The 70,653-nt window shown below is 52.5% G+C and overlaps 1 protein-coding gene across 2 annotated transcripts; it reads right to left on the reverse strand.

Moving 5' to 3' along the window:
- Positions 1–33,917: 33,917 nt before the first annotated feature.
- Positions 33,918–53,476, reverse strand: LOC101139612 (fatty-acid amide hydrolase 1). Of its 2 annotated transcripts, none has more exons than XM_004025739.5 (15): positions 53,208–53,476; positions 45,547–45,660; positions 42,632–42,766; positions 42,267–42,400; positions 41,978–42,184; positions 41,694–41,734; positions 41,404–41,528; positions 39,178–39,303; positions 38,564–38,661; positions 37,264–37,363; positions 36,907–36,947; positions 36,112–36,151; positions 35,512–35,620; positions 34,543–34,688; positions 33,918–34,316 (listed from the first exon to the last, which is right to left on the reverse strand). In XM_004025739.5, exons 1-15 carry the CDS (start codon positions 53,400–53,402, stop codon positions 34,188–34,190), a joined length of 1,740 nt encoding a protein of 579 aa, XP_004025788.5. In that variant the 5' UTR covers positions 53,403–53,476; the 3' UTR covers positions 33,918–34,187. The 2 variants fall into 2 exon arrangements, with proteins under 2 accessions (XP_004025788.5, XP_055203897.2); XM_055347922.2 differs by having other exon boundaries at positions 34,543–34,640; positions 53,208–53,468.
- Between the last annotated feature and the right edge of the window lie 17,177 nt (positions 53,477–70,653).

A 70,653-nucleotide genomic window follows, 5' to 3' on the forward strand; every position in this document is an offset into this window, starting at 1 on the left:
GCTCCTCCCCGTGAATTCTGGGCACAGACACCCAGACCTGAGCAGGCCCCTCACCCCACAGCGACTGGGGAGCGGGAGCCCGAGTCCCTCCCACCTGCTCCCTCGGTTTCTGAGGGTCTGTCTCATCCTGCAGCTGGACAGACGTGATCTTCAGCCCCAAGTTACAGACGCTTAGAGAAGCTGGAGACTTGCACAATGTCTCAGAGGAAAGAGAGCCAGAACCTGGACACGTGTGTACCCCGACCAAACCCTCCATGGTGGAAGGAATAGGAGTGGGAAGGGGAGGAGGAGACATATGGTCCAGGAGGTTCCATATGTACCCACACATGGACCTCAAAGAGGCCCCCACAGCAAGACAGCAAATGACATCCACAGTCACAGATCACGGAGTGATTTCAGATGAAGATGGTGCTGGCAGGTAGTTGTCACGAGTCAGAGGTTAGGGGTCAGCACTGGAGCTGGCGCTGGAGGTGGGGAGGTTGATGACTCCAAACATCAGCTCAGGAGATACTAGAGAAAGCCCAAGCCGAAAAGAAGTCTGCGCCTAGTATAGGGCTTCCTATTTATTCAGTCCTTCGAGCTGGTATCTGCCACCACTTTTCCCCAGGCTAATTCCAGCCAAAACAGAATTCTACCTCCATCTTAAAATCTGCAAATATTTAACCTAAAGCCAAAGTGCCTGCTAATTCCTGCATCCCTCTATCTCTGTCCTTCCACTCGCTAGTTTCCCCATCAGCGCAATGGAGTTTGAGCAAAGGATCTCGCTGGAGAAGTCGCAGCGACAGTGGGTCTAAGAGCAGAGGGCAAGGGCTGTCTGAGCCTTGTGAAGCTCAATTCTGCCCCCTGGTGCCCAGAATGCCGCGCCAGCAATGGGATGCAGGAAGAAGAGGCAGGAGACACCTGAGGTCTCTCACCTTTTCCAAGCTACTCAGACCTCCCTCGTACAGGGCAGGGAACACAGGGCACCAGCCCTACTAACCCAATCTGAGGGGAAACTCTGAGGCTCCCTCTCCTGCAGAGATCTCAGACTCTGTGGTAGAATTGGTGTGGGGGGACACGTGACGTCAGCAATAGCCCTGTCCATCCTGCACCTGGACACCCCGAGTGGTTCCTTCTATGGGAGGCAGAGGCAGGGCTGCCCCCTCTGCTGTGCAATTCCTGGGGTCTTCATCTGAGTTAAATTCTTTTAAATCAGGATTTTTCTGGCTGAAATTTCACATTTGTGTTCAGTGGGAGTACTCAAAAAATGTAGCGTGGATGGATGAATTCCATTCCTTTGCATTGTCTTCAGAAGATCTGTCCTATGAAGCATAGGGAAAAGTGAGTTCATTAATTTGCATAGTTGGCAGAAGTAGGGCTACAAAGAGGAATGGGATGGGGGAAGGGAGAGATTTGATGGGAGGAGGATCTCAAGAAAGTTCAGATGAAGGGAAAATAATGGGGGGGTATGTTGGAGGGATCAAGAAAGGCTTTCTGGAGGAAGTGGTATTTGACACAGGGTTTGAAGGACACAGAAGGCAGCAATGGTGTTCAGGTGGAGGGAACAATCTGAATAGCAACATGGAGCCAGAAGCATAAGGTGGGCTTGTGCTGGTGAGAAGGCTCCAGTTTGAGGGAACGGAAGGAGGCAGTGCTGAGGTGGAGCCATGGGAGAGGAGGCTATGGAGGATCCTGGAGACATGCTGATGTCAGACCAAGGAATTGGTGTTTTGTGGCAAAAGCACTGAACTGTGAGCCCGGGGTCTAGGTCCTAACCCAAGCTCCACTCTGACTGGGTTCCACTGTCTCAGCCTTGCTCTCTGGAGCCCTCTCCAGACGTCAGTGGGAATCATGGCAAGTTCTTAATCAGGACAGTGCCTAGAAATCACAGCTCACAGAATGGTCAAGCTGGTAGGTACCATAGACCTTATCAAATCTAACCCCCTCAATCTGAAACTCAGATGAGAAAACTCAGGTCCAGAGAGATGAAGGGACTTCCCAGCACCACACAGCAAGTCATGGACAGAGTCAGGACTTGGACCCAGATCTCCAGCCTCTCTGTTTGGGGCTCTTTCTCCACTGCAGTCTGGGGTAGCATCACGGGGACTGAATTGGAGGAAAGCAGCTAGAGGCAGAAGACCACCAGGAGATTACAGCCTCACCCAGACCAGAGATCATGAGGCCGGGGCCAGTCAGAAAATGTTTATTGAGCTCCTCACCCTGCTCCCCATCCTGGGCCCATCTGAGGAATATTGAGCACCCACACAGAGGGACCAACAAAGAAAAGGAACCTGGTGGGGTTCAGAAGGAGGAGACATAAGGTGGACATGGTATTCATGAGAAGGAAGGGGCATCAGGAGCACACTTGGGTGAGGATCTACAGGAGTAACACCAAGAAAATGCTTTAGAAACAGGGTCTCGCTATGTTGCCCAGGTTGGTCTCAAACTCGTGGCCTCAAGTGATCTGCCAGCCTCTGCCTCCTGAACTGCTGGGATTACAGGTATGAGCCACCACAACCAGCCCCACGTTTCATGAGCTGTTACTCCATTCCAGGAGCCTATCACTTGGGCCCCCTCTGATTCTTGACCAAGGTGTCCACCTCCTTCATGAACCGGAGACACAGCTCCTCTTCCCATGGCAAAGCAATGCACTGCACAGTCACCAGAAGTCCGACGGATCCTCTTACCGCCTGCCAGTAGAGACGGTCGGGAACTCAGAGCCTGCTTCCTGCTCACAGGCCCCTTGCCTGGCTCTGTTCATCACCCATGCTATTCTGGGCCTCTGTACCAAGGGTTGGTCTACGTATGCTTTAGTCCAAACATCCCTTTCCCAATCTATATTAAGGTAAAAATGACCTAGATCTCAGAATTCCAGGCTTCCTCAGCTCTCAGTGAAACCTGAAAAGACTGTTCTGATTTTATTGCCCATAGTTCTTCAGGGTTAACATGTAAAACTTGCTCCCTGTGCAGAATGCTGATTATAATGACGAAAGAGAAAGCCGAGCATCCACTCAATGTTCAAGCAAGAGAAAGAAGAGCATGCTAATCCCTGATCCAGAGCCTGGTTACCCTTCCACAGTGAAAGCATTGCCTTGGCCCAAAACAGGCCCAGGAACATGGGGGCTAAGCCTGAGTCCCTGCCACGAAATCCAAACATCCTTGTAGGAATTCAAACCTGTTTTCTTTGCTTTATGATGATATCATTTGAGGCTTTATTTGCCTTTGTCTCTGGAGTCAGATCACCTGTTTCAAGTCCTACCTCCTCCACTTCAATTGGCTGTGTGGCTTTGGCCCAGTCCCTTAATCTGTCTGTGCCTCCATTTTCCTCATTTAAAAAACCTCACAGGAGAGTTATTGAATTTAATGATTTAATATTTATACACGGCACTTTTAAACAGCTCCTGGAACAGAGTAAGTGCTCAAGACACATGAGATAGTGTCATTATTGTTATTTTCTCAGAATTCAGGTCAGCAGTTCCACTGGGTAACTCTAGCACTAAAATCAATTTCCAGAAAAAGTAAGTTACTTAACGTCTGACTCAGATACGTGCATATGTTTCAGAGTCGGCCTCTTTCTCTTCCTCTCTCTCCTTCTCTCTCTCACCAAAGTCAGGTGTGTTATTTTAGACCCTGCAGTTAAATATTTGGTAATATTTTCTTTTATGAAACCACTCTGACTTACTAATCATAGTATTTATTGAACACTTCCTACACACAAGACCTTATGCAAATTGCTTCATTCACTTTTTCAAATTAATTAACCTTTAGCACAACCCTACAAAGTAGATGTTTTTATTCCCATTTTCCTGGTGAAGAAACAGAGGTCCCAAGAGAGGTCATATCCAGAGCAGATACACAGTAAGCTCATAACCAGCGGCTTTTGCCCTGCTCTGCCCTCCCTGCCTCTGAGATCATTTTTACCTACAGCAATGCAAAGAAGGCCGGGCGCAATGGCTCACACCTGTAATCCCAGCACATTGGGAGGCCAAGGCAGGCGGATCACTTGAGGCCAGGAGTTTGAGACCAGCCTAACCAACATGGTGAAACCCTGTCTCTACTAAAATTACAAAAATTAGCCAAGCGTGGTGGTGCATGCCTGTAGTCCCAGCTACTTGGGAGGCTGAGAGGCAGGAGGATGGCTCAAACTCAGGATGTGGAGGTTGCAGTGAGCTGAGATCGCACCACTGCACATCAGCCTGGGCAAAAGAGTGAGATTCCATCTCAAAAAAAAAAAAAAAAATTAGCCGGGCGTGGTGGCGGGTGCCTGTAATCCCAGCTACTTGGGAGGCTGAGGCAGGAGAATCACTTGAACCCAGGAGGCAGAGGTTGCAGTGAGCCGAGATCGTGCCACTGCACTCCAGCCTGGGCGAAAGAGCAAGACTCTGTCTCAAAAAAGAAGGAGAAGGAGAAGGAAAAGGAGGAAGAAGGAGAAGGAGGGGGAGAAGGAGGAGGAGGAGGAGGAGGAGAAGGAGGAAGAGGGGGAGGGGGAGGAGGAGGAGGCAGAAGAAATACAAAGAAAACCACTGGTTTTGCAAAGTTTTCTCCCCTGACATGGATGGGGCTGACAAGAAGGTCAAATGATGTGTCCTCAGGGTTGGGGTGAAACTAGCATAAGTGCCAAAGGGTGAACACCAGGAATGACCAGCCCCGCCCTACTCTCTCCACCACCACCGTCAGGGGCCCCAACCCGGATAGAACCAGCCCTGGTTTGTCCCCGCTCCGGGAGAGGCTCGGAGAAGGAAACTGACCTCCGAGAAATTTTTGTCAGAACTGTCTCCGTAGCACCCCTTGTAGAAGGCCAGTTCCTCCTCGTCCTGTAGTGTCACGATAGTGACAGGCACCACGCCCGCGGGAAAGTCCAGGAGGTTGTACAGGGTCATGTAAGACTGGCTTTCTGCAGGAAGATCCAGATAAGCCCAGGAAATCGTCAGCGCAGACTCAGGTGGGGAAGAATGTGGGTGGGCGCCCCCTCCCGGTCCTTCTGGGAACTTCAGCGCTCTGGGCTCGGACTAGCCAGTTTGTGTCAGGGGTCATCTTGACAATAGCCTCATGCTCTCCCCAGGGTGGAGGGAAGGACGGAATCTGCATTGCAGAAGCCTCATTCAGTGCCAGGCACCGTGCTGGCCTCATCACATTGCTGATCCCTTGAATCCTCTCCACTCTGTGAGATGTGGATTACTATTGACTGTGTACAAGTGAGGAAATCGAGGTGGCAGGATTAGGGGCAGGATTAGCCTTTTCTAAGGCTACACAGCTAGTGGATGGCAGAGGATTCAGCCCACGCCCTCCTGTGCACCGGACTTCAAGATAGTAAGGGTGTATAGCGCCACCTGGAGTTGAAAGGACAGCTCTTCTGCAGCAGCCACATGTGTGCAGGGAGAGTCAGGCGTGGGATGAGCCTTTGGCTGGCCACAGTCGGGGGACCCAGGAGGACATGTTCTTAAGGTCAGGGGAGAGGAGTCCAGGCTCAGGTTTGGAACTGAGTTTTATCCTGCCTTGGGTAGCACCTTTGAGACCAGTACCTGTGCATGGGACCCAGGGATGGCCCAGATATTACCCTGTCCTGAGCCCATGTTTTGGGCAGGCTGGGCTGAAGACCCCTTTTGAAGTAGGGCAGCAGAGAGAATGTTAAGAGTAAATGGATGGGCCGGGCACAGTGGCTCACGCCTGTAATGCCAGGACTTTGGGAGGCTGAGGTGTGTGAATCACCTGAGGTTAGGAGTTCGAGACCAGCCTAGCCAACATGGCGCAACCCCGTCTCTACTAAAAATGCAAAGATTAGCTGGGCGTGGTGGCACACACCTGTAATTCCAGCTACTTGGGAGGCTGAGGCAGGAGAATTGCTTGAAATCAGGAGGCAGAGGAGGTTGCAGTGAGCTGAGATCATGCCACTGCGCTCCAGCCTGGGTGACAGAGCAAGACTCTGTCTCAAAAAAAAAAACAAAAAACAAAAAAAACAGTAAATGGATGTGCTAGGTGGAAGCCAAACACAAAAGCTTCATACCCTTTGATTCCATTTGTATGAAATTCTAGAAAAGGCAAAACTATGGTGACAGAAAGCAGATCAGTGGTTACTGGGGTTAGGGATACAGTGAACTGCAGAGACATGAGGGAAATTTGGGGGTAATGGAACATATATCTGTAAAATCTAAAAATATATTCTGTTCTGTATTTCTGATTATAGTGGTGGTTATACAACAGTATACATTTGTCAAAATTCATCAAATTATACTTAAAATAAGTGAATTTTATTGCATGTAAACTATACTTCCATAAAGTTCATTTTTAAAGTGAATGGAAATTGCTAACAGGTACAAGTTTTCCTTTCAGGGTGACAGAAATGTTCAGACATTAGATAATGGTGGTGGTGGTTGCACAACATTTTGAAATATTAAAAACCACTTAATTGTACATTTTAAAATAGTGAATTTGTGTTATCTGACTTTTATCTCAATTTAAGAAATATTTTTAAAAAGTTAATGGAGACAGAGGGCAAGATCACAGAAGCTGGGGCAGGACTCAGGAGTCCTGGACTCCCAATCTCAACCCCACCAAGATCCATTGTGCTCTCACCTGATGCTAGGGAGGAAGAGCCTATATAGAAGGCAGAGCCCAGAACTGGCACCAGAAGCACATCCAGGTCCAGGGAGCTCCACTTGGCTATGAACTCTTGCTCATATTCCTGCAGGGACAGTGAGGGATGGGAGGGGTAGGACGGCAGGGGTTACTGTCTGCCAGACAAGGTCAGATGCTGCCAGGCAGCACTGAGTTGCACACCAGGAGGAAGTCTCAGGCTATAAGCTTCAGCCTGAGATACCTGTGGAGGTTCAGGATCTTCCCAGGGACAGAGGTGAAAGGATGGGAAGCTGAATTTCAGGTCACAAGGATTTGGGGACAATGCTCTAGGGAGATGGACTAGAATAACTTCTGAGGTCACCAAGCCCCCCCACCCAGGTCCAGCTGGGCCTTCTCTGCAGGCCAGTTTATAACTCTGACCACTCAGGGCACTACCCAGGTGTCTGCAGCCCCAGCTCCAGCAGCCCCTCAAGGTCTTCCCAGGCATGCATTACCTCCACTGCTGTGTGCTGCTCCCACAGTTTCTTGGGTGTCCTGAAAGAATGAGGAAGACTCTGACAAGTTCAAAGGTCAGCATGGGAGGGAACCCTTTTATACAAATGGGGACATGACAACCAAGGCCTCAGTGCACACTGCAAATCAGCTGATGGGCTGGGAGTGACCCCGTGTCTTGTCCCCTGGCCAAGACATCTTGCCTGCTCAAGGTCCCCAAGAGCACACATCCTCTGGTCAATCTACCCCCAATTCCACCAGTCACAGGAACTCATGGGCTGCCTGAAAGGCCACAGGCTCCTTACCCTAATCTGTGAGGCACCCAGTTAGCCCTCAGTCCACTCCAGCCCAATTCTGCCCAGCATCTCAATGCCAACCCCACCAGGCCAAGCCCAACAGCAAACCCAAGCCCATACCAGCCTCTCCCAACCTCATCTCTAACCCTAACTCTAGCCCCACCCCAACTTCAGCCTCAGTCCCAACCCTCTTCCAAATCTATCTTCACCCCACCAACCCCAACTCAAACCAACTCCAACCCCAGCCTCAGTCTTAAGCCCATCCCCAAATAAAACCTAATCTCAACTTCAGTCCCAAATTTTACCTCAACCTAGCCTTAATTCAGATTTTTTTTTTTCCTTGAGACAGAGTCTGTCTCTATCACCCAGGCTAGAGTGCAGTGGCACCATCTTGGCCCACTGCAAGCTCCACCTGCTGGGTTCAAGTGATTCTCGTGCCTCAGCCTCCCAAGTAGCTGGGATAAAGACACATACCACCACACCCGCTGATTTTTGTATTTTTAGTAGGGACAGGGTTTCATCATGTTGTCCTGGCTGGTCTTGAACCCCTGGCCTCAAGTGATCCTCCCCGCTCAGCCTCCCAAAGTGCTGGGATTACAGGCATGAGCCACCACACCCGGCCTTAATTCAGATCTTAACTCCAAATAAAGTCCCAACACCGATCAAAAGTCTCAATCTAAGCTAATGTCAGGCATGATCCTAAAACCCTAATTAGAGTCCGAAATCTAAATAGTTCCCCCCTTAGTGGATACCAGCTCTAGCCTCATGCCCCTCCTGAATTCCCACCGTCCCATGGACAACAATTGTGAGCAAGAGCTGGCCCTAGGGAGACTCACCCCACTCCACGAATCTCTTCAAGATGCTGGCTAGTTCGGGGATCCTAGAGGGGGTCTGAGAGGGGGAGTCCAACTTCAGAACCCACAGGGAAACAGTCAGCCTGCCAAGGAGGGGGTCCAAGAAGGGTAGCATTGCTCAACGCACTGACGTGGAACCCTCCGATCCTCAACAAGCCTACACCACTTCACCAAGCCCTGAGCTCACACTGGCCCTGTAGCCCTCCAAATGCCCTTCCCCCTTTCTGAGCCTCCTCTCTGAAACCCCCTCCCCTCTCTGTGAGCACCCTACTCTTTTAGCCCCATCCCCTTCTTTCATTATTTGTTTTAATTTTTTTTTTTTTTTTGAGTCAGAGTCTTACTTGTCACCCAAGCTGGAGTGCAGTGCATAATCTCAGCTCACTGCAGCCTTGATCTTCTGGGCTCAAGCAATACTCCCACCTCAGCCTCCTGAGTAGCTGGGACCACAGGCATGCACCACCAGGCCCAGCTATTTTTTTTTTCCATTCTTTTTAGAGAATGGAGTCTCACTATGTTGCCCAGGCTGGTCTCAGACTCCTGGGCTTAAGTGACCTTCCTACCTTGGCCTCCCAAAGTGCTGGGATTACATACATGAGCCACTGTGCACCCAGCCCTTCATTCTTCTTCCCCATTTTGAACCCCTCTCTGAGCTACCACCATTCTCTGGGCCTCATCCTCCTCTCTGACCCCACTTCCACTCCTTCTGTGAGCTCCCTCTGCTTTCTGAGCCCCTCCTACTCCTTGTGCCCCCTGCCCTTCCAAAGCCCTCCCTGACCAGGGCCTGCACTTACTATGTACTTCGGGATCCAGGCCGAGAAACATTTGAAGGGGTCTGGCAGGCAGAGCTGGTTGACCATGCCCTTTATGCTGGGATCCACAATGTCCCCCTCTCTGAGGAACCAGTCGCAGATGGGTAAGTCACAGCCCTTAGCCAATGGCCTGCCCCCACAGCCACCCAACTTCCACTCCGTAGACAAGAAGGAGGCCAAACCCAAAGATGCACTTCTGCCCCACCCCCGGAACAGGTGCATCCTAAAGACAGGCCCAGTGTGTGGTTTGCGGCATAAGGTCACACTATTAGGCAGAGGCACCCCAGCCCAGGCCCCCAGTTTCCCCCCTGGGACTCAGGTTGGCTCCAGCCTACTCCCCTACCTTGTTTCCACCATGCCCCACCCCTGAGTCCCAGCAGATAACGTACAGCTTCTCTAGAAGAGTGGCCCCTCCATCAGTAAACATCCCCCCGCTGTGTACAAGTCTTTGATGGCGTATTCTGCCTGGGGGATGGAGAAGGGGATAACCTGGGGAGGCAGAGGCAGAGTCAGGGTCTGGAACTTCCCCGACCCTGCCTGGTCCTCTGTCTCTGCATCCCCCAAGATTTCAAGAGGGATGCCACATCATCTCGTGCATCTCCGTCCACCTCAGCGCCTCAGCATGGCATGGGAGGCCTGTGTCACTGGTTGCTCTCCTGCCACCCCACTCCCTCACCCTCACACACAGATGCGACAAAACAGAACGAGAGCAGCCCTCATTTCCTTCGTGCTTCACTGTGATCCAGCCAGCGTGCCAAGTGCTTTATCTATGGAACCATATTTAATCTTCACAGCCACCGCATTAGGTAGAAAACAAGCCCAGAGAGGTTAAAAGGCTAGCCCAAGATCACATGGTAGAACCTCAAAGGGGAAGTGAGGCCAGGACAAGCCACTGGGGGCAGGGGAGTTTGGGGTAGGGCTAAGGTGGGGATTTTGGAGACAGAAAGCTCCTCATGGCCACTTGATGGAGGCAACAGAGACCCAAGCTAAAGGAATTATAGGAGTGAGTCCCTGAATCTCCACCACCAAAGGAGGAAGCACAAAAGCTTGATGCCTTCCTTATAGGGTAGGGCTCACCCTATCCCCACCTCCACCCCATCAGTCTTCTCCAGGAAGCATAGGGGGAACACAGTTATCTCAGCACCTCAAACTCAGATGTAGCCACCTTTGTCTCCAAGGATGGCCCCGCCCAGCATCGCACTGGCCCAGCCTCTCTCTTACCCAGGACCAGGTGAGACTACCTGGTGTCAAGCATCCTGGAGCAGCCAGGAGGTGAGCTGCACAGCCCTGGCCATGCTAGGGGATGGCTGGATGTAACCATCTGATTCATAGTAGCCAATTCGAAGGGGCCGGTTACTGGTGTAAACCTAGGGGCACAAGGGGCTGGATGGAGCTCGGAGGAGAGATTGTGCTGGGGACAAGGTGGCCCCACTCTATCCAGGAGCCAGACTTTAAGGGCAGGCCCTTGGTCTACAGCTGTCCTCACAAAGGGGGGAATCCATGTGGACACCCCAAGACCCCCTGGGAGCCTCCCTATATACTCTCCAGGCTCTAGGTGCTCTGGGGAAACCCCTGGAGGAAGGAGAAATGGATGAGATGGGTGGTTGGGCAGATGGGGTGGATAGTAGATAGATGGTAGACAGACTCCTGGGTGGGGGGGTGGATGTCTGTATGAGATGGTGGGTAGTTGGGTGGGCAGAGGGTTGAATGCATATGTGGGTGAGTGGGTGAATGGATGGTTGGAGTTGAGTGGGTGGGCAGGTGAGTAAGTCATGCATAGACACAAATATCTTTAAGCTAAAGAAATGTTAGGAGAATATGAGGATGGAGATCTATAGGGACAAATACCCAGACCAGGGTCTGAGATGGAGGGCCCCTAGTCCTGGGAAGTAGGGTGCTGCCAGAAAGGCAGCCGCCCCTCACCTGTCACACAACACATGTTTGTAGGGGCAAATCATGGGTGATATACAATGATCTCAGGTTGATAATGCTAGGAGGGGTGTAGGGAATCCGAGGAACAGACATTGCCAGGACGTAGACAGAAACTGCCCTATGGAGAGGGTTCTGCAGTTAGATAGGGCTGGGTTCAAAGCCAGCTCTGCCAGTTACTAACTACATGATCTTAGGCAAGTCATTTCACTTCCTCTCAGTCTCCCCAGCTGTAAATGGGAGGAGCACTGCTCACTCTATAGAGTGTTAGGATGAGACACACAGAGCCTGGCACACAGCTGGTACAAGCAAATGTTGTTGAATGAATTAATGAATAAATGAAGGCTGCTGTAGACAGAAGGGTGTGGAGTGATCTCCCAGCCTAACCTCTTTATTGTACTGATGGGGAGGCTAAGGCTGAAAGAAGAGATGTGGCTTGGCCAGGGTTACCTAGAGGGTTAAAAACCCAGCTTAACTGGATGCCACACCCTCTCAACCACACTTGCTGAGTATTCTGCCTGCATGGGTTGGGTATATGGCACTGGAGGCCCTCTTTGGGGGCACTTACAAGCTATGGCTCCAGATAGCCAAGAAGCCAAAGCAGCTGGCATCCAGCAGGGGAAGGAAACAAACTGGACTGAGCATGTGGGCTTCTCACTCACTGCAGCCTGGGGTGGGAAAGGGGGTCTTCACCTGGGAAGGTAAGATGGCAGACAGGTCAGGGAGGAATGATGGTGGGGGGCAAGGAAACCCCCAGGTCTGCGCTCCCACCTGGCTTACCTCCTCCCTAAAGGGCATCTGGAGCACAGTGGGGTCCAGTCAGTACATGTCTTCACTCAGCAGGGCTTGCAGGCACAGCGCCAGGCTCTCCACGTCCTGGGCCATGGGGCCAGCCACTGTGGTCACTGCACAAAGAGGAAGGGAGAGAGGCAGGCACCTCTCATTTTGTTTGCTTGTTGTGTTTTGTTTTTTGTTTGTTTGTTTTTGAGACGAAGTTTTTCTCTGTCACCCAGGCTGGAGTGCAGTGGCACCATCTCTGCTCACTACAACCTCCACCTCCCAGGTTCAAGTGATTCTCCTGCCTCAGCCTCCCCAGTAGCTGGAATTATAGGTGCCCGCCACCACACCTGGCTAATTTTTGTATTTCTAGTAGAGACGGGGTTTCACCATGTTGGCCAGGCTGGTCTCGAATTCCTGACCTCAAGTGATCCGCCCACCTCAGCCTCCCAAAGTGCTGGGATTACAGGCATGAGCCACTGCGCCCAGCAAGCACCTCTCATTTGTTGTGCCCTGGGGATCCCAACTGCCTGGCCTCAGAGGGTGGGTTCCAGGGTCATGGTCAGGACGAAGGAAGAGATTAAAGCTAGATAGCAGGACAAAAGCCCTTCTCAGAGGGCCAAGAGTCACTGGACAAGGGGAGGCCAGGTGGGAACCATGCAGTCCGCCCTCTCAGTCATCATCTGTGGGGCTGATCTGTCTGGAGATATGAGCTGAGCAAAATGTCCTTGGGAGAAAGACTGGCAGTTTCATCTTTAAATGGGGTGGCCACAGGCACAGACCAGGACTTACCCAATTTTTTTCCCCTTGATGGCAGAGGCAATTCCAGTGTAGCTGCAAAACATTCCGACCCAGAGCCCAGCTCAGCATGTGAAGGGAGAGGCCTGGGTGCCAGGAGGCTTGAGCACCCAGGCGATGTGCTCCCCCAGGGCGCAGCCCACAAAAATAGGAGCTGCTTCAACATTCCCTGACCCTCTGCTGCCCACAGCATAAAGTCTGATCTCTTTGACTGCTTTTCAAGACTCTAACTCTCCATGGCTTCCCCTTCTAGCCCTTCCACATGTGCATATTTCTGCAGGCAAAGTCAGCCGCTTACAAACAATCTTACAGCCTTCTAGAGCCACATCATCTTGGCATGTCTGGCCCTCAAAACCACTCTCAAATGCTGCCTCCTCCAGGAATCCTTCCCTTCCCTTGCCCTGCCTCTGAAAGTCAAGAGTATAAGCTTTTAATAAATCTCTGTTAAAGAAAATGTCAGCTTCCTCTTGTGCATTCCCACAAGCTTTGACCCTCTCTTAGAGACCTGATCACTTTCTGACTAACTCATTTGTGTGTCTAAGAGCACAGCAGGGGCAGGGGCTGGGTCCAAGAGTGGTCTATGTCCCCAGAATAGGGGCCATGGTGTGGGTACACAGAGAGGGGTTGAGAGATGGGTGGATGCATGCATGCATATACGATGAACGGATGGATGGATGGATGGATGGATGGATGGATGGAGAGATACAAATGTGGATTGATGGATGGATACACAAATGGATGGATGGAAAGATGGATGGATAAATAAATGGTTGGAAGGAAGAGTATGTGTAAGTTTTTCAAGGGCTGAGATATTTGTCTCTTTTGTTCACCGAAGTAACCGAAGTAGCTAGTACCCAAGGAGCTGTTGTGTCTGACACAGTAGTCAATAGAAATCTTTTAAATAAATAGTGGATGAATGGTAAAATTGATTGATGGATAGAGATTGAGATGATGACCATGTGGGTGATTGAATGGATGAAGGACAGATAGATAGATAAATGGACAGATTGATGAGTGAGTAAGAGAAGGGGTATGTGGATGGATATCTGTATAGATTAACGAATTAATGAGCTGATGAGTTAATGAGTGGAAGGTCTATTCTACTGCCACCTGGAAAAATATGGTATGTTTAGCATGGCTACTGCAGGAGTTATTTGAAGCCCTCCTACCCACTTCCCCTAGTACTGAGCTGGGTAGATGAAAGTTGATGGGAGGAGCAGACCCCTCTACTTCCCCACCCCCTAGTTCCCTTAGGCAGGTCCGAGCCCACCCCACCACCACCATCAATGAGTACCTGAGGCAGGAACCTGTGGTCCAGAGGCCATAAACACCACAGAAGCTGGCTGGTATGCAGATGCTGTCACCTGTGTCAGTACCCATGCCTAGGATGGACCCCCTTTCTGCCAGCAGAGCCCCTCACCCCCTGAGGAGCCCCCACATGTCTTCTTTAAGTTCAGTGGGCTCAACATCTGGCCATAGATGGAGTTGCCGCATTCAAAGCTAAGGGAAGCAGAAGAAAATGAGCTGAGGGTGAAAGCCTCACTGGGCGGTGGGCCAACCACCCTCCAGAGTCAACCCAGGGCTTCCTGGGCTCCATGAGCTCCTCCCTAAGGCTGAGGCTTCCTGGGCTCCCTTCCAGCTGGGGTGAGGGGCTGCTGCTGCAAGAAAGACCAAGATCAGACACCAGCCATGACTCCTAATATCAGGACCAAAGAGCCCACAGCTCTGCCATCAGAACTGAGAACATGTTCCTCACGAAACACAGATGCACTACAGGCTGAGTAGGGAAGGGAGAGAATAAGCGATGGGGAGAGCAATCAAAGAGAGAAGCCTAGGTAGAAATAGAACAATTTGGGAGAGAAACTGGGATAGAAAAAGAGTGTAGCTTTACAGAACCTTGGAGCCCGAAGGGCCCTTACAGACTGTGGAGTCCATCCACATGTTCTATGATAAAGAAACTCAGCCCCGGGGACAGAAGGGGCGGGCCCAAGAACCCTGGTCTTTGAAGTCTGTATGACTAGCCCCCTCCTCACCCTCTGTCCTGAATCGGGACTTCAAAGAGCTGTTTCAGCCCTGGGCTCAGCCCAGCCCCAGACCCCAGCTAGCCCGCTTCAGAGACCTGAGCAGCGTCAGCGGGATGTTGGTCTTAACAAAGGGGATGGCTCCTTGGGCCTTGAGCACTTTCATAATGACCCCGTCCTTGGTCGCAGGCTTCTCCAGGAACTAGGCCAGGCGGCATGTACAGTCATGGCCCTGCAGGGAAGGAACATTACCTCCAGCCATGGGGGTCAGGGTGGAACCAGCCAGCTGGCTGATTTTCAGCCCCATTCCACCCCCACTCACACACACTCTCACACCCCTGGGGACACAAGCGCACCACTTCACGGATGGCAAAAGAGTGTGGTGGCTGAGAATTTGGGGTTTGGAACCCAAATTCTGGGTTTAAATCTCAGTTTGCCGCTTTGTAGCTATGCAGTTTTAAATGACTCACCCATTGTCACACACTGAGCCCCCCCGTGTCACACACCAAGCTCCAGGCTGGTGGCACAAGCGTGCATATGCACATTCGTGTGCATGTACACCCCAGGCTCACCATGCTGTCATAGGTGTCCTTGAGGCTCATGGGGACCCCATAGAGAAGGCCTCTCTCACTCTTCTTAAGCTTCTTTAATGCCTGCAGTTCCTCCTCACATTCCCCCAGGAAATCCATCAGGCAGTTCACCTCCTGGTGCACCTTCAGTGCCTGAACAACAGTGAAGACAGCAGACAACAGCCCCAGGTGAGGCCAGGACCAAAGCAGGGCACTCGGTTGCCCCAGCCCCTCCTGCCACCCTGAGGTAACTGTGGCATGTGCCACCTCCCAAGTCAGTGGCAGAGTTACACCTGCCCCTCAGCTCCTCTGAGTAAAACAATGACAAGTGACATCCCCCACTCCAGCCCAGAGCCCCCGGCTTGGATCCTGTGCCCTGGCCACCACCTGCTTTAAGTAGCTACAGAGGATGCTCTCCAGACTCAGCTCTTCAGTCTGAAGCTGCTGGGCCAGCTCTGCCAGGGGCAGCTCCAGGATTGGCTTGGGGTCCAGATCTGGCTCCTGCAGAGATGAGATGGAGTAGGCAGATATCAAAGATGGACCCGCTAAGGCCCACTCCCACACACTCCACATCACACCCCATACTCCCCTACGCACAGCTGCACACATGCCCATGTCTCTCGGTACATGTTCCGGCACTCATGCTTAGCACTAAAAACATCTGTTGTGTCTCCAGGTTGTCATGAAAACCCTCCAAGGGCTCGATGTTCTCCTCTGCCTCTGCCCCCAGTGGCCAGCCCAGGGCCTGGCGTGGAGAAGGGCCTGCCCCTTCATGCTGCTCTTCAGAAGGGTCACAACTGGAGTGGGGGTGACTCCACAAGTGACATCATGGGACTGGAGGTTATGGAAGTGAAGTTCAGCCCTGGGTGGCTGGCCTTCAGGGGCATCCCAGGCATCCCACCTCTCCTCCCTACCCAGTCCTCCCCCTGCTGAGCTGACTTTAGGGAAGCAGGAGTCCAGCATGGGTGGCAAGAGAGTTAGCACCATCTTGGCTGCGCCCTTGGTCAGCTGGGTAACTGGAGGTGGTTCTCTGCCCCTCCCATGGCCTAGGTCTCCTCAGAGAGGGAAGGACTAGGAGTCAATCCTGAGTCAGCCCCTCAACTTCTCTGAGCCCCATCCTTCAGGATATGAGGGGAGGTCTGATACCAGGCCCTCAGGACTGCCGTCCTGGGCAAGTGTGACATGACAAAGGTCTAGCACACAGCAGGCACTGAGGAAGGCAAAGTTCTCTTCCTCTTGCCCCCCTCAGCTCTAGTTAAGACCCCGATGCCTCCAAGCTGGAGTATGGGTTGGGCAAGAAGTGGGCTTTTCTTGGTCCTGGAGGTGGGGGAAGGTGGAGACAAATAAATTTCCCTGGGAGGTTAGGATCCCCTGGCTCCAGTCTGTCTTCTTTCATTCCTCAAAGCGACCAGTCTGACATCTGTCCTCCCCTCTGCACTGGGCCCCTTCTCACCAAGGGCATCAAGACTTCTCGGTTACTAAATCTTATGGATTCGGGTTAGTCTTCATCTCACTCTCCTCAGCAGCGTCTGACACTCTCCCTCCCGAAGCTCTCTATGCCCCCAACTCTGCTGGCCTCCTCCCACCCTCAGGTGGCTCCTTCTCAGTTGCCTGAAATGTTGGTGTTCCTCAGGGCATGACCTTTTCTCTCCCTGCCTGCCCACTCTCCATGGGTAACCTCGGCAGCCAGGTGCACCCCAAGGATACGTAGGCCACTTGTTTCTCTAACCTAGGCCTCTCTTCCGCCAGGACTCAGACCCCTTTACCTACCCATGTATACACAGACTCCCCAGGACTCACCTTCTTTCAGCCAAATCTGTTCTTCTTGAAATTCCCAATCCATGACATGCATGTCACCAAAGCAACAAACCTCAGAATCATCCTAGGTCCTCCCTCACACCCAAGTTCTGATAATAGTTACACTAGCTAACACAATCACACTAGGATGTGTTCTAACACTTAATAGTGCCAGGCCCTATTCCAGACCCTTTGCATATAATCAGTCATTGCCTATAATGAATTTTGGGAGGCCAAGGTGGGAGGATTTCTTGAAGCCAGGAGTTTGAGGCTGCAGTGAGCTATGATCGCACCGCTGCATTCCAGCCTGGATGACATGAGACCCTGTCTCCAAGAAAATTGTAAATTAAAAATTTTAAATATATAATAACTCATATTACCCCTTGCAACAACCCTAAGAGGTAGGTCACATCGTTTTCTCATTTCATGGCAGAAGACAACACTGAGGCACAGAGACCTCCTCCTCTTTGCCCGAGGATACACAGCCAGTAAGTGGCAGAGCTGGACCCAGGCAGTCCAACACCAGTGACCACATTCTTAACTGCACACACTGCCTGCAGGTGGTTCTACTCCTTCGTATCTCCCGCCTCGGACCCTCAGGCCTCCTGCCTGCCTAAGGACCTCTCTCTGTTGGCTCATTGGCCTCCTCACTGGCCTCCTTGGCTTGGCCTCCACTCCTCCAACTCAGCCTCTTCACTGCAGCCTGGGCAATCCTTTTAAGATCTTATAAGGCCCACTCTGAAAATAGGTCCCAGTAGCCCTCAGGATAACATCGCAACACCATTCTCACCAGCACCACTTGCAAAGCCTTCACTGTAAACGTGTAACATGGGTTCTTGCTTCGATGTACACAATTCCCATTGACCAAGTACTCAGAGTATCACTGTGGGGCTGGGAACCCTCTCAAGCCCTTTACTGCACCGTTTCATTAAATCCTCATGAAAACCCTTGGCTAAGTGCTGTTATTACTGTTTCCATTTCCCCAGTGAAGGCAACTGAGACCCGGAGAGACTAACTCTCTTGCCCAAGGTCAGAGGACAGGGGAGCCTGGGCTTAAACCCAGGCTGTCCATACCTTAACCACTACCCTCTCCTGGCTTTTGGGGCATCTTGTGGAAGGGAGGCTTTTTAAGGTGCCAGGCACTGGACCAGGCTCTTTCCCTGCTTGGGTCCAGTGGGCCTGTCTCTCTCAGCCTCTCCCATGCATGCTGCTCCAGCCACGCTGTCCAGTCCCTCTCCTTGCTGTGCCTCAGCTCAGAGCTCCCCAGCTGGTGTGCCACAGGGACTCTCAGGAGGGTCCAGACACAGATCCCTTGGACAGGGCCAGCATTCAGCCAGGATGCACCACCACAGCCATGCCAGTGGCTAAACTACTGAAACATTTCTGAGTCACTTGGCAAAAAGCTGCTCTGCTGGGCACCCCCCACCACCCTAGTTGTCCTAGCCCCTCCCCAGGACTCCACCCTCTCTACACAGTCCAGCAAGTAAAGTTAATGCTCAGCCCAGCAGGGACCCTCTAGGCATAGGGACTGTGGAGGGCCAGCCTGGGTTCATCCCTTGCCCTGCACCCTCCAACCCTAAGGAGCCCTAGCGGGCCCCGCCAGGGACCTCTCTGCACTCACAGGTCCCCAGACGCACCCCAGAGACATCAGCAGCTGCACACCAGCCCCCATTTCTATATTTCTACCTGGAGAGACAACACCCCTGGTGGCACCCCCATTGGCAAGTGCCCAATGTGTCCCTCTGGGCCCCTGAGGCTAGCCTTCCCCTGCAGCTGTCCTTGCATGGCCATTTGTGGGAATGGCAGCCTCTGGGGCACTTTGACTCTCAGGGAGCTTGGGGAGAGGTGGGAAGAGCAGGCAAGGGCAGGGGTTGGGGAGTGGCTAATGTGACCTCTGCAGGTGGCTGCTGAGACCACAGCAGGCGCTCCAGGGACCTGGGAGGACAGAATGTCACATCCATCTAATAGAACATATTCTGCTCACCCAAAATACCCACTCACCATGGACAACAACAGTAGCTTCATTCCTAAAGTGAGAACTATCACTTGTACAGACAGTCCCAACTTACCATGGTTCAACTTACAATCTTTGACTTTATGGTAGTGCAAAAGCGATTGATATACATTCATCAGAAAGCAGTAAAAGGCCGGGCACGGTTGCTCACGCCTGTAATTCCAGCACTTTGGGAGGCCAAGATGGGGGGATCACCTGAGGTCAGGAGTTCGAGACCAGCCTGGCCAACATGGCAAAACCCTGTCTCTACTAAAAATACAAAAGTTAGCCGGGCGTGGTGGCACACACCTGTAATCCCAGCTACCCGGGAGGATGAGGCAGGAGAATCTCTTGAACCTGGGAGGCAGAGGTTGCAGTGAGCTGAGATTGCGCCACTGCACTCCAGCCTGGGAGACAGAGCCAGACTCCATCTCAAAAAAAAGAAAAAAAAAAAAAGCAGTAAGATACTCTCTTGATTCTCGATACTGGACAGTGCCAGCAAGACTAGCTCCCAGTCAGCTGCAAAATCACAAGGGAAACAGTGAATCCTCTACAGGGTACTGTGTTGCCAGGTGATTTTGCCCAACCGTGGGCTAATGTAAGTGTTCTGAGCACGTTTCAAAAAGGCTAGGCTAAGCTATGATGTTAGGTGGGTTGTATGTATTAAGTGCATTTTCAACTTACAATATTTTCAATTTAGGATGAGTTTATCAGGATGAAGCCCCACGGTAAGTCGAGGAGCATCTGTATGGTGTTTGCTGTGTACCAGGCACCACTGTAAACATTTATTAACTTGTTTGAGTGCTATCATTACAATCATCATACCATTGTAGAGATGAAGAAGTTAAGATACAGAGTAGTCATTTAAGTGTAAGTGTTTGCTGGGTTTGGTGGCTCACGCCTGTAATGCTAGCACTTTGGGAGTCTGAGGTGGGAGGATTGCTTGAGGCCAGGAGTTCAAGACAATGTAAAATGATAAAATCAAACAAAATAAAAAGTGTCAAGAGTCAGGATTCAAACAGCCAGCCCAACAACAGAAGCCACACTCTTAGCTGCCATGCTAGACAACTTCTAATTAGTGTTAATGACATTCTAATAACAATGTTTATTACTTAGTTGACAACAGAGATGCTTAACTACCTGAAATCTAACACTGTATTAGAAAAGCTAGAAAATTGTGAGTGTAATTGCTACTGGTTCAGCAAAAGCTGGGAGAGGACTCCACCCAAGGAACAATATCACTAACGTTAAGAGAAAGACTCTCCTTAATAAGACTGCAAGTGACCTAATGACTCCAATATGTCAGGAGCGCTTTGAAAGACAGGGACAACTTTCAAAAGATGATAGCCATGTCACAGGACCCTCACAACAAATTCTAAAAATCAACAAATTAGCCAGGCACAGTGGCGAGCATCTGTAATCCCGGCACTTTGGGAGGCCAAAGCGGGCGGATCACCTGTGGTCAGGAGTTCGAGACTAACATGGTGAAACCCCATTTCTACTCAAAATCCAAAAAAAAAAAAAAAAATTTAGCCAGGCGTGGTGGTGAGCGCCTGTAATCCCAGCTACCTAGGAGGCTGAGGCAGGAGAATCGCTTGAACCCAGGAGGCGGAGATTGCAGTGAGCCAAGATTGCGCCATTGCACTCCAGCATGGGCAACAAGAGCAAAACTCTGTCTCAAAAAAAAAAAAAAGAAAAAAAAAAAGGCCAGGCGCGGTGGCTTACGCCTGTAATCCCAGCACTTTGGGAGGCCGAGGTGGGCGGATCACCTGAGGTCAGGAGTTCGAGACCAGCCTCAACATGGAGAAACCCCATCTCTACTAAAAATACAAAATTAGCTGGTCGTGGTGGTGCATGCCTGTAATCCCAGCTACTTGGGAGGCTGAGATAGGAGAATTGCTTGAACCTGGGAGGTGGAGGTTGCGGTGAGCCAAGATCATGCCATTGCACTCCAGCCTGGGCAACAAGAGCGAAACTCCGTCTCCAAAAAAAAAAAAAAAAAGCTAAAAATCAACAAATTATTTGAATAATTTGATGAAAAATTGAGCCTCAAGTTACATCACTTTTTAATATATAATTTAGTTTGGAGCTAACCCTTCCCTCCAGCTCCATCCCACAGCCCCATGGACATCCGGCCTTCTCTGTACTCAGGGTGCTGCCTCCAGCCTAGTTTGAAAAACAAAAAAAAATGTAATTTAAAGTTTTTAGTGAATCGATGTATTATTAATATTTATGGCCGGGCACGGTGGCTCACGCCTGTAATCCCAGCACTTTGGGTGGCCAAGGTGGGAGGATCACGAGGTCAAGAGATCAAGACCATCCTGGCCAACATGGTGAAACCCCATGTCTACGAAAAATACAAAAATTAGCTGGGCTTGGTGGGACTTGCCCGTAATCCCAGCTACTCTGGAGGCTGAGGCAGGAGAATTGCTTGAACTCGGGAGGTGGAGGTTGCAGGGAGCTGAGATCAGGCCACTGCACTCCAGCCTGGGCAACAAAGTGAGACTCCGTCTCAAAAAAAAAAAAATTTCCTATGTGGTGGTTAAATGTTTAGTATCATAAAAACCATCAACTCTCAAGGTGGCCAGGCTCTGCCTGAGGTGAGCAGAGCTTCCTGGCCATGAGTAGCTTGAGCAGTTCCAGCCATGAGCCTCTGGTCCATTTACCCAATGGGTCCTAGGAATATTATTTTCTATACGTTCTACAGAAACACTGCCTCATCTGGGGCTTCTCCCTCCCTGGTACTGCCTTTCTCGTTTCTCCTTTCAGAAAACTCCTACAGGTGCCATGAGGTTCAGCTCACTCACCACCCGTCTGGGGAGCCCTCCCAACATGATCCTCTCCAGACAGACCAGCCACCCTCCTGCCAAGTCACCAGTTCTGTGGGCATCTGGCCTCACCACACTCTGCCGTGCTGCCGCCCGGCATAGTCTGCACAGCTCTATCTCCACCACGCCCCACCCAGGTTGGGAACATTTTTAGCACAAGTGTGAGTCAGGGGTCAGATTCATCTTTATAATGAATGCGTCCCCAGAGCTCAGCACAGGGCAAGACCTGGAGAAATTCCCTGGGAAATTTTACTAAACTCAGCAGAATTGGATTTGTTTGCCTGAGCCTGTGAGGGTTTGACCTGTGTCCCAGCCTTGCACCTCCCCGGGACATAAAGGTGGACACCTGAGGTCTCGAGGTTGTCACTGGCAGAGAGAGGGTGACATGACTGAGAAGGTGCCCAGGACAGACCTGTATAGCTTGTTGGGGAGACAGCAAGGTGCTGAGAGCCAAGAAGCCTGAAGCCACAATGGGAGGCTGGAGACACCATGAGTGACCTCACCCCAAAACCTCTTCCACTCCTCCAGCCATCCAGACATATACCCCCTCCAGGTCCCCAGCCCAACAGCCCAGACATCCACATTTTCACCAACCAGATACCCAGACACACACCAAACCAGCTGCCCCCACACATCAGACACACAACCACACACAGACACTCTCTACCAGACATTCAGACCCACACCAGCCACACGTAGCTAGATGTACACACTCCAACCAACAATAACCCAACACATGCACACCCAGCCAGGCACATAACCACACAGCCAGACCAGACACACAACCAACCACAACACAATGAAATGCCAGCAGGAGGCACAAGAAAGCAGGCCCTCGTCCGCGGTAAAGGAAGCTATACCCACCACCGCACACAGATGGGGCCTCCACACGCACACAGGACGCCTCCATCATGCCCATTCGCCACTGCAACCCATTAGTGCAGAGGAACCCAGACTTCCTCCTCACCAACCAGGGAGGGGCAGCTGCTCTCTGGGGGCAGATTGATTTATCCAACTAATTAGCCCTAATTAATATTAATACACATACTCAGCAACTGCAGCAACTCAGACAGAGAAGCTGCCCATTGGGGCCATCAATCACCGTCCAGGGGACAGCAGAGGACACTCAGGAACTCCAAAGCATGGGAACAGCACCTCAGGTACTAGCCCCAGCCCCTACCTCTGGGCTCCCAGACTGAGTCCACCATCATCAACCAAAGCTGGAGACCCCGAGAGACCATGAGTCCATCCCCCCTTGGACAGCTGGGGAGTCCAAGGCCCAGAGACAGGTTGTCACATCCTCCAGGCCACACAGCAAATCCCAGGGTCAGTCTATGTTTGTCTCCATGTCCCTCCTTCCCACCCTTCTCTCTGCCACCTGGGGCAGGCTTTGCTGATACATCTATGGCTCAGCCACTTCGCCTGCTGGTCTCAGCCCAGCCAGCCACAGAGGCTATCCCAGTGAAATACCCCCACTCCGAGTTGCCAAAGCTGCCTCTTAAGACCTGCAGCTTCCTGGGAGACCCCATCCCCAGCCCCCCATGCTCTGCACTTCTCAGGGCTCAGCAAGTGTTTTCAGAGCTGAATGGGGTGGAGGTAGGAGGGGACAGGTAGACTAGGGTTCCTGTCTTGGGGGATTTTGGAGTGCTCAGGGGCTAAAAGAGATCGAGCCTCCCTCCTCCAATTGCCTCCATCGGTTTATCTTATTTCCGCAAATACCCTAAGTGGGCACCTCCCATGTTACTGAGCCATGTGCCAAGTGCTGGGAGAACAGAGAAAGAATACACTGCCCCCAATCTCCAGGGTCTCAAAGGCCGGGGATGGAGGAGAACTGACAACCACACACAGAGCTGGCATGGGGGGAGAACTGGGGGTGGGGAAGTGCCCACCTGCTCCCTGTGTCTGCGGGGGCTGGGGCCATGGATGGGAGGGGCATCCTGAGGTGTAGTCCTCCTGTTGGGATTGAGGGCCAAGGCCCCCTGTGGCTGGGGGCCTCCGGGACCCATGTCGACTCACCTGCTGCCGGGGTCACTGGGCCAGGGCCTCCATCTTCTGCAGTGCTACCTCCCTCCACCTCTGGGCCCTGGGGATCTTGTTCCGGGCTGGAACATGCCACCAGGTGAGCAGGGAAGCCCCCAGTAGGTCAGCCCCCAGCAGGGCCAGCAGAAGTAGCATCACCAGGGAGTCAAACAGCCAAGCCACCTTAGGTATTGCGCGACCTGTGTGAATCCAGCTGCTGTTTCCTCAAGAGTATTTGTCAGCGATGCTGCCAGGGCACCCACGCACATCTGGGGCCCTGGGTGTGGCAGTGATCAACCTCCTCCTAGTTCTTACCCCATCTGGACTTCCTGGGGACAAAACCCCTATCTCCCGGGCCACGCAGAGGAAGAGGCTTTGGCAGGCAAGCCTGAAGAAGGGCCCAAGCCTGCAGCTGGGCAGCTGACCTTACCTCTGTCACATCCTACTCCCACCCATCCTACCTCTCAGATCCCACCCCTCAGACTCCCTATTCCAACCCTCAGGAGTTATGGATGGGGTTGCTCCTGGGGTTCCCATTGCCTTCAGGATTCTCCCAAAGCTCCTTTGTTCTGCATAAGCAGACCCATGGAGGTGGAACTGAACAGGCCATGTTTGCCTAGAGTGGAGGTTCTGGGGGACAGGCAGAGAGGAAAGGAAAGAACACCTGGAGGAGCGGGCAGGGCTCATCAGGCATCCACCCCAGGGGAGATGATGCCAGGACATGAGACCAGCCCGCCCAGCTGGGCTTCCCCCTTGACTCCAAAGCAAGGCCATGACTCTGATCTGGGGTTCCAGCCTCCCCAGTCTATTGACTCTCCCTGCTGGTGGAGGGGAGTTGTGGGGGTAAGGCAGATGACTTCCCAGAGGAGGAACAGAGAAGACATGAGGAGACTGGAAAAGTGGTGCAGAGGGGCCCTGATGTGGGAACCATTCTGCTCTCCTCAGGGGCCTCCATCCAGTCTCCATCTCAATGGTCATCACTGAGGCTGCAAGTCACTGTACCCAGGAGAATGGCGCCTTTGCCCTCCAGACCAGGAAGCCAGGGCAGCAGCAGGTTAGGGTGGGAAGGAACTGAATTCGTGGTTGATAATGTTGAGTCTGAGTACCCGAGGGTCTAAAGGAACAGATGCGAGGTCAGCAGTTGACTAAGGGTGACCCTGAAGTTGCCCACTCTGTAACACTCTGTCATCTCCCTGGGGCCTCCAGACCAGCCCTCCTCTGTCCTTCTGCCTCTTTTCTGACCATTTTCTTCCATAGCCCCCACTCCACCTTCATGAACTCCAGCTCTCCCCCATATCCTCAGCTCCCCCAGGCCACTTGTCACCCGCACCACATCCCACGGCACAGCACTCTAGGCCTCGTGACCTCACCTTTTCCTGGGTTACACCCTTCCGTTACCACATACCTCATTTTATCTCATCATTACACTTATCATTAGCTGAAGTTTTCTTGTTGATCTGTTACTCACCTCCTGCCTCCCTCCCTAGAAAATAAGCTCCGTAAAAGCACAGACGAGGCCAGGCACAGTGGCTCACGCCTGTAATCCCAGCACTTTGGGCGGATCAATTGAGCTCAGGAGTTTGAGCTCAACCTGGACAACACGGCAAGACCCCATCTCTACAGAAAATGCAAAAAAATTAGCTGGGGGGTGGGGGCAGCATTGACCTTGTCAGCCTTTTTCAAAACACCTGGCACATGGTATGTGTTCAATGATATCTCTTCAGTGAAGAAATGATGGCAGGTTGAGCCCTCCATTCCTACCTTGACTTCCCCCCTCTGTGCGTTGCTGCTAGCTCTTTCCTAGCAGCATTTAACATGCTAAGTCTCTCCTATCTTGGGGGATGAGGGATGATTCCCTCAGATTTACACCCTCCCTAACTACTACCACGTCTTTTGTCCACTTCCTGAACTTTTCCAGTTTTCTACACGGGCTGCCTTTACTTCTTCACCTTTCACTCACTCCCCCACCCAACAAAGTCTGGCTTGTGCCTATATCAACCCAGTGATCTCCTCAAGAGTAAATCAGCAGCATTTAGAGTTGTCAGCTTCACCCTCCTTGAAACACACTCATTCCTTGGCTCGGGTGACAATGCAGTTTTCAGCTTCAATGTTATTTCCTCCAGGAAGCATTCCCTGACACACACATACACACATCTCAGGCTGGATCAGGTCCCACGTGGTTTATTCTCATAATACCCAGGGCTTCTGCTTGATTGCACTTCTAACGAGTGTTTCTGTGTAATTCTACATTTGATGTCTGTTTCCTGGTAGAATGGAAGCTCCATTCAGGCAGGGACTATTTCTGATTGGTTACCCTGAACATACTGTGGGAAGAATTCAATATTTTTATTGCATGGATGGGAGGATGAATGGAGGGAGCAACCCTCCATTGTTGTTCAGAGAGCAACCCTCTCTGAATTTCAGTTTCCTTATATATGAAATGGAAATAATAAGCCCATTTTACAAAGGAGATAATGGGTTCAACTCCACAGCCTAACGGATGTTGGATTCTATTAAGACACAGTTCCTGCTTTCTACCAAGTGCAGAAGCACAAAGAAGCTCTTTAAACAGCCTGAGAGAGATGAAGGAGTTAAGAGGATGAGAGAAGTGGATAGATGAGGATCTGCAGACCAGGAGAAAGCTATAGGTTGAATGTAGACTGGGAATTATTTGTCCTCATGGGCACTAATCAAGATCATGGTTCCTAGCATTTTGGGAGGCTGAGGCAGGTGGATTGCCTGAGGTCAAGAGTTCGAGACCAGCCTAGCCAACATAGTGAAACCCCGTCTCTACTATAAATACAAAAAATTAGCCTGGCGTGGTGGCAGGCGCCTATAATCCCAGCTACTCCGGAGGCTGAGACAGGAAAATCGCTTGAACCCAGGAGGCAGAGGTTGCAGTAAGCCGAGATCCTGCCATTGCACTCCAGCCTGGGCAACAGTACAAGACTCCATCTCAAAAAAAAAAAAAAAAAAAAAAGATCATGGAGGTAGATACAATAAATGTGAAAGGAGCAAAGGGTCAGGGACTGATTGGAAAATTCCCTATTGGAGGTGAGAGGAGGAAGTAATCAGAATGGACCAAAATGGGTTCCCTAATAACAAGTCACCCATTGCTCCATTCAACAAGCCTTCTCTGGGTACCCACTGAGTACCAGGCACCATGCTGGGTGCTGAGCATACACAGCCCTGATCCCAAGTGGCTTCACCTTCCTGAGGTGCCCAGGGTCGCCACCCCAAATCTATGTGTAGGAAACTTGGGAGGGCCCAGCTAAGCCCAGCCAGAGAAATGTGAACTAAAGATACATCTGGCTGGGAAGCTCAAAACTCGGTTATGTGTCTGTCTGCTAAGGGTGCAGGTCACGCCCTTTCCTTGGTCTGCTCTGATCCATAGGCTTATGGGTGACTTGGATGAAGTTGCAGAGGTCCAGTGCTCAGATTTGTGGATAAGCACAAGTTGGGAGGAAGAGCAGAAACAGCCAGAGCCCTTGGGATAATCCTAAAAATTGTGTCCAACAGGAACAAATGACAAGTGCTCTGGCTGTGTCCTAAAACTCCAATATCGCAATCGCCACGAGAGAAAAGGGAGGGTGGACAGGGACATGGCAGCTATCTCCTGTAAACAGATATTGGCAGAGGTGCACAGTACACAGGATTGCTTCTGTCTTCAAAGTGTTGTGGTCGCCTAGCACAGAGGCTGGTGTCCGAAGAATGTTGAATGCATGTTCTTGTGATGATTGTACACATGAGGAAAGTACAGTAAGTTTAGAGTTGAGCGTGTGGGTTTCAAGTCTTCTCTGTAACCCATAATGATCAGCCTTCAACAAGTCAGCAATCCCCTCTGAACTTCAGTTTCCTTATGTATAAAATGGAAATAATAGGGCCAGACACGGTAGCCCACACCTGTAATCTCAGCACTTTGGGAGGCCAAGGCGGGCGGATCACTTGAGGTCAGGAGTTGAGGACCAGCCTGGCCGACGTAGTGAAACCCCATCTCTACCACAAATACAAAACATAGCCGGGCGTGGTGGCGGGCACCTGGAGTCCCAGCTATACTCGGGAGTCTGAGGCAGGAAAATCGCTTGAACCCAGGAGGCGGAGGCTGCAGTGAGCTGAGATCGCACCACTGCACTCCAGCCTGGGTGGCAGAGGAAGACGCCGTCTCAAAAAAAAAAAAGAAAAGAAAAAAGGCCAGGCGCAGTGGCTCACGCCTGTTATCCCAGCACTTTGGCCGAGGCAGGTGGACCACCTGAGGTCGGGAGTTCGAAACCAGCTTGGCCAACATGGTGAAACCCCATCTCTACTACAAACACAAAACATAGCCAGGCACAGTGGCAGGCGCCTGTAATCCCAGCTACTCGGGAGGCTGAGGCAGGAGAATCACTTGAACCCAGAGGCAGAGGTTGCAGTGAGCCAAGATCGTGCCATTGAACTCCAGCCTGGGAGACAGAGAGACTCTGTCTCAAAAAATAAAAAAATAAATAAATTTTTTAATGGAAATAGTAATGCCCATTTTCCAAATGAGATAATGGGTATTCAACTCCACAGCCTAACAGATGTTGGGTTCTATTAATACACAGACCTTGCTTTCGACCACGTGCAGAAGCACAAAGAAGCTCTTTCAACACAGCCTGACAGAGTTGGAAGAGAAGAGCAATTGCCCTCACCTTGGACGAGTAGGTGGTCTTTAGGTGGAGACCCCAGGAACAACACTCCAGGCACAGCAAGCACCAAGAGCAAAGGGCACGGAGGCGGGAGATCACTCGGTGTTCTGAACATTACCTGCAGGCCAAGTGGCCGGGCTGTGAGCACTGAGGAAGGGCAGGAGATGAGGCCGCAGGGGCCAGCTGCAGGGTCAGGTTAAGCATGGCCTTTCAGGTCATAACAAGGCTTCTGGACTTGGCACGAGTCCAAAGATTTTAAGCATGAGGTTGCCTAACTGCCATGTGAAAGATTGTTGGAGATGTCCAGTCTGGAGCCCAGGGAAGCCAGGCAAAAAGCTGTGGCAGGCCGGGCACAGTGGCTCACGCCTGTAATCCCAGCACTTTGGGAGGCCAAGGCAGGCAGATCACCTGAGGTCAGGAGTTCGAGACCAGCCTGACTAACATGGAGAAATCCCATCTCTACTAAAAATACAAAATTAGCTGGGCATGGTGGCACACGCCTGTAATCCCAGATACTCGGGAGGCTGAGGCAGGAGAATCACTTGAATCTGGGAGGCAGAGGTTGCAGTGAGCTGAGATCTCGCCATTGCACTCCAGCCTGCGCAACAAGAGCGAAACTCCGTCTCGGAAAAAAAAAAAAAAAAGAAGCTGTGGCAGTGGACCTGGTGAGAAGGGGAAAGGCCATGAAAACAGGCAGTAGCCACCAGCACACTGGTGGTCAGGGAGGTATGAGGAGGAGGCTGATTTGTGCTCTCACTCTTCTGGCCATCGTACTCGCTGGGGCTTGGCATCAACAGAAAGACCTCATGCAGTTGCTGACAAAGACTGGCCTAGCTTTCGGTTCCAAGCCCCCCACTTCTAGCTGTGGGACCCTGGGCAAGATATGTAAACTTTCTGTAAAAGGGGGGCAAAAATGCCTATCATAGGGTTAACAGAGGATTAAATGGCATGACTGTAAAGTGCCCAGAAAGTAGATGGCTCATAGTAGGTACTCAGTAAATGTGGTCTAGAATTCCCTTTCCCCTTTTTTCCGGATCAAAAGTCATGTTATCACTCCAGACATTAAATATTTAGAGGTCTTCATTAGCACAACTCTCTGTCCCCCTTCTGTTCATTCAACAAATCCCTCCAGAATGTGAGCTCCACGAGGACAGGGGCCAGGGCTGCCTCATTTGTCACTGCCAGCACCCAGCACAGTGCCTGGCCCCTCACACAGCCACACTTTATCATCCCAGAATTTGTGGAGCACCATCCTCCAAGCCAAGAACAAATGATGAACAAGACAAAGCACAGCTCTCAGGAAGCTTATGGTTTAGTGGAGGAGACAAAAAAAACATAAAAGAGCTCAGAGAGTGATAATGCTACAAAGAACAAAGGGTGGCCAGGCGCGGTGGCTCACACCTGTAATCCCAGCACTGTGGGAGGCCCAGGAGGCTGGATCACCTGAGGTCGGGAGTTCGAGACCAGCCTGACCAACATGGAGAAACCCCGTCTCTACTAAAAATACAAAATTAGCTGGGCATGGTGGCGCATGCCTGTAATCCCAGCTACTTGGGAGGCTGAGGCAGGAGAATTGCTTGAACCCAGGAGGCGGAGTTTGCAGTGAGCCGAGATCCTGCCATTACACTCCAGCCTGGGCAACAAGAGCAAAACTCCGTCTTAATAAAAAAAAAAAAGAACAAAGGGTAACCTGTTAGAAAGTAACAAGGGGCAGGGCGTGGTGGCTCATGCCTGTAAGGCCCAGGCAGGCAGATCATGAGGTCAGGAGTTCGAGGCCAGCCTGACCAACATGGTGAAACCCCATCTCTACTAAAATACAAAAATTAGCGGGGCGTGGTGGCGCACGCCTGTAATACCAGCTACTCAGGAGGCTGAGGCAGGAGAATCGCTTGAACCCAGGAGGCGGAGGTTGCAGTGAGCTGAAATTGTGCCACTGCACTCCAGCCTGGGCGACAGAGTGAGACTCTGTCAAAAAAAACAAAAAAAAAAGAAAGAAAAGAAAGAAAGAAACAAGGGCTCGGGTGCAGTGGCTTACCCCTGTAATCCCAGCACTTTGGGAGGCCCAGGCAGGCAGATCACAAGCTCAAGACCAGCCAGGCCAACATGTTGAAACCCCGTCCCAACTAAAAATACAAAAATTTGCTGGGTATGGTGGCAGACACCTGTAATCCCAGCTACTTGGGAGGCTGGGGCAGGAGAATTGGTTGAATCCGGGAGGCAGAGGTTGCAGTGAGCCAAGATCACGCCACTGCACTCCAGCCTGGGTAACAGGGCAAGACTCCGTCTCGGAAAAAAAAAAAAAGAAAGAAAAAAGAAAAGAGAGTAACAAGGGAGGCCGTTTTATAAATGGGTGAGCAGGGAAGGTGACATTGGAGCTGCATGTTCCAAGCAGAGAGAAGAGCTAACATGAAAGCTCTGAAGCAGGGCCCAGCTTGAGATAATCAAGAAACCAAGGCCGGGCGTGGTGGCTCATACCTGTAATCCCAGCACTTTGAGAGGCCGAGGCGAGCGGATCACGAGGTAAGGAGATCAAGACCATCCTGGTCGACATGGTGAAACCCTGTCTCTACTAAAAATACAAAAATTAGCTTGGGCATGGTGGCGTGTGCCTGTAATTCAATCTACTCAGGAGGCTGAGGCAATAGAATCGCTTGAACCCGGGAGGCAGAGGGAGGTTGCAGCGAACCAAGATCGCGCCACTGCACTCCAGCCTGGGCAACAGAGCAAGACTCTATCTCAAAAAAAAAAAAAAAATTACCTGGGCGTGGTGTCGCTTGCCTATAATCCCAGCTATTCAGGAGGCTGAGGCAGGAGAATCGCTTGAACCCAGGAGGTGGAGGTTGCAGTGAGCTGAGATCGCGCCACTGCACTCCAGCCTGGCAACAGAACTAGACTCCGTCTCAAAAAAAAGAAAGAAACAAAGGAGGCCGTTTTATAAATGGGTGAGCAGAGAAGGTGACATTGGAGCCACGTTCCAAGCCTCCTCAGTAGCTGGGACTACAGATGCACACCACCATGCCTGTCAAGATTTTTTGTACTTTTAGTAGAGACAGGGTTTCGCCATGTTGGCCAGGCTAGTCTGGAGCTCCTGACCTCGGTGATCCACCCGCCTCAGCCTCCCAAAGTGCGAGGATTACATGCATGAGCCACTGCGCCTGACCTGATTTATACTTTTAAAAGATCATTCCAGCTCTGTGTGGAGAATGGATTAGAGGGCAGCCAGGGTTGAAAGCAGGGAGCCCAGAAGGGAAATCACTGCAGTGTCCAGATGAGGGAGGTGGCTTGGACTAGAGCGTGGTGGTGGAGATGAAACACAGTGGCCATGTACTAGCCTCAGTGATCACTTCCCCCTCCCCTTGGCAGCATCTGACCCCTTGTCTATCCTGTCCCCCAGCCCTAATCACAGGAGGAACAGATGTGTTTGTGTCAATGTCCACGTCCCCAGAAGCCCAGGCTTGACTCAGGTCAGCCGAGGTCTGGACATGGCCATGCTGAGGCTCCAAGGGCTGAATCAATGAACCAGTGAAGGCACCTCCACTCTGCAGCCTCGTGTCTGAAGGCACAAGGATATCGGTAGCTGAAAGAGAGAAATGGGGCAGGAGGAGGAAGCTGGGGCAGATGGTAGTGGTTTTATGAAAAAGGCAAAATTACAGCAGTGGTTACAAGAAATCAGGGCAAAGTGCGGCCTCTACCTAGTTGTCCCAATCTGGGTGTCCCCATGTAGGTTGGGACCTCACTTCTGCCCTGAAAATGGCCCCACAGAGGCAGGGATGGCACTGGGAGAGAGTGCAGGCGCCAATGGGTGTGGCAACCAGGAGGGCAAAGCACTTCTGGAGGAGTATGAAAACCAGGGTGGAGAAGGAAGTCTTGGGAAGGCAACTCTTCTAGAAAGAATCTGAGACAGACAGGTAGGAGCCGTGGACCTGCCCTACCTAGAGGGCTTAGGCTCTGAAACATCTCCAGCCAGCAGTAGAATTAGGGCTGGGGCCAGGGAAGAGCAAAGCAACTGGGCTAATGGGGTTAAGAAACTCCTAGGGTCAGCCGGGCATGGTGGCTTTCACCTGTAATCCCAGCACTTTGGGAGGCTGAGGTGGGCGGATCACCTGAGGTCGGGAGTTCAAGACCAGCCTGACCAACATGGAGAAACCCCGTCTCTACTAAAAATACAAAATTAGCCGGGCATGGTGGCGCATGCCTATAATCCCAGCTGCTCGGGAGGCTGAGGCAGGAGAATCACTTGAACCCAAGAGGTGGAAAATTGCTTGAACCCAGGAGGCGGAGTTGCAGTGAGCCAAGATCACACCATTGCACACCAGCCTGGGCAACAAGAGCAAAACTCTGTCTAAAAAAAAAAAAAGAAGGAAACTCCTAGGGTCGGCTACAGATGCCACCTTTCTACCAGCCAGGTGACATAGTCCAGTAAGAGGTGGATAGCAGACGAGCTGAGACAGCTCACCTCCATCCTGTCAATTCCCAAAGGGCCCCTCTTTACCCCTGGGCCAAGGTTCAGGCTTTAGGCCCCTCTCCCCAAATTAGGGATCATGGAGCAGCTTCTTTACCCTTCTACGGGTTTTGCTCCACGAGTCTAGTCCTCAGGCCGAGCTATGATCTTTCCAGAGTCCCACTGTCCTTGAGACAGAACTCAAGTTCCTGACCTGGCTGCCCAAGTCCACCTTGATCTGTCCTCACCTATATCTCTGCTTCCCCTGTGCCCATTCAACATGACTGCCATTTAGCAAACCCACCCTGATCTTTGGGCATACTGTCCCTTCTCTCTGAGATGTCCTCAACCCCTAGCTCAGTCTCTGGAAAACTTCTAGACTCAACACACGTCCACCTCCTTCAGGAAACCTTCCCAGGGCAATCCAGGCCTTGGCCAGCCCTGAGAGCACACTCTACCAGGTCACCTTGTCTCATGCCGGCCTCCCCAGGCCCATGGGCTCCTCTCCCAAACAGCAGCAGCTCAGGGCCAGCACTTCAGACTCTCTGCAACCCAACTCAGTGCTTCCCCTGCTGCCCTGTGCTGGCCACAGAAGACAGAGATGTAGCAATGGGTTCCCTGCCGTCAAGGAAAGCCAGTGTGCTAAGGCAGGCAGACACACCCACCAATGCCCACCACACAGGGCAGACTGGGAAGAAATAGCCCATATACTCCAGGGCCCAGAGGGAGGAGGAAAGGCCTCCTGGAGAAAGAAGGATCTGAGTCAGGTCTCAAAGGATAGAAAGCAGAGGAACAGAAAGAGCTTTCTAGGCAGGGAAAGAAGCAGAGGAAGGAAGGAGACCAAGGGCAGTGTCCAGCAGAGCAGGGCTTAGTGTAGGTGAGAGAGGGGCACGGCTGAAGTGCTGGGGGATACAAGCCTGCACCCCTCCTGTGGGTGATGGGCACCAGGGGAGGTTGTGGAGCAGGAGACTGGCATGGCTGGAGCCTGGGTATGCACGGTCAAGCCAGCCCTGCTCTCAGCAGGCTCCAACCCCCACCCTCACGATGACGCCCAGAAACCACACAGACAAGGAGCTGTTTCTTGACTGTTAGTTGGGCCTTGGCCTATGTCATACCCATGGGCTGCCACATGGGGGTGGAGGGATCAGGACGAAGAGAGGGGACCAGAGCAGGGATGGAGGTCCAGACTCAGGGAGTCGGCGCTTCTTGCAGGGGGTTGGGGGAGAGGACATGGAAGCCTCTGCCCCATGCAGGACATTTCCTTGCTGTGGCAGCAGGGCAGCTATGCCCTGACTAGGCTGGGCTGCAGAGAGTGTGAGTCTCAGGTCCTCTGGAGCCAGAGCCATCAGGATGACTGCTTTTCAGGGGTCATCAGTCGCTCCACCTCCCGCATGAACCGCAGACACAACTCTTCTTGCCAGGGCAGAGCCACACACTGCACGGCCACCGGCAGCCCCACACTCTTCTTCATGCCCTATAGGGGATACAGGCATCAGGATAGGGTTAGTGAGGCAGGACTCCCCACCCCCAGGCCCAGGAAGCACCCAGCTAGAGAGAGGCCACAAAGTAGGGCCAGGCCATAGTCCTTCAGGTCTTGCTTAAGAAAGGCTGGCAAACCCACAGTGCTGGTACTGTTTCCTCCACAGCGGCCAGAGTCAGGGTTGGGAGTGAGTTCAGTTGAGGGGCAGGCCAGTCCTCACCTTCTGCAGCATCTTGTCCCAGATATCCCCAAAGTAGCCCCTGTAATGTTCCATCTGGGCCTCGTCCTCAGCAGTCACCGTGGTGACAGGCACCACCCCTGCAGGGAAGTCCAGGCAGTTGTACAGCATAGTGTAGCTGATGGCCCCTGGAACACATTACAGGCAGCTGCAGCAGGCCCTGAGAATCTTCAGTGCCAACTCCGGGCCTGAGTCAAACCTCATATGAAATGCCACCCTGTGTCTACAGCCAGAGAAAGGCTCTCTCCCAGGACTGAGGTCTGAGTGACAAAGCCCAGGAATTCAGATTTCAGGGCCGGGCTGGACAACCCACTGATGTTTGCCCCATGCCTTTGCCCATGTACTTTCTCCACTGGGAATGCTGTTCCTGTTTTCTTTTCCTTTTCCTTTTTTTGAGACAGTCTCACTCTGTCACCCAGGCTGGAGTGCAGTGGTGTGATCATAACTCACTGCAGCCTTGACCTCCTGGGCTCAAGCAATCCTCCTGCCTCAGCCCCCCGAGTAGCCAGGACTACAGGAACATGCAACCACACCCGGCTAATTTTTCTATTTTTTGTAGCAACAGGAGCCTCACTATGTTGCCTGGACTGCTCTTGAGCTCCTGGGCTCAATTGATCCTCCAGCCTCAGCCTCCCAAAGTGCTCGGATTATAGGTGTGAGCCACCGCCCTGGCCCCTATTTTCTTGATTTATCTAAATCCCACCTGGACTTCAAACCATCACCTCCCCAAACTAGATTCTGTAACTCAAGATCCCCAACTTGAATAGTGCTGATGACAGGAAAATCAATCCCTGCCAGGGCAACCCACATGACTCCCATGTCTCCAGTCAGCCAGACTGTGGGCCCCGAGAGGGCAGGGTCCTCCCGGAGGGCTCTTCTTCCATTTCCTGGCAGCCCTGCAGGGCACATGGCCAGATTCACAGAAGGGACAGGCAGGGTGTCGGGCCTCACCTGTGGCCCTGCCTGGGGCATTCAAGTCCAGAGCAGGGCCCAGCATGGGGGTCAGCACCACATCCAGGTCCAGCGCCCTCCACTGGGCAATCACGGTTTTGCGGTACACCTGCGGAGGACACAGCACACCAGGTGAAAGCACTCAGACCTAGCCCACCCCAGGCTCTTTAACTCAGGGACTGTGGCTGGGGTGGCTCTGGCCCCAGCACCTGCCCCTGGATCTGAACAGAGCCACAGTGGGACACAGGTCCTCCGGGCAGGCAGTGCTGCCTCTCGGAGGGCATCAGTCGTTCTGCCTCCAGAATGAATTGTGGATACACCTCTTCCCGCTGAGGCGGAGCCACACAAAGGCAGCTCCAGAGGGGCAAAAAGGCGGCCAGGACAGGAGCCTGGGGCTGACACAGCCTCAAAGGATGGGCATCTAGGCAAGTAAGGGTCATAGAGCTGGGCCCAAGTGGTGGTCCAGGGAGTGGAAGGGGGATGACAGGCCAGTCTAGGAGCCCCATGGGGGCAGTGGCCATGAGACACTGCTAGCGGGTACCCTGTCCAACTCCACCCTCCCCCCGCCACCCTGCTCCAATCCAGAGGCTCTGGCCTCACCTCGATCTCGTGCTGCAGTTCCCAGAGTTTTCCAGCCGACCTGGGCAGAAGGAGTGTGGTCACCAGCCATGATGGTCACAGCCACGGAGATCAGCAACATCAGACCCCTACTGCCAACCCTCCAGATCTCACCCCTCCGTGGACCCTTCACAACCCCATGGGAGCTCTGAGAGGGAAGTTCAAACCCCTACTGTCTGGATGAGAAAATCAGGCCCCAGAGGGGCACAGGCTGTCACTTGGTGACTCCACAGCAGAGCCAGGACTAGCCCAGGCCCGATTCCTCGCTACCCTCAGGACACAGGAGAGGCCATAGCTGCTGCCAGTCCTGAAGCCTGGTGGTGAGGGAAGGAGTGAGTATGGGACATCAGGGCATGAAACGGGGAGGTTTATGCCCTGCTTTTCCAGCCCAAGCCACTAAGGGGCAAGTAGGGCCTGGCGCAGCTCAGGTCAGCTCAGATCTCTAACAGCAGCATCTCTCCCGGGTGCCCCACCCTCGGCCCAGGCCAACCCCTACTTCCTGGTCCTTTCCACTCATGCCCCAGCCAGGTCAACCTCTTCCCCTCCAACTCCCCCATCCTCTTGTCCCCCTCAGGCCTTTGCTCTCCAGCCAGAACTGGACCTTGCCAAGACAACTTCAAAGTCCCACCTGAAGGCCACAAAGGTTGCCCCCCTGCCTGGGCCACTTCCAGCCTCAGAGGCTACTTCCCTCAAGTCCTTTCCTGTCAGAAACTACCCAGACCCAGACTCAGATCAGGACAGGCAGGGGCCGGCAGCTAGACACAGAAGAACCCTCACCGAGACTTCACGTTGCTGAGGAAAGCTGACAGCCTTGGGAGCTGCACAAGACAGACGCAGGGTCAGTGACTCAGCTCTGGGCCACGGCAGACGTCAACCTTCTTCAGGCCAAGCCACTGGGGACCCCTCCCTCCATGCCTCCCCCCAGGGCCCAGGTCGGCACCCCTTTCAGCATGCGGGTTGGCTGAAGATCGCAGGGGACAGAGGAGGAGAGCAGTGTGGGTGGGGACTGGAGAGAAGAGGAAGCCATGCCTGCCCAAACCAAGAGAGGCTGAGGGAGGCCATGGGGGATCATGCGATAGGAGGCCCTAGGTTCCCCACCAGCCATCCTAGCCCCTCCACTCCTTGTGCCCTCACCAGAGGCTTCACCAGGAAGGCCAGCAGTCCTTTAAGCCATTGGGGAAGCTTCAGAATTGAGACCAGGTCCCCCACGCAGGGGTCCACGAAATCACCTTTGCTGGGAAACAAAATGCTCGGTCCAGGCACTCCCATCCCCACATCCTTCCCGGCTTGCTCGCCCGGCCCACAGCAATCCCATTCTCTATGCAGGGATCCTGTCCACCTCCTCCTCACCAGACTCAGCTCCCTCCTTCCAAACATGCCGTTTGTTTCTGCTGATCCTTTGGGATGCCTGGGCTGCAACCCACATCCACGGGAGCTCCCCAAGGCAGGACTCAGGGTATCCCTCTCCAGCAAACCCAGCTCAGAGCTTTAAGAACTGAGGGCAACATCTCCCTGATGAGGCCTCCCTGAGGGTACCTCCCCTTAGGGAGGTACAGCCTGGAGGCACAGGTGGGGAAATCGAGGGTGGGCTGCCCATGAAGCATGGCTCTGAGGCTATCTCTGGCTCAAGATCTCAGGGAAAGGTCTCAGGCAGCTGATCCTGGGGACTCATTCCCAGGGCCAGAGTGAGGAGTGACCCCTTCCACTGAAGCCTGGACCACACTTGGCTGCTAGGGGAAGGAAAGGAACATGACAGGCTGGGCCCTTGACTGAGTGAAGCTGCAGGGCCAAGCTCCAGGCTGCAGGGCCAAGTTCTCCATCAGTGAAGCGGAGGAAGGGGGACTGTGTTCTGAAGGGTTCCAGTCCATCCAGCAGAGGTATGTCACCAGGAGGCACCTTTGCAGGCCTGTCCTCTGCCCCTGACAACCTTTAAGGACTAAAAGCATCCCAGAGGAACGAACTTCTCTAAAAATGAGCTCTGCAAAGTCCCTTAAAGGGAGTCTGGTCCAACCCACCCACTTTACAGGAGAGAAAGCTGAGGTCCTGCTCAAAAAGAAGACTTGGCTCAAGTCAGACAGAGCCTGGAGTCACAGCATCAAGTCCAAACCCCCACCCTCCTGCCTGGATCCTGCCCTTGCCCCAAATCCTTCCCAAACAGAGAGGCAACCTCCTGCCCACCTCCTACCTCACAACAAGCTCAGATCAGGGGTAGGCCACAGATACTCAACCCAGCCTCCCCTCGGGCTGGCACCCTGGCAAGGGATCTCCAGGCTCAATGTGCCCAGCTGGAGGGACAGCGAGGTCCCTGCCCAGAGTGCTCAGGCCTTTGTTGGATTCAGCTAAGGCCCATCCAGGCATCACCACACCCTGCTGCTCCCCCAGGTCTGCCTACTTGTCTGATCCCACCAAGACCCCAAAGCCCACTATCACTCACAAGTTCTGTAGGAAGGTGTGGCCACCATCACTGAAGAGCCCACCTGTTGACAGGGTCTCCAGAGCATGGGGTATGTTGCTTGGCAAGAAGGGAACCAGCTGCAGGGATTGAGGGGTATAAGGCCTCCTGACCTAACAACTGGCTTCATGATCCCCATGCTGTCTGGGCGGCCCTGAGGATGGATTGGACCAACCCTGCCCACAAGATAGCTCTCACTAGAGCTACAAAGGCAGCCTTACTGACCCATGAAAACTCACTGTGGAATGCACAGCATGAGAGAAGTCTGGAGCCACACATAAAGTTGTGTAATGACCAGACCAAAACCCACTGGCCCTGGGAGCCTCTGGACAGCTGTGCACCACTGTTTAGAGCTGAAGAGCCTCCCCACATGCAGTGCTCACACATCACACAGCACAGGGCTAAAGTTCTCCATCAATCACTCACTCCAATACTCTTGATCAGCCCTCTATATACTTGTCCCACAGGGCCACAGTTCACCCCGACGACAACACCGTCAGAGTGCCAGGATGCCAGGGATGGAGTAGCCATGGGTACCAGGAAGGCTTCCCAGGAGGGGAGGAGATGCCAGTACTTCCAGGACCCTGCAGTCATACCGTGTGCCCCGCAGCCTCAAGGCTCTGTTTGGTCTCCAACACGGCCCGCCTCATGGCCGGGGAGGGCATGGTATAGTTGTCAGTCTCATAGTACCCCACACGCAGGGGCTGAGAGCTGGTGTAGACCTGGAGGGAAAACACAGGGGACAGGGGCAGGTCAGGAGAAGACAGCCCTAGGCAGGACCCCTAGAGATCAGAGAAACTACTCAGCCCCAGACACAGCTGCGAGGCTGCAGTCAGCGAGGCCAGCCCCTTCTGCATCTGACCCTTTCATAAAACACCTTCACAGTCACTCAGGTGGGCAGAGCAAGGATAAGGATTCCTACTGGTCATATGAGGAAACTGAGGCTTGAGGTCTCAATAGGGAGATTAGGTGGGACTGGGACTTGCCCAAAGCTACCCAATGCAGAGTGACAAGACAGGTCTGGAATGCAGGCATCCTGTCTTCTGAGCTGAGGCTCTCCACCACCTGTCCTGGCTCTCATGATAAACTGTTCCAGACTTCCAGACAGGGACCTCATCTCCTCCTCTCCTCCGAGGAAGGACTTCACGGCTGCCTATCCCCGTGGGTTCGGTTAGAATATCTCCCTCTGCCTGGGGAGGGGGAGTTCACCCTACCCAGCCCAGATCTGCCCTGCTGCCCCACTCCCAAGAAACACCAAGGCCCACTCTCCTTCCCGTCCACAAACCCTCAGCCTTTCCAAGGCGACCTCGGCTGGGGCGAGGACAAGAGGTCTGTACAAGATAGACAATCGCTGGACTGCTGAGAAACGGGGCTTACGTCACACAGCTTACTGTCTACATTAACGTGACTTCACTCTTCCTCTGTCTGCACCAATCTAACTTTACAGCTCCTGAACACTCTGTTGGAGTGGGCACAGAGGATGACCTAGGGCCCAGCACCTGCCTCACTGGGGACATCTGGCCCCAGCCTCAACCTGGCTGTTTCTGGCCTTCAACCCCAACGCACACAGAGAGAGAGAGAGAGAGAGAGAGAGAGAGAGAGTACCAGGACCAGAGCACAACCAGAACACTCAAGAGAGCAAAATACTGGTCTCAGATGCCCCGCAGTAGGGGATGAGCTGGGAGGAAGATGACCACTGGCCACTCCCCCACCTCCTCCAAATAACACATATAACACAAATAACCTTCCGATTCATTCCAACTCTTCAACAGGAAGCATCGGTTGACACCTCTCGCCTCAAAATCCACACCCTGCTGTGCGCACCAATCCTTAACATGGGGATTAAGGATCTTAACCAATCTTAACCAACTTAAACCAGTCTTAACCAACCCCCATGTTGAAAGATCCACCTTAAACCAGACTTCAAAATCTCAGCAGATCTCCCCACCCTTCCTGCCCTCTGAGATGATCCTAAGGCTTTGCAAGACAGTGCTGCCTCGCCACAGAAAGCAACAAGCCCAGCCTGTCTCAGCAACAGGCTGCTGCGGTGGTATTTTGGGGAGCAGCACACCACGCTGCTTGCAGACCCTGGCTCACGTAGCAGCAGCCTACGTCTGGCAGGAACAGGCTACATGAGCTGGGGTCTGCAGGCAGCGTGGCGTGCTGCTCCCAAAATGTGGACAGGAATACTGTTAGAAAGGCTGCTGTTTGCTGAAGGTCAGCAGGCTGGGAAATGATTCCTGCATCCCTGGTGCCAGCAGCAGAGGCTGGGCACCTTTGAAAGCCTGTGGATTTCCGGCCGGCGCGGTGACTCAAGCCTGTAATCCCAGCACTTTGGGAGGCTGAGGCGGGTGGATCACGAGGTCAGGAGATCGAGACCATCCTGGCTAACACGGTGAAACCCCGTCTCTACTAAAAAATACAAACAAAAAATTAGCCAGGCGTGGTGGCGGGCGCCTGTAGTCCCAGCTACTTGGGAGGCTGAGGCAGGAGAATGGCGTGAACGCGGGAGGCGGAGCTTGCAGTGAGCCGAGATCGCGCCACTTCACTCCAGCCTGAGGGACAGAGCGAGACTCAGTCTCAAAAAAAAAAAGAAAGAAAGAAAGAAAGAAAGAAAGGAAAGGAAAAAAAAAAAGCCTGAGGATTTCCAAATGCAGGCAAGGGCTCCATCTGGTGGCCGTCTGTGGAGGAGCAACCCGCCCTGGCCTCAGAGGCCTGGGGGACGGTTCTCAGGAGACAGGGGCTCCAAGGCCTGCCCACAAGGCCTGGGGTGGCTGTCTGGGTTCAGCGGTCCACACCCATGCCCACCCAGCCCTGCTCACCTCTTCTCTGAAGGGCAAGGGAGGCACAGTGGGGTCCAAGCGGAACATGTCCTCGCACAGCAGGGCTCGCAGGCACAGTGCCAGGCTCTCCACGTCCCGGGCCATGGGGCCCACGGAGAAACGCACTGTGGGGCAGAGAGGTGAGGGAGGTAAGCAGACAAGGAGCGAGGAACCCAGACCTCGAGCAGCCTGGGGGCCAGACACTGCCCTGCCACCTGAGAAGCACGGGCGGGAGCGGGTCAGGCCGACCCCCACCCTCCTCGGGGCACTGAGAGCACCACGGACCTCACCTGCCTCCTGTCCATAGACACAGCCCTTCAGGCCACTCTTGCTGGATAAGAAACATAAGATGCTGGAAACAGGAAATGGCCACCCGCCGCCATCCCCACACCCACAGAGCAGCTCTGAACACTCACCGCTTTGGAAACTAGGACCCACGCCCGGCCAGTGGTACTGTAATGCTTCCTCCCAGCAAAACCCCGGAGACCGAATCCCCGCCTGGAGCCCAGAGAGGTTGGAAGCTAGGCCAAGGTCACACAGCGAGGGGCCCAGAAGCGCCCTCCACCCACCTTACCTGAGGCGGTTCCCTGTGGGCTTGAGGCCACAGATGCCGCAGAAGGAGGAGGGGAAGCGGATGCTGCCTCCGATATCAGTGCCTAAGCCCAGGGGGGAGCCTCCAGACCCGATGAGGGCCCCTTCACCCCCTGAGGAGCCCCCTGGGCTTTTGGAGGACTTCCATGGGTTCACGGTCTGGCCAAAGAGGGGGTTACTGCAGTCATAGCTGGAGGAGGCAAGAATGGGTCAGCCCGTGCCGTGCTGGGACCGGTGCCCCTGCCCCGCCCCGCCCCACCCCAAGACCCAACCTGAACATGGACTGTGGAACATTGGTGTGCACGAAGGGCACGGCACCCTGCAGCTTCAGCACATGCACCACTACGCTGTCGCACTCCGCCGGCACCCCTTCATTCAGGCTCAAGCCCAGCGTGGAGTCCTGGCCCTGGGAGGAGGGATGGGCACCAAAAGGGACATGGCCAGTGAGTCAGGGCCCGTGGGCAGCCAAGGGTCCACTCCAACAACTGTCACACAGGCCAAGACAGGTATACCAGTGTCCCCTCGGAAGGCCTCTGGACCTGATACCTCCTCTAAGGGCCCAAAATGACCCAAGATGCAGAGCAGGCTGGCAGGGATGGAGGGGACGATGAAGGCCTGGCGCTGAGGCAGAGCATACCTTGTAGGTGAAGCACTCCTTGAGGCTCACAGGGATGCCATAGAGCAGGCCCTGCCTTGGGGCCTGAGACAGCTGAGTCTCACAGTCAGCCAAATAGGAGGTCACACAGTTGGTCCCTTTGTTCACTTCCCAGGCCTGAGGAAGGGGAAGTAGACATAAGATAAAAGGAGGCTGGCCTTTTTAAGAAATTGTGGTGAAATACACATCATGTAGAACTGGCCTTTTAAAGTATACCCAGGGAGAGGGGTAACCAGCAACATGGCCCAGAGCCTGGGGCACAGAGGATGACCTAGGGCCCAGCATCTGCCTCACTAGGGACATTTGGCCCAGGCCTCATCCTGGCTGTCTCTGGCCTTCAACCAGGACCAGGGCACAACCGGGACACTCAAGGGAGCAAGATACTGGCCTCAGGTGCCCCCCAGGTAGGGGGTGAGCTGGGAGGAAGATGACCACTGGCCACTCCCTCACCTCCCCCAAGCCACATCTCTGCCAGTGAGACAGACAGAAACCACACAGGGGCAGCGCCCCGTCACTGGTCACACTGAAGGGCAACCACAGAGCAGGACTAGACCAGACTCCTGCCTCCCGGAGCCCAGCAGTCTCTCCTCAACCCCACGCCTTCCCCACACGTAGCCCAGTCAAGCCTCCCCTTACCCAGGAAATCTTGAATTTGATAATCAAGCCATGTGGAGTAGGAGCTTGACAAAAGGGAAGAACATGCTAATAGTGGAAATCTGCCTAGAATGCTCAAACCACAGCACACAGGGTCCTACAGAAGGAAAGGTGAGGGCGGAGTGAGATGCAGCTTTCAGTAAATACTCCTGCTCCTGGGGAGTATCTAGGGGAAACAGGGTGGGCTGTGTTGCCATATTCAGGCATGTGCAAATCCTGTCCCCGGGGTACCCGAGGCAGGAACAGAGAAGGCTAATCTAACCAGATAGACTAGATTAACTAGGAAGGGCAGGAGCCTTTTCAGGGACATTGACAGGGAAGAAGCAAGACCATCTGCTGAGACTATGTACGTGCCCCCTCTCAGTGACACCAGCCCAGCATGCGCTCGCTCCCTCAGCTGCAGCCCCCACAGCATTGTCACATACACTGCACCCAGACAAGTTCACCTGCCTAGGGGTCACACTCACTGTCCCACACCCTTTCAAGAAATCATGCAGGCCACACTCAAAGCACAATTTGTCTCCTTCTTTCCTCCCTCCCTTCCTTTCTTTTCAAACATATTTCTTGAGCATTTATTATGTGAAATGCAACATGTTGAGCACAAAGGTTCAAAGACAAATGAGACAAGCTCTGTCCACAAAGACCCCCCATGGGAAAGAGATAGAGAAGACAAGCCTGACACTGTGATGAGAAATGTGCTATTAGAATGAGAGTAGGCCCGGAAGAGGAAACCCTACCTCAGGTGGGGAATGGAAGACGGTGCCTCCTGCTCTGAGCCCCAAAGGCTCAGCCAGGGGAGCCCGTGGCATGGACAGGGGCAAAGAAGAGGGAAACAGCCTTCCAGGTAAAGGAGCCCCACCCAAGCCAGTGCAGAGCTGCTGACACCCAAGCTCCAGAAGGCCTTGGCCAGAGGTGATGCCACACACAGAGGAGGAGTACAAGAGATGGCCTGAAGAGCTGGGGACACAAGAGGGCACCTGACCAGGAGGCTGGTGCTTGGTCATGGTGGGAGATGGTGGTGGCGGGCCAGGGTGGCCAAAGGGGATGGAGACAGGAGAGGGCTGGGTAAAAGAAGAGAACAGGCCAGGCGCGGTGGCTCACGCCTGTAATCCCAGCACTTTCAGAGGATCACCTGAGGTTGGGAGTTCCAGACCAGCCCGGCCAAATAAAAATACAAAAATTAGCCAGGCATGGGGGTGCACGTCTATAATCCCAGCTACTCAGGAGGCTGAGGTATGAGAATCACTTGAACCCGGGAGGTGGAGGTTGTAGTGAGCCAAGATCATGCCACTACACTCCAGCCTGGGCGACAGAGTGAGACTCCCATCTCAAAAAAAAAAGAAGGGGTCGGGCATGGTGGCTCACGCCTGTAATCCTAGCACTTTGGGAGGCCGAGGCGGGTGGATCACCTGAGGTCAGGAGTTTGAGACCAGCCTGATCAACATGGTGAAACCCCGTCTCTACTAAATACAAAAATTTAGTTGGGGGCCAGGTGCAGTGGTTCACAGCTGTAACCCCAGCACTTTGGGAGGCCGAGGCGGGTGGATCACTTGAGGTCAGGAGTTCCAGACCAGCCTGGCCAACATGGTAAAATCCCATCTCTACTAAAAATACAAAAATTAGCTGGGTGTGGTAGCAGGTGCCTGTACTCCCAGCTACTCAGGAGGCTGAGGCAGAAGAATCACTTGAACCCAGGAGGTGGAGGCTGCAGTGAGCCAAGATCGCGCCACTGCATTCCAGCCTGGGCAACAGAGCAAGACTCCATCTCAAAAAAAAAAAAAAAATTTTTTTTCTTTTCATTAGCCGGGTGTAGTGGTGCATGCCTGTAATCCCAGCTACTTGGGAGGCTGAGGCAGGAGAATTGCTTGAACCCAGGAGGTGGAGGTTGCAGTGCGCCAAGATTGTGCCATTGCACTCCAGCCTGAACAACAAGAGCGAAACTCCATCTCAAAAAAAAAAGAAGGGAACAGACCAGACTTGTTGCCCAATGGGGTGGAGGCGGGAGGGAGAGGGAAGTCTGGGCTAAAAGCCAGGTTACTAGCTAAGACAGCATGCTCAGTGTCTCATACACACATACATACATACACACACGCACACGCTCTGGCTCCTTCCCTCCCTGGCAGTCCCTGGCACTGTAGGTCCCACCATGGCCCCCAGCAGGACTAACTCCAGGCCAGGTTTTCCCCACAGCCTGTGCAGACAGAGGAAGGGGAAAGGGAGGGGCTGGCCTTGGCTGGCCTTACCTTTCCCACATAGGTGAAGAGCACGGCCTCAGGGGACAGCTCTCTACTGTGTAACTTCTGCACCAGCTGAGGCAGGGGCAGGGCTAGCAGCGCCTCTGAGTCCAGGTCTGGGTTCTGTGGGGAACAAACTCGGATCAGTCCCCTACTCGCCGAAGTCTCATGGGCCTGCGGCAGACACCAGTGGCCCATGCCCCAGCAGCTCTGACATGGCCCAGCCTGGGCAGGCCCTTGCCGTCCCTAGAGAATGCAGCTCTGTCTCCTCCAGAAGCCTGTTGAAGGGGTGCCCAGCGAGCCGACCTGCCCAAGTAGGTTTTTTTTTTTTTTCCTTAGAGACAGTGTCTGGCCGTGTTGCCCAGGCTAGACTTGAACTCCTGGGCTCAAGCAACCCTCCCACTTCAGCCTCCCGAGTAGCTGGAACTACAGGCACATACTACTGTGCCTAGCTCCAGACTGATGATTAAACCACTACAAATATACACCAGCAGTGGCTGCCTTCTGTGTGCCAAGCACCACGCTGATGTCATCCATGTTTTGATTAAGTCTTACTGCCATTCCCATTGCACAGATAAACTGAGGCTCAGAAAGAGGTGCCTTCTTGCCCACCAGCCATCTGCCTGCACCTGACCCCATGCCATCCCCACACCCACAGAGCAGCTCTGAACACTACTCAGGGGGTTGCCAACCTCTAGCAGGGAAGGGCAAAAACAAGAAGACCCCATCTTGGGAGGCTGGGTCTGTGACTGAAGGCCACACCCAAAAGGAAGGGTTTACACATTCATTCTGTGTCCGGAATTGGTGGGTTCTTGGTCTCACTGACTTCAAGAATGAAGCCGCGGACCCTCACAGTGAGTGTTCCAGTTCTTAAAGGCGGCCTATCTGAAGAAGCCACATTTCAGCTGTGATTCGAAGGATAAGAAGATGCCAGATATGGGGAGAGACAGAGCTCTGGGTACCTTCTCTTCCCTCTCTGATTCTGGGAGAAGGCTTCCCCTCCTCCTGCTTCCATTCCTCCCACCCCTCCAACCCTGCTTCTACTCCTCCCCTCCCCCTACTCCCCTCCCCCTACTCCCCCTCCTCCCCTGGCCTGCTTCCCCCTCCTCCCCTGGCCTGCTTCCCCCTCCTCCCCTCCCCACTTCCCCCTCTTCCCTCCCCCATTTCCCCTCCTCCCCTCCCCTGGTTTTCCGTCCTCCCCTCTACCCTTTATCTCCTCCCCTCCCCTTGCTTCCCCTCCTCCCACTCTACCCTTCCCTTCCTCCCCTCCCCTTGCTTCCCCTCCTCCCCCTCTACCCTTCCCTTCCTCCCCTCCCCTTGCTTCCCCTTCTCCCCTTCCCTTCCTCACCTCCCCTTGCTTCCCCTTCTCCCCTCTACCCTTCCCCTCCTCCCCTCCCCTCTTACCCTCCTCCCCTACCCTGGCTTCCACTCCTCCCCTAAGCACCTCTGACTCCAGGCTCTCCACTCATCCCACATCCCCCAGATCCCCCACCCAGCCCAAGGCAATGGAGCCCAAACCAGCTGACTGGGCTATTCCTGTCACCTGTCCACCTTCCCTGTCCTTCCTCTAAGCTCATCACCTGCCCGACTTTCGACCAGCTCCTCCTTGTGTATCCTGTACTCTGTACTCAGGGGAGGCCACGCCATCCATCCAGGTGTTCAGGAAATGAAACAGGTGTCTTTCTGGCTCCTCCTTCCCACCACCACCTGCATCCAGTCACCAAGCTAAGTAGCTCTGAAAAATGGTCACCTCTCCATCCCCTCTACCAAGGCCCTCACCGGGCCTCAGACTCATCCTTGTCTCCTGGGTCACACGGGGCCACCCAACTGCTGCCCTGCCCAGGTCCTGCCCCTCCAACCCACACTTTCCGCTAGGGCCAGACAGTGCAAAACCCAACCTGGCCTTGCCTCTCCCCTTAAAATCCCCATCTCATCACACCACAGGCTCCAGAGCATATTCCAGGAGGTGCTTCCAAGCTGTGGTCCTCTCAGACTCATGTGCACCTCTCCCCACCCAGGCACCACTGCCCCCTCCCACCCCCCACACCCCAGAGCCTGGCGCCTGCCCTCTCCGAGCACATGCCACAGCCTCTGCCCCCTGATGTCCTCAGTGTCAGGAGCACTTCCCTGAATTCATTGAACTGATACAGTACTTACTTTGGATTTTTCTTTCTAACACAAGGAGCTACAAAGAAGAAAAAAATGGGTTCAAGATTTCTCCCCAAACACACCAGATAATCCTCTTGATATATTCTTTAAAGGTATACAAAATGAAAAGTGAGCATTCCCTCCACCCCTGGTTCCCCTTGCACAGTCCCTCCTCTATAAAGGAAAACTATAATTAACAGTTTCTGGTGTACTCTTACAGGAAAAGAAAATATTTATGAAAAACCCACCATGTCAACAGTTGTCTATATATATTCTTTTTTGCACAAAGGAATCATACTATACACACAGTACTGCATCTTGCCTTTCCCATCTCACAATGAAAATCAAATTTTGCTTTATTTTTGTTCTCATTATATAAATACAGGTTCATTGTATTTTAAAAAAATGCCTAAGAGTATGGAGAAGGACATCGAAATCAGCAGAGCATTCACCACCCTGGAATACTGCCACCTGACAGTCCGGTCACCAGCTCCCCCGACCTCGCTACAAGGTGCCCACAGAGTGCCTGTGCACGGCAGCTAGCAGCTAGCAACGTGCTCCCCTCCACGCTCAGCACACATTTTCATTCTTTCCTATGTTCTTCCCTGTTGACAGTTAATGACACAGCTGCTAACAGCTATTTTTAAATCTTCAACTAGTGTCAGGCAGCTGAGACATTTTCTCCTAGACACCAAGGTAAGTCTGCACCTCCAGGAGACCAATCAGTGAACATGCGGAAACCTGATTTTGCGGAGAATGCAGGGAAGTATAGTATACAGGTAACATCTAAACCTGTGGCCACCTGCATGCACAATTTTTCAAGAGAGGGATACTCTACCAATCACTTAGGAGGCATTGCCCCTCCTCCATCTGTTTTGTTTTCTCCTTCTGAACCACAATGCCAGTGGGATTGATAAGTGGGTTGTAACAGATGTAGGAAAAACCATTCAGGGTAAAACAAAACTGCATGTACAAAGGCCTAAGGGCATAAATAGGTGTTCTGTGATGTCTCTCCCAGCTATACTATTCTATTGATGGTGGGCCTTCTCTTTGGTCTAGAAAAGATATCAAAACTTATTCGGGGGCAGGGTGGGAAAAAAATGGGTGAAGCGTCAACAGAATTACCAGAAACACATTTTTCTCTAGATTTGCTCAAGAGTTTAGAGAGAGGTGAACTATTTTGTGAAAATTCAGAAGGTGTTTAGGTACCCCTTCATCCAGCCGTGTCCTCCTTGGACACAGCTAAGAATCCGGGAGTGGTGGCTCACACCTGTAATCTCAGCACTTTGGGAGGCCGAGGCAGGCAGATCACCTGAGGTCAGGAGTTCCAGACCAGCCTGGCCAACATGGAGAAACCCTGTCTCTACTAAAAATGCAAAAATTAGCTGGATGTGGTGGCAGGCACCTGTAGTCCTAGCTACTCCAGGAGGCTGAGGCAGGAAAATCACTTGAACCCGGGAGGCGGAGGTTGCAGTGAGCCAAGATTGTGCCACTACACTCCAGCCTGGGCAACAGAGCAAGACTCTGACTCAAAAAAAAAAAAAAAAAAAAAGAATCTTGGTTGCCAAATTGCTTTGTCCAGAATCTATCAGACAGGAGCTTTACTACAAATCGCTGTGTTCTCCCAGGGCCTGCTGGAGCCCTGCTTATCTCAGGTGCCCCCTTGTGATTCAGGGCTGGGCTAAGAGCCCCAGAAGAAAGGCTGCCCAGACAGTCACAGATCCTACCTGCCCATCATTCAAGGACTCCAGAGCCAAACAGAAGGGTGCCTTAGGAGTTGTAGGCAGAAGGGAGGGGAGGCGGGGGAAAGAGCTGTTCCCAAGCCTGGGCTGGGTTCAGCTAAAACTCCCACGTCCTGGCTGGGTGAGGTGGCTCACACCTGTTATCCCAACACTTTGGGAAGCCAAGGCAGGGGGATCACCTGAGGTCAGGAGTTCAAGACCAGCCTGGCCAACATGGTGAAATCCCATCTCTACTAAAAAATACAAAAATTAGCCGGGCATGGTGGCAGGCACCTGTAACCCCAGCTACTAGGGAGGCTGAGGCAGATGAATTGCTTGAACCCGGGAGGTGGAGGTTGCAGTGAGCTGAGATTGCACCAGTGCACTCCAGCTGGGGCAACAAAGTGAGACTCCATCTCAAAAAAAAAAAAAAAAAGAGTTCAAGACTAGCCTGGCCAACATGACAAAACCGTTTGTACTAAAACTACAGAAATTAGCCAGGCATTGGCCAGGCGCGGTGGCTCATGCCTATAATCCCAGCACTTTGGGAGGCCGAGGCGGGCGGATCACCTGAGGTCAGGAGGTCGAGGCCAGCCATGGCCAACATGGTGAAGCCCCGTCTCTACTAAAAATGCAAAAATTAGCCGGGCATGGTGGCAGGCGCCTGTAATCCCAGCTACTCGGGAGGCTGAGGCAGGAGAATCGCTTGAACCTGGGAGGCAGAGGTTGCAGTAAGCCGAGATCGCACCACTGCACTCCAGCCTGGGTGACAGAGCAAGACTCCGTCTCAAAAACAAAAAACAAAAAACAAACAAACAAAAAAAAATCCTACTCCCCCACAAAGCCTACAAAGTTATTGTCAATCAGGACCCCACCCGTTTGCTGATTACTCAAAACCACAATCACTGGAAACCTGCTTCTCCTCCTGAAAGAGCCAAGCTTTCAGAGCCAAAACTTCTGTCCTGGAATAATCTGTTCGTAAAAATAATGAAGAGCAGTTGCTCCAGAGGAAAACCATATAGATGCTGCTGTTTGGAGCCAAAGTGCAGGAAGACCCATCCTGCTACCATCCCACACCCCTGCCAGCCAGGTGGATTCCTTGCAACCAGGAGGGGAGTTCTGCAGGCAAGAACTGTGAGCAGATCCCTGCTAGTGCTGCCCACGCTGCTCTTGGAGCTGGCAGAACTCAGCTGGCTGCACAGAGCCAGGGATAAACAGGAGGATCTCTAAGGAGGACCTCCAGAGCCCACCCAGAGAGGGCAACTAGACAGTGAAGAACCTGTGCTTGTGTAGGGGAGATGGCCAATTTGGGTTGACCACCAGGGCCCTCCCACTCTGGAAGGAAGAAACCCTAAAAATTGACCGATGGTGGACTTTTCAGCCAGCTTGGTGAGTGGAGGCTGGAACCAGATATATTTTTTATCTTACTAAATAAATATGAGATATCTTGGCCCCAGGGATGGTTTGGAGTAAATTCATACATTACAGCCAGCCAAAACCGCAACACATGTGTGGGGAAAAGAGAGATCAGACTGTTACTGTGTCTATGTAAAAAGAAGCAGACATAAGAAATTCCATTTTGTTCTGTACTAAGAGAAATTCTTCTGCCTTGAGATGCTGGTAATCTGTAACCCTAGCCCCAACCCTATGCTCGCAGAAACATGTGCTGTGTTGACTCAAGGTTTAATTAGGGCTGTGCAGGATGTGCTTTGTTAAAAATGTGTTTGCAGGCAGTATGCTTGGTAAAAAGTCATCGCCATTCTCCAGTCTTGAGTACCCAGGGGCACAATGCACTGCGGAAGGCCGCAGGGACCTCTGCCCAAGAAAGCCTGGGTATTCTCCAAGGTTTCTCCCCACTGAGACAGCCTGAGATACGGCCCTGTGGGAAGGGAAAGACCTGACCGTACCCCAGCCCGATACCCGTAAAGGGTCTGTGCTGAGGAGGATTAGTGAAAGAGGAAGACCTCTTTGCAGTTGAGGTAAGAGGAAGGCATCTATCTCCTGCTCGTCCCTGGGAATGGAATGTGTCAGTGTAAAACCCGATCCTACGTTCTATTTACTGAGATAGGAAAAAACCACCTTATGGCTGGAGGTGAGACATGCTGGTGACAATACTGCTGTTTACTGCACTGAGATGCTTGTGTAAAGTCAAACATAAATCTGGCCTACATACACATCAAGGCACAGCGCCTTTCCTTAAACTTATGACACAGAGTCCTTTGCTCACATGTTTTCCTGTTGACCCTCTCCCCACCATTACCCTATAGTCCTGCCACATCCCCCTCACCGAGATGGTAGAGATAGTGATCAATAAATACTGACTGAACTCAGAGACCAGTGCTGGCGCGGGTCCTCCCTATACTGAGCGTTGGTCCCCTGGGCCCACTGTTCTTTCTCTATACTTTGTCCCTGTGTCTTATTTCTTTTCTCAGTCTCTCGTCCCACCTGAGGAGAAATACCCACAGGTGTGGAGGGGCTGGCCCCCTTCAACATGCAAGGCTACACCCTGGGCTGGCAGGCATGCAAGGTGCCTTCCTCATATCTCTCTCCTGTTCCTCTCCATGAAAGTGTGGCTGAAGAGTGCAGCGGGCACCTAGGTTCTAGTTCCAGCTCTGCCCCAACTCAAAAATCACTTGCGGAACATCTGCTGAACACAATTTTCTGTGACTCTTTCTGTCTCCCACCCAGGCACACCCTCCTGAATCCTGCGGTTCCCAACCTGGAAAGCCTTCCCACCTGTCAGGTCCCACAGACACAGCAAGCCCTCCCTCTCTCAGCACATAAGAAGGCTTTAACTGGGGTCAGTGTTTCACACACCCAGAGGAAAAGCCCCTCTTCAAGCCACGTCTTCCAAACCCTCAGCCAGGCCCTTCCACGCCTCCAAACCCACATACTGAGGTGATCCAAAGGCAGCGCAGGGAGAAGAAAAGCTTGTTGACAGACCACCCACGGAGGGCTGGAACTAAACCTGCTCATGGAAAGGGCTTGCCAGGGGTTGGACACCACAGCAGGAGCCAGAGAGACTTCCCTTCTAGCCTGGCTTTGCCAAGATCTCCCTGTGCACTTGGCAGGTTTCTTTCTGGCTCCCTCTTAGGATCCAAATGCACAAATCAAGAAGCTTGAACTCGGCCAGGCGCGGTGGCTCACGCCCAGCACTTTAGGAGGCCGAGGCAGGTGTATCAACTGAGGTCAGGCGTTTGAGATCAGCCTGGCCAACATGGTGAAACCCAGTCTCTACTAAAAATGCAAAAATTAGCCAGGCGTAGTGGCGGCCCCTTTAATCCCAGCTACTGGGGATGCTGAGGCAGCGAGAATCGCTTGCACCCGGGAGGCAGAGGTTGCAGTGAGCCGAGATCGCACCACTGCACTCTTGCCTGGGAGTCAGAGCGAGACTCCGTCTCAAAAAAAAAAAAAAAAAACTCTAAGCTCTCCAGATCCCCTTGGCCATTACACTCTGCGATTCCAAAGTCCTCAACCCCTGGCATCCCACTGGTTGTCACGCTTGCGCTTTCGCATTCCAATAGGCAGCAATCGTGAGATTCTTTGGCACGAAGCAAAACTCCTCTTTGACCCAGTGAGGGAAAGGCCTTCCACCACCTGCCTTGACACTACCGTTTCCTTTCTTCCCCGTGCTCTACCTGGCTCAGAAAGTGCAGAATATCTTAGGGCAAGGAGAGATTCTGGAGAGTTACACATCTGCTCTGCCCGCCCCATCCCCTGTCCCTCCGCGGGTCCGGCGGCTGAAAGTGCCGCTGCGAGTACCCTCAGGCCGCGCCCACCCCACTACGCTCCGGCAGTCACCTGGAGCCGGAAGCGCTGCGCCGCCCTGTCCATGTTCTCCAGGCCGGCTCGCTGCCTCTGTCGCGCCCGGACCACCGCGCCCCGCGCCGTCCGGCGCCCGGACCAGCGAAGGGCCAAGGCCGCTGCCACGAAGCAGCAGGCCAGGGCGACCCCGGAGGCGCCAGGCAGCGCGGCCCACAGCTCGTACTGCACCATGATCCCTTCAGCCTGCTGCTGCCTACCGCGACAGTTGAAGCCGCCGCACGCGCGGCCCGCCCGCTCCGCCGCAAAACCCGGACTGGATCAGCCGGGATCCCACGCCCGCCTGCGCGGGAGGGGCGGGGAAGCGCGCCAGAGCCTAGAGGCTATCAGAGGCGGCCGGCCTGGCATCGCCCCCAGCGACATCCCGCTCCCCGCCAAGCCGAGCAAGCGGGTGGGGAAGGGTGACTGTTTCGCGTGGGCGACCTCCCAAGCTTGAGTTTAGCCCGGGTTGGGCACCACAGCCCTGGCCGGCCTCTGCCCCCTGCACCCCAGAGCCCCAAATGCTGAAGACTGCGCCCCAGCCGGATCCCCATGCCAGACATGCCAGCTGTTAGATATGAGTTCTAAATTTATCTTAAAAGAATCAATATGTCAGTATTTTCAATTCTTTGCCTTCTACTTTTAAACTTAACTTCCTCATAAAGCAACATTTTTCGATTACCTGCTCCTCCCTCACTCATTCTTCACCGTGGTTCATTCCGATTTCCTGCTCTGCGGTAACCATTTTTCCCGCCAAACCACTCACCCCCCCTCACTGTCTTTAAATTAGCCAATCGGAATTAGTTTAGCCTATAGGTCTAACCCTAGCCAACAGGGGAAGGACACAGCATCAGGAATCACGTGGGTCAGGCATAAGAACCAACTTCCCCTCCCTTGTCCAGGTGTGCGCTCACCTTTGCTCCGTCTGTGAGGGCGCACCCTTCTATAGAAGTAAATTGCCTTGCTGAGAAGAAAAAAAAGAAAATTTTATATTCGAGTGCTATTTCTTTTGCGGCACTGGGGGGAAACTTTATTTATAACAATTTGGGGGCTTGCCCGTGATTACATTCCCCTTCAGGGGCAGTCTCTGGTTCTCTCTCCTGAGGAGGTATGCCCCACCCTCTTGTGATGGCCTCAGGGGTGAGAAATCAGGACTCACCCAGTGCGAGAAATAACCTGAGCTCTCAGCAACGCGAAAAGAAACCAGCAGGCAACCAAGGGTAAAGCATCCTCTCACACTGCAGAGACAACTCTGTGCACAGACAAAGGAAGAAGCCGAGGGAGCCGGTAAGGTACTTCCTTGGTGGTCAAATTCTGGAGGGCTAAATGTGTGTGTGCGTGAATGATCACAAACAACCCTACCTGTGGTGTTGTTCGTGTGGATGATGACAAGTCCTGTTATGCCTAGACTGTTAGTTCCTTAAAGAAGACTACCAGAGTCCAGAGTCAAAGCCAAGCGGCAAGGATCTTTACTACAAGTTCGAACCTGGTCCTTCTATTCTACAGCATACAAGAGGGCCTTGAACAATGCGAGTGTTTGCTTTTTATAGCCTGAGAGTTACAGGGGAACAAAGGAATTCTTTTGGTTCCTGCTTTTTCAGTAAAGCTTTGAACGGCTGTCTTCTTATCGGAGACTTTCTTGGTGGTGTTTGTACTGGGCTTGTTTGTTTTGAGCCTGGGGCTGAGGAATGTGCCTGGCTCCTTTCATTCCCCCCTTTTCTTTTCAGGTATTTTTAGAGCCAATCTTGGGTCTTATAAGTCTGATTCTGTTTCAGCATTTACAGGTTGGTATTGGGCTCTGAGGACCATGAGTTTTACAGTGTCAAACCTTTCTCTAACGAACCGCAAAATTCTGTTAACAACACAAGGTCCTACGGTAAGCAGAAATAGTAGACTCAGCAGGGGTCTAAGGAAGGGGGCTAACAGAGAAAACATAGATGAGTTCTACTATTGGTCTGCAGCTGAAGCAAACTGCCGTGTTCTTACTTCTGTGCTTAACTTGCGTAACTGTTGGACCTGGTCTTCTACGAGCCTTGATTCATTTATGCAGAAACAACAGTCTTCTTTTAGAAACATACACGTTCTCCTTTTTTCAGCAGTGAGTAGGTCTAAGGCCTTCCGGTTCTGCAAGGTTACCTGTGCTAGGGACGTGAGCTGCCGCTGGAGGGAGGCAAGGGACTTAGCTGACTCCTCCATAGCAACGGCAAATTGTTGGTACAGCTTGTTACTTTCTATAAGGGTGTGACTTAGGGCTCCCCCAGCCAGTCCGGCCACCATGAAGGATGCGGTGAGGGAGATTCCTGCAATGAGGGGGAGAAATATGGCTCGTGCAGGTCTCGGTCTAGGGTCTGGGTGAATAACAGCACTAGTCTATTTACCGGTATACCTTAGGAACTCGCCGGCAGTAAGCAGAGTTAACCGGGGAACTAATGTGACAGGAAGACACAGTAGGTTGGTAACAGAGGGGCTTGATAGGTTTTTAGATAATGTTCCATTACACCAGAAGAATATGCCTGACGGAGCCTTTAAGGTGATGTTAGGGGGCATTGCAGTGATGCTGCAGAGGCTGGAATTAGTTCCTGAGAAACAGTAGGGAAACTTTTCTTGACTGGGGTTTAGGTATAGTGGCACGTTAGGGATAGGGGCATATGAGAGGTTTCGGTGGTTGTTAGCTTGGGCTGAGGTGGAGGATCCTCATGGCAGGGGGACAGCGGTTAGCGGTGGATGCCTTAGAGTGGCACACAGAAAGCAGCCAGACAGGCTGTGAAGTCCTGTAAGGTTGGTAAGTTCTAATCCTTCTTGCAATAATTTTAACTAGGAAAAAGGACGTAAGTCTTGTGTCAGGCGGTTTTCTTGTCGCTGGATATTTCTATGGACCAGGGGCCGTACCTGCACTAGACCTTGCCACAGATAGAGGTGACTGCTAGGCCATGTGGAGACGGAGGAGTAGTATATAGCCCTGTGTTGAGGCATGGTCCAGCGGGAGTTCTAGGGGTCTCTAACTATCCATGTATATGAAAGGTCTCTATCTTGTCTGCGATGGAAGGGCCATCTGGGATCTATCTGTTCTTTTCTACCTTACTATCGGTATTTATGGATGTTACAATAGTTATAAGGGCAGCCGGCACTTTGGTGCCACTAATAGTGCTTACAATTGTATTCAGTCTGATCATACTAGAAGCATATTATTGGTTCCACTGGTTTGGCTACTGGGAAATCGGTAAAATTTAGTAAAATTGGGCTATTGCACTTTGAGGAGGGGCAATCTGCACTGGCCACTAATTTCCTGGGCTTATGAGGTTGCCTAGGGTGGGTTTGGTTTTCATAAAGCCAGAATCTCCAGACAAAGGGATTAGGAGCTGGCTTTATGTTTTCCTCAGCGGCCACTAGGGCGACTAATGTTAGAGTTAGACTACTTAACTGCATGTTTGCAGTGAGCTATGCTGTCGGCGCAGGGTGAGTTTTAAGGGGTTGTTCTTAGCTCTGTGCACAGTCCACGTGTCCGGTGCTTCAGCCACCACCATGATTGGCCTTAGAAGGTCAGAGGTTGGGTCCACTGGCTTGACGTGGGTGTAGTGGATCTACGACGCAATGCCTTCTACCTTCAGGGTGGTGGGTGTGGTCAGGAGTACTTGGAGTGGTCCTTTCTACCTGGGCTCTAGGGTCTTTTGTCGGTGTCGCTTAACCAGGACTTAGTCTCCTGGCTGGTACGGATGGGGTGTCTGTGGGGGACTGGTCTCATATAGCTCTTTCAGCTTGGGCCAGATTTCTTGGTGAATTTTCTCTTCCAGAATTTTGTTTGCTACGACCTGAGCAGTTTCTTTTTTTGGTTGGGAATGCTTCAGTCTACCTTGAAAAAGTATCTACAAAGACAAGTAAGTACCGGTACCTGTACTTTCTTGGCTTTATTTCAGTAAAATCTACTTCTCAGTAGATACTGGGCCTGGTTCCCCTGAGCCTTGTTCCTGTTGCAGCTTGAGATTGGGGGTATGCGTTGTTAAGCTGGCAGACTTTGCAACTTGTCACGATACTGCTGGCCATCTCAGCTATATGTCTGATTTTGAGCTTGGAGCGTCTGATCAGGTCTTTCATCCGCCGGGCCCCCAGGTGGGTGGTTCGGTGGATGTGTTCTAACACCTGTTGTCCTAATTTTTCTGGTAGGATGGTTTGGTCATTAGTATCAGTCCACCACCTATTCTGGATTTGTTTCAGGGGAAGTTTGTCAATCTACTGGAGATCTTGTTCTGAATATTCAGGGAAATATGGCAAGTCCTGGGGGCCCGGGTCAGGGAGCTGGAGTGCAAGGAGTTGGCTGGGAGCCTTCGCCACATTCCTTGCAGTTTGGTCTGCCAGAAAGTTGCCTTGAGCAGTTGGAGTAGTTAGTTTCTGATGCCCTGGGCAATGAACAATGGCTAATTTTTCTGGCCTCTATAGGGCTGTTAGCAGGGCTAGGATCTCTTGTTTGTTTTTTATCTCTTTTCTTTCAGCCGTCAGTAACCTTCGCTCCTTGTAAATGGCCTTATGTATATGCACCGTTGTAAAAGCATATCGGCTGTCTGTATATACTGTCAGCTTTTTCCTCGCCTTTAAGGTAAGAGCTTGGGTGAGCGCTATCAGTTCGGCCTTCTGGGCCGATGTCCCTGGGGGCAGGGGTTCCGTCCAGATTACCTCAGTCTCTGAAGTTACCGCCGCTCCAGCGTACCTCTGGCCTTGATGCATGAAGCTGCTCTTATCAGTGAACTAGACGAGGTCGGCGTCAGGAAGTGGGCAGTCCTGCAGGTCTTTGCTCAGATTATCATGCTGGGGGGGCCGCCTAGGTTGGGTGTACTCTGGCTGTAGATGCTTTTTCTGTACCACTGCTGCCAGGACCTTGGTCATTTTTTCAGTGGCCTTAAATTGCTTTTCCTCTGGAGTATCTCTGTTATTGTAAACCTGCTGGGCTATCTGAAGGAGGTCCTGAATCCGCTTCCTCTCCAAGTCTTCTAATTTCTGGAGTTTTCTCTTAATATCTGGGGCTGCCTGATTTACAAAAGACATTACAACAGCTACCTGACTTCCTGGAGCCTCCGGATCTATGGGGGTGTACTGTCTAAAAGTTTCTATTAATCTTTCTAAGTAGGTAGCTGGGCTCTCTGTCTTCCTTTGCAGAATAGAATATACTTTAGCCAAATTAGTGGGCTTGCGAGCAGCTGCCTGGAGACCTGCCATTAGAGTCTGGCGATAAAGGTGTAGCTGTCCCCTACCTTCTGCCGTATTGTAGTCTTACGCCAGCCTGGTCAGAGGAAAGGTTGCATTTATGAGGTCAGGGTTGGCAGTCGGTTGACCGTCGTCCCTCGGGACCAGCTTTCTAGCTTCTATCTGTATTCTCTCTTGCTCCTCCGTGGTGAACAAGATTCGGAGGAGCTGCTGACAATCATCTTAAGTGGGCTGGTGGGTGAACATGACACTATCTAGTAAAGCCAGTAAATCTTTGGGGTTGTCTGAAAACTGAGCACTCTGAGTCTTCCAGTTATACAGATCACTGGTGGAGAATGGCCAGTACTGGAGCCTGGGGATTCCTGTGTCATCTGGGGGTCCTATTTCCCGAAGGGGTAAAGCCACAGTGGAGTCAGGCAGCTGAGGGGGGCTAGTCCATAAAGTGCGCCCTCGCGTCCGTCCTGCCGGCCTTTCAAAGTTACTTTCCTTTTCAGCGGGCCCGTGTGTGCCGGCCACCTCCCGTCCGCCTGCTCTTTCCTGCAGCTCAGCCAGGGGGGCTGGGGCCTGGGGCCCGGAGGGGTACGGAGGGGGTTCTGTGAACAGTGGGTCCCCGCTGTCAGGTAGAACAGGATGGGGGGGGGCAGTTGGCTGCTTGGATTTTAGTGGTCGAGCAACCAGTGCCTTACAGGGTTCAGAGGCTAATTGGAAAGGGGACAGCCAAGGAGGCGGGTTCTCAACAAGGTCCTGCCATATGAGGATATATGGGATTTGATCTAAGTGGCCTGCACACCCAGGTAGGAAAATCTTGGACTTTACTCTAGTGATGACAGCAAGTCGGAAGGTCCTTTCGGGTGGCCACCTTACATCAAAGGCAGGCCATTCGGAGTGACACAGAGTAATTAGCTTTCCTTTTCTGATTTCTATACCAAGATCATGGCCCCTTGCTCTAACTTCTTTGAAATTACTCGTAAGGAGAGATAGGGGAGTGCTCTGGGTATTACCTATCCTGTAATAATTTGTAGTCTCTTCCTATAAAGGAATGTGGGTTTGAATCCTTGTAAAGGAAATCTGATTTGACTTCTTAATGATATCTAATCGCAGGCGCACTTTGGCAGCCTTGGTCAGAGTTAGCTGCCTAGATCGTAGTCGCGCTGAGGCAGTCTAGATTAGAGGCAGCTGCTGCCCGCCAAACCGGGGCAGTTCAGATCGCAAGCGCGCACCGGAAGCCCAGGTCAGAGTTAGCTGCCTGGGTCCCGGTCGCGCTGAGGCAGCCCAGGTCAGAGACAGCTGCTGCCCGCCAAACCGGGGCAGTTCAGATCGCAAGCGTGCACCGGAAGCCCGGGTCAGAGTTAGCTGCCTGGCTCGCGGTCACGCTGAGGCAGCCCAGGTCAGAGGCAGCTGCTGCCCGCCAAACCGGGGCAGTTCAGATCGCAAGCGCGCACCGGAAGCCCGGGTCAGAGTTAGCTGCCTGGCTCGCGGTCGCGCTGAGGCAGCCCAGGTCAGAGGCAGCTGCTGCCCGCCAAACCGGGGCAGTTCAGATCGCAAGCGCGCACCGGAAGCCCGGGTCAGAGTTAGCTGCCTGGCTCGCGGTCGCGCTGAGGCAGCCCTGGTCAGAGACAGCTGCTGCCCGCCAAAACCGGGGCAGCTCAGATCAGAGACAGCTGCTGCCCGCCAAACCGGGGCAGCTCAGATCAGAGACAGCTGCTGCCTGCCAAGCCGGGGCAGCTCAGATCAGAGACAGCTGCTGCCCACCAAGCCGGGGCAGCTCAGACCGCAATATAGATCAGATGAGAGCCAGGGGACATCTCCCACCGGTCTCCGCTGGCCGTCCTATAGCGCATCCACCAGGACTGTGCCAGCTCCAGTTTCAGACCTCACGAGTCACAGATTCAGATTCAGAACAGACAACAGACACAGACAGACAAACGGAGACGAGCCAGCTCACCTATCAGTAGATCGATCCTAGCAGATCCGTTGACCAGGGGTCTGGTGGGCTTGGGGAATCCCGGATGGGCCCCCAGATGTTATGCCTAGACTATTAGTTCCTTAAAGAAGACTACCAGAGTCCAGAGTCAAAGCCAAGCGGCAAGGATCTTTACTACAAGTTCAAACCTGGTCCTTCCATTCTACAGCATACAAGAGGGCCTTGAACAATGCGAGTGTTTGCTTTTTGTAGCCTGAGAGTTACAGGGGAACAAAGGAATTCTTTTGGTTCCTGCTTTTTCAGTAAAACTTTGAATGGCTGTCTTCTTATCGGAGACTTTCTTGGTGGTGTTTGTACTGGGCTTGTTTGTTTTGAGCCTGGGGCTGAGGAATGTGCCTGGCTCCTTTCAGTCCTACTGCTGGATGGAGTGAGTGGGTCCTCTCCACGTTTCCGTAGGTACCTCATATGGCTTAGGGAGGATCCTGCGGTGGGATTTCTACCAGAATGCCAATGCTAAGGGGGGCCTAATTCTCCCTTGGGGGAGCAGCCAGAGTGGGAAGTGTGCAAAGGACCTTCAGAGGGGGAAAGGGAGGAAACAGGTCAACCTTCCAGGGAGCAAGACAAGACACCCCCTGGTTTAAGGGGTTGTGAAAGGAGCCGGGCACATTCCTCAGCCCCGGGCTCAAAACAAACAAGCCCAGTACAAACACATCCCATCCTCCCATCTCACCACATATCGCCATATATCTCTCAAACTTCCTGAGCCCAGTACAAACACATCCCATCCTCCCATCTCACCACATATCGCCATATATCTCTCAAACTTCCTGAGCCCAGTACAAACACATCCCATCCTCCCATCTCACCACATATCGCCATATATCTCTCAAACTTCCTGAGCCCAGTACAAACACCACCAGGAAAGTCTCCAATAAGGAGACAGCCGTTCAAAGTTTTACTGAAAAAGCGGGAACCAAAAGAATTCCTTTGTTCCCCTGTAACTCTCAGGCTATAAAAAGTAAACACTCGCATTGTTCAAGGCCCTCTTGTATGCTGTGGAATGGAGGGACCAGGTTCGAACTTGTAGTAAAGATCCTTGCCGCTTGGCTTTGACTCTGGACTCTGGTGGTCTTCTTTGGGGAACTAATGGTCTGGGCATAACATCTGGGGGCCCGTCCGGGATTCCCCAAGCCCACCAGACCCCTGGTCAATGGATCTGCTAGGATCGATCTACTGATAGGTGAGCTGGCTCGTCTCCGTTTGTCTGTCTGTGTCTGTTGTCTGTTCTGAATCTGAATCTGTGACTCGCGAGGTCTGAAACTGGAGCTGGCACAGTCCTGGCGGACGCACTATAGGATGGCCAGCGGAGACCGGTGGGAGACATCCCCTGGCTCTCATCTGATCTATATTGCAGTCCGAGCTGCCCCAGTTTGGCGGGCAGCAGCTGTCTCTGATCTGAGCTGCCCCGGTTTGGTGGGCAGCAGCTGTCTCTGACCCGGGCTGCCTCAGCGCGACCGCGATCCAGGCAGCTAACTCTGACTCAGGCTTCCGGTGCACGCTTGCGATCTGAACTGCCCCAGTTTGGTGGGCAGCAGCTGTCTCTGACCTGGGCTGCCTCAGCGCGACCGCGAGCCAGGCAGCTAACTCTGACCCGGGCTTCCGGTGCGCGCTTGCGATCTGAACTGCCCCGGTTTGGTGGGCAGCAGCTGTCTCTGACCAGGGCTGCCTCAGCACGACCACGACCCAGGCAGCTAACTCTGACCAAGGCTGCCAAAGTGCGCCTGCGATTAGATATCATTAAGAAGTCATATCAGATTTCCTTTACAGGGATTCAAACCCACATTCCTTTATAGGAAGAGACTACAAATTATTACAGGATGGGTAATACCCAGAGCACTCCCCTATCTCTCCTTACGAGTAATTTCAAAGAAGTTAGAGCAAGGGGCCATGATCTTGGTATAGAAATCAGGAAAGGAAAGCTAATTACTCTGTGTCGCTCCGAATGGCCTGCCTTTGATGTGGGGTGGCCACCCGAAGGGACCTTCCGACTTGCTGTCATCACTAGAGTAAAGTCCAAGATTTTCCTACCTGGGCGTGCAGGCCACTTAGATCAAATCCCATATATCCTCATATGGCAGGACCTTGTTGAGAACCCGCCTCCTTGGCTGTCCCCTTTCCAATTAGCCTCTGAACCCTGTAAGGCACTGGTTACTCGACCACTAAAATCCAAGCAGCCAACTGCCCCCCCCATCCTGTTCTACCTGACAGCGGGGACCCACTGTTCACAGAACCCCCTCCGTACCCCTCCGGGCCCCAGGCCCCAGCCCCCCTGGCTGAGCTGCAGGAAAGAGCAGGCGGACGGGAGGCGGCTGGCACACACGGGCCCGCTGAAAAGGAAAGTAACTTTGAAGGGCCGGCGGGGCAGACGCGAGGGCGCACTTCACGGACTAGCCCCCCTCAGCCGCCTGACTCCACTGTGGCTTTACCCCTTTGGGAAATAGGACCCCCAGATGACACAGGAATCCCCAGGCTCCAGTACTGGCCATTCTCCACCAGTGATCTGTATAACTGGAAGACTCAGAGTGCTCGGTTTTCAGACAACCCCGAAGATTTACTGGCTTTACTGGATAGTGTCATGTTCACCCACCAGCCCACTTAAGATGATTGTCAGCAGCTCCTCCGAATCTTGTTCACCACGGAGGAGCGAGAGAGAATGTAGATAGAAGCTAGAAAGCTGGTCCCGGGGGACGACGGTCAACCAACTGCCAACCCCGACCTCATAAACGCAACCTTTCCTCTGACCAGGCCGGCGTGGGACTACAATACGGCAGAAGGTAGGGGACGGCTACACCTTTATCGCCAGACTCTAATGGCAGGTCTCCGGGCAGCTGCTCGCAAGCCCACTAATTTGGCTAAAGTATATTCTATTCTGCAGGGGAAGACAGAGAGCCCGGCTACCTACTTAGAAAGATTAATAGAAGCTTTTAGACAGTACACCCCCATAGATCCAGAGGCTCCAGGAAGTCAGGCAGCTGTTGTAACGTCTTTTGTAAATCAGGCAGCCCCAGATATTAAGAGAAAACTCCAGAAATTAGAAGACTTGGAGAGGAAGCGGATTCAGGACCTCCTTCAGATAGCCCAGCAGGTTTACAATAACAGAGATACTCCAGAGGAAAAGCAATTTAAGGCCACTGAAAAAATGACCAAGGTCCTGGCAGCAGTGGTACAGAAAGAGCATCTACAGCCAGAGTACACCCAAGCTAGGCGGCCCCCCTGGCATGATAATCTGAGCAAAGACCAATGTGCCTATTGTAAGGAGGCTGACCACTGGGTAAGAGACTGCCCCAAAAAGAAACCACGAGGACAGGGACCCGGACCCCCTAGGTCTACACCCGTACTAGTCACTCAAGACGAAGACTAGGGAAGACGGGGTTTGGACCCCCTCCCCGAACCTAGGGTAACTTTGCAAGTGGAGGGGTCCCCAGTCCAGTTCTTGGTCGATACGGAAGCACAGCACTCGGTCTTAGTTAAAACTAATGGGAAATTATCCTCCAAATCCTCATGGGTACAAGGGGCCACAGGAGTTAAGAAATACCCATGGACAACACAAAGAACAGTAAACCTCGGAGCCAAGAATGTAACCCATTCTTTCCTGGTCATCCCTGAGAGCTCCTGTCCCCTATTGGGGAGAGACCTGCTAACTAAAATGGGAGCACAGATCCATTTCCTCCCTGAGAGGCCCGTCGTGACCAACTCCCACAATCGACCCGTGTCCGTCCTGACTATAAACCTAGAAGATGAGTACCGGCTCCACCAGGAGAAAGCGGCCCCTGACCAGGACATAGCAACCTGGCTCCAGCAATATCCAGAAGCGTGGGCGGAGACGGGGGGCTTAGGTCTAGCAAAACACCGTCCTGCCTTATTTATTGAACTAAAGCCTGGGACAGACCCCGTGCGGGTACGCCAATACCCGATGCCCCTAGAGGCCAAGAAAGGGATTGCCCCGCATATCTGCCGGCTCCTTGACCAAGGGGTCCTTCGCCCATGTCACTCACCCTGGAATACTCCATTGTTGCCGGTACAAAAACCTAATAGTGGAGAGTACAGACCTGTACAAGACTTAAGAGAAATCAACAAGAGGGTTGTGGACATACATCCAACTGTACCTAACCCATATACCCTCCTAAGTACCTTAAACCCTAAACATCAATGGTACACTGTTTTAGACTTGAAAGATGCTTTCTTCAGTTTGCCTTTAGCCCCTCAGAGCCAAGAGCTCTTTGCCTTCGAGTGGAATGACCCTGATAGGGGCATAAGTGGCCAACTGACATGGACCAGGCTGCCGCAGGGATTCAAAAACTCTCCTACCCTGTTCGATGAGGCCCTCCATGAAGACCTGGGTGAGTACCGACGTAAACACCCTGAAATAATTTTACTACAGTATGTTGATGACCTCCTAATTGCTGCTGAGACCCAAGAAGCTTGCATCCAAGGGACCAAGGGTCTCTTACAAGCTCTGGGGAATCTAGGCTACCGAGCCTCGGCAAAGAAAGCTCAAATCTGTAAGCCAGAGGTAAAATATCTAGGGTACCTGCTTAAGGGAGGGCAGGGCTGGCTAACAGATGCCCGGAAACAAACTGTTCTGCAGATCCCCAGGCCACAATCCACCCGACAAGTGAGAGAATTCCTGGGGTCGGCAGGATTTTGCAGACTATGGATACCTGGGTTCGCAGAACTGGCTAAACCCTTGTATCAGGCAACACAAGGGCAACAGACATTTAATTGGACAGACGAAGCCGAGTTGGCCTTCCAACAGATTAAAACCGCCCTACTCTCCGCGCCTGCACTAGGACTTCCTGATGTTACCAAGCCCTTCCACTTATACGTGGATGAGAATAAGGGTGTCGCTAAGGCGATAATAACTCAGAACTTAGGCCCCTGGTGGAGGCCAGTTGCCTACCTGTCAAAGAAGTTAGACCCAGTAGCTGCCGGATGGCCCCCTTGTCTCCGAATGATTGCGGCCACGGCTCTGATGGTGCAAGATGCTGATAAACTTGTCATGGGGCAAGAATTGCGGGTCGTTACTCCACATGCCATCAAAGGTGTACTCAAACAGCCACCTAATCGATGGATGAGTAACGCCCAGCTCACCCACTACCAAGGACTACTACTAAATCCTCTCAGGATAATTTTCCTGCCCCCAACGACCTTAAACCCTGCCTCGCTGCTGCCCAACCCGGACCTGGATGCCCCACTCCATGACTGCACCAAGATACTAGCTCAGGTGCACGGAGTTCAAGAAGACCTGCAGGACCGCCCACTTCCTGATGCCGACCTCGTCTGGTTCACTGATGGGAGCAGCTTCATGCATCAAGGCCAGAGGTACGCTGGAGCGGCAGTAACTTCAGAGACTGAGGTAATCTGGGCGGAACCCCTGCCCCCGGGGACATCGGCCCAGAAGGACGAACTGATAGCGCTCACCCAAGCTCTTACCTTAGGGGCGGGGAAAAAGCTGACAGTATATACAGACAGCCGATATGCTTTTGCAACGGCGCATATACATGGGGCCATTTACAGGGAGCGAGGGTTACTGACGGCTGAAGGAAAAGAAATAAAAAACAAGCAAGAGATCCTAGCCCTGCTAACAGCCCTATGGAGGCCAGAAAAGTTAGCCATTGTACATTGCCCAGGGCATCAGAAACTAACTACTCCAACTGCTCAAGGCAACTTTCTGGCAGACCAAACTGCAAGGAATGTGGCGAAGGCTCCCAGCCAACTCCTTGCACTCCAGCTCCCTGACCCAGGCCCCCGGGACTTGCCATATTTCCCTGAATATTCAGAACAAGATCTCCAGTGGATTGACAAACTTCCCCTGAAACAAATCCAGAATGGGTGGTGGACTGATACTAATGACCAAACCATCCTACCAGAAAAATTAGGACAACAGGTGTTAGAACACATCCACCGAACCACCCACCTGGGGGCCCGGCAGATGATAGACCTGATCAGACACTCCAAGCTCAGAATCAGACATATAGCTGAGATGGCCAGCAGTATCGTGACAAGTTGCAAAGTCTGCCAGCTTAACAACACATACCCCCAATCTCAAGCTGCAGCAGGAACAAGGCTCAGGGGAACCAGGCCCGGTATCTACTGGGAGGTAGATTTTACCAAAATAAAGCCAGGAAAGTATGGGTACCGGTACTCATTTGTCTTTGTAGATACTTTTTCAGGGTGGACTGAAGCATTCCCAACCAAAAGAGAAACTGCTCAGGTCATAGCAAAGAAAATTCTGGAAGATATCCTTCCCAGGTATGGCTTCCCCATCCAGATAGGGTCAGATAATGGGCCCGCTTTCTTCGCTAAGGTAAGTCAGGACTTGGCTTCCATCCTTGGGGCAAATTGGAAACTACATTGTGCTTACAGGCCCCAGAGTTCAGGACAGGTAGAAAGGATGAATCAGACCTTAAAAGAGACCTTAACTAAATTGACTATAGAGACTGGCGCTAATTGGGTAGTCCTTCTCCCCTATGCTCTGTTCCGGGCCCGTAATACCCCTTACAAACTGGGCCTTACCCCTTACGAAATCATGTATGGCAGACCTCCACCCCTGGTTCCTAGCTTAAAAGATGACCTGCTTAAGTCTGAAACAGAAAATGTCTCTGAATTCTTATTTTCCTTACAAGCCTTACAGAAAATTCACCAAGAAATCTGGCCCAAGCTGAAAGAGCTATATGAGACCAGTCCCCCACCGACACCCCATCCGTACCAGCCGGGAGACTGGGTCTTGGTTAAGCGACACCGACAAAAGACCCTAGAGCCCAGGTGGAAAGGACCACTCCAAGTACTCCTGACCACACCCACCACCCTGAAGGTAGAAGGCATTGCGTCGTGGATCCACTACACCCACGTCAAGCCAGTGGACCCAACCTCCGACCTTCTGGGGCCAATCACGGCGGCGGCTGAAGCACCGGACACGTGGACTGTGGACAGAGCTAAGAACAACCCCTTAAAACTCACCCTGCGCCAGCAGCATAGCTCACTGCAAACATGCAGTTAGGTAGTCTAACTCTAACATTAGTCGCCCTAGTGGCCGCTGAGGAAAACATAAAGCCAGCTCCTAATCCCTTTGTCTGGAGATTCTGGCTTTATGAAAACCAAACCCACCCTGGGCAACCTCATAAGCCCGGGAAATTAGTGGCCAGTGCAGATTGCCCCTCCTCAGGGTGCAATAGCCCAATTTTACTAAATTTTACCGATTTCCCAGTAGCCAAACCAGTGGCACCAATAATATGCTTCGAGTATGATCAGACTGAATACAATTGTAAGCACTATTGGTGGCACCAAAGTGCCGGCTGCCCTTATAACTATTGTAACATCCATAAATACCAATGGTGGGGTGGAAAAGAACAGATAGATCCCAGATGGCCCTTCCATCACAGATGAGATAGAGACCTTTCATATACATGGATAGTTAGAGACCCCTGGAACTCCCACTGGACTGCGCCTCAACACGGGGCTGTATACTACTCCTCTGCCTCCACATGGCCTAGCAGTCACCTCTATCTGTGGTGGGGTCTGGTGCAGGTATGGCCCCTGGTCCATGGAAATATCCAGCGACAAGAAAACCGCCTGACACAAGACTTACGTCCTTTTTCCTAGTTAAAATTATTGCAAGAAGGATTAGAACTTGCCAACCTTACAGGACTTCACAGCCTGTCTGGCTGCTTTCTGTGTGCCACTCTAGGGCATCCACCGCTAACCGCTGTCCCCCTGCCATGGGGATCCTCCACCTCAGCCCAAGCTAACAACCACTGAAACCTCTCATATGCCCCTATCCCTAATGTGCCACTATACCTAAACCCCAGTCAAGAAAAGTTTCCCTACTGTTTCTCAGGAACTAATTCCAGCCTCTGCAGCATCACTGCAACGCCCCCTAACATCACCTTAAGGGCTCCGTCAGGCATATTCTTCTGGTGTAATGGAACATTATCTAAAAACCTATCAAGCCCCTCTGTTACCAACCTACTGTGTCTTCCTGTCACATTAGTTCCCCGGTTAACTCTGCTTACTGCCGGCGAGTTCCTAGGGTATACCGGTAACTGGACTAGTGCTGTTATTCACCCAGACCCTAGACCGAGACCTGCATGAGCCATATTTCTCCCCCTCATTGCAGGAATCTCCCTCACCGCATCCTTCATGGCGGCCGGACTGGCTGGGGGAGCCCTAAGTCACACCCTTATAGAAAGTAACAAGCTGTACCAACAATTTGCCATTGCTATGGAGGAGTCAGCTGAGTCCCTTGCCTCCCTCCAGCGGCAGCTCACGTCCCTAGCACAGGTAACCTTGCAGAACCGGAGGGCCTTAGACCTACTCACTGCTGAAAAAGGGGGAACGTGTATGTTTCTAAAGGAAGACTGTTGTTTCTACATAAATGAATCAGGGCTCGTGGAAGACCAGGTCCAACAGTTACGCAAGTTAAGCACAGAAGTAAGAACACGGCAGTTTGCTTCAGCTGCAGACCAATGGTGGAACTCATCTATGTTTTCTCTGTTAGCCCCCCTTCCTTGGACCCCTGCTGAGTCTACTATTTCTGCTTACCATAGGAAGTTGTGTGTTAACAGAATTTTGCAGTTCGTTAGAGAAAGGTTTGACACTGTACAACTCATGGTCCTCAGAGCCCAATACCAACCTGTAAATGCTGAAACAGAATCAGACTTATAAGACCCAAGATTGGCTCTAAAAATACCTGAAAAGAAAAGGGGGGAATGAAAGGAGCCGGGCACATTCCTCAGCCCCGGGCTCAAAACAAACAAGCCCAGTACAAACACATCCCATCCTCCCATCTCACCACATATCGCCATATATCTCTCAAACTTCCTGAGCCCAGTACAAACACCACCAGGAAAGTCTCCGATAAGGAGACAGCCGTTCAAAGTTTTACTGAAAAAGCGGGAACCAAAAGAATTCCTTTGTTCCCCTGTAACTCTCAGGCTATAAAAAGCAAACACTCGCATTGTTCAAGGCCCTCTTGTATGCTGTGGAATGGAGGGACCAGGTTCGAACTTGTAGTAAAGATCCTTGCCGCTTGGCTTTGACTCTGGACTCTGGTGGTCTTCTTTGGGGAACTAATGGTCTGGGCATAACAGTTGAGGCTTCCAGGAAAGCAAGGCAAGACACCCCCTGGTTTGAGGGGTTGAGCCTTCCAGGGCAGCAAGGCAAGACACCTCCTAGTTTGAGGGGTTGAGCCTTCCAGGGCAGCAAGGCAAAACACCCCCTGGTTTGAGGGGTTGAGCCTTCCAGGTCAGGCAAGGCAAGATACCCCCTGGTTTGAGTTGTTGAGCCTTCCACAAATTTCAGGGGATCAAAAACCTCACACAAACCTCCCGTAGTAAGAAAAATATTCAGAATTCCCCTTTCCTTTCTTCTCAGGGAAGAAAAAGTAGCTGCACTCCTGACGGTCCCTTCCCTAGGGGAAGGGGAAGGAAAGGGGAGAACAGCAGCATAAGCAGCTGGCAGAGGCAGGGAAAGACCAGCAGAGAGGAAAGAGAAACTGGGAGAGGAAGTTGGAGAGAAAGAGAGAGGCAAAGAGAGAGAAAGAGAGGCAGAGAGAGAAAGAGACAGAAAGACAGAAGCCAGGCGTGGTGGCTGATGCCTGTAATCCCAGCACTTTGGGAGGCCAAGGCCAGCGGATCACGAGGTCAGGAGATCGAGACCATCCTGGCTAACACCATGAAACCCCATCTCTACTAAAAATACAAAAAAATTAGCCAGGCGTGGTGGCGGGCACCTGTAGTCCTAGCTACTCAGGAGGCTGAGGCAGGAGAATTGCATGAACCCGGGAGGCGGAGCTTGCAGTGAGCCGAGATCACGCCACTGCACTCCAGCCTGGGCGATAGAGCTAGCCTCTGTCTCAAAAGAAAAAGAGAGAGAGAGAGGGAGTCAGAGACAGGGAAAGAGAGAGAGAGTCAAAGAGAGAGAGAGAGAAAGAGAGATAGAAGTAGTAAAGAGAAAACAGTGTACCCTATTCCTTTAAAAGCCAGGATAAAATTTAAAACCTGTAATTGATAATTGAAGGTCTTCTCCATGACCCTATAACACTCCAATACCACCTTGTTGTCAGTGTAAACAAGGATGTAGCCCAAAAACACTGAGGCCACTGACAACCCGTAACTTCCCTAATCAAAACTCCTTAACCCAGTAACCGGCAGATGGCCCAAATGCATTCAGTCTGTAGCAGCAACTGCTTTGCTAACAGAAGAAAGTAGAAAAATAACTTTTAGAGGAAACCTCATTGTGAGCACACCTCATCAGGTCAGAACTATC

Source organism: Gorilla gorilla, chromosome 1 (genome assembly GCF_029281585.2).
Source record: "Gorilla gorilla gorilla isolate KB3781 chromosome 1, NHGRI_mGorGor1-v2.1_pri, whole genome shotgun sequence".
NCBI classification, from domain to species: domain Eukaryota; kingdom Metazoa; phylum Chordata; class Mammalia; order Primates; family Hominidae; genus Gorilla; species Gorilla gorilla.

What these genes read in the sequence shown, in the direction of transcription:
- LOC101139612 (XM_004025739.5), bottom strand. Translation starts at nt 53,402, where the DNA reads ATGGTGCAGTACGAGCTGTGGGCCGCGCTGCCTGGCGCCTCCGGGGTC. An exon ending in CGCAGCGCTTCCGGCTCCAG is followed by an intron (nt 45,661 to 53,207) that starts GTGACTGCCGGA and finishes TGTTCCCCACAG; the next exon opens with AACCCAGACCTGGACTCAGA. An exon ending in TTGAGGCTGCGGGGCACACG is followed by an intron (nt 38,662 to 39,177) that starts GTATGACTGCAG and finishes CAATCCCTGCAG; the next exon opens with CTGGTTCCCTTCTTGCCAAG.